Below are 72089 nucleotides of genomic sequence, written 5' to 3'. Positions count from 1 at the left end.
CGGCAGCCCACAACCTCTTATATTCTAGTTCTCCCTCTTGGAGAATCCAGTAAACTACTGAGAGTATTCTGCCTGCACAACAGATTCTGGCAAGCTCCCTGTAGCTTATCCAATATGCCAAAAACAGTAACAATAATGGGTCTCATTCCTCTGACCCTGAATGAACCTCCAGTGTGGCACCTTTGGGAAGGTAAAGAGTAAAGAGAGGCTACTAAAATCCTAGGGCTAAAAAAAAAAATCTCTGGCTAGGATGAATGAAGTTGTTACTGGCACCTGCTCGAGCAAATAAATGAACAACAGGATGACAGTGATACTGAATCCTTTATTTGTGACACTTCTGTTTGTAGCTTTGTTATTTCTGCTCTCATTTCTTTCTGTATTTTGTTGGCTGTCCATTTTCCACTGTTTCTTTCAAGTCCTCCTTTAATTTACTGGATGTCTGTTCCATTATTTCTTTGAGTTTGTTGTACATTCTCAACATTTCAACTCTGAATTCTTTGTCTGAGACATTATGTTTGTGGGAATTTCCTGACAAGGCTTTAGGGCTCTTTTCTTCATCCACTCCTTATGGGGGGAATCTGTGCTGTTTCTTCATGTTGCTGTGGTAGTATGGAGGTGGATCCCTTCAGTTCATTGTCAGTAACAATTCTTACTTCAACGGAGGATTCTAGATGGGCATTGTTGATGATGGTTCTTTTTTTTTTTAAAACTCTAAGAATATTCTTTGGTGCTCTTTTGCGCCTTATGTGGGGTTACCAGTGTGGCTTCAGGAGATGTGTTCTTTTTCTTTGGGATTGTTAAATTCTTTGTGTTCACTTTTATTTTGATGTTTTCGGGGAGTATTTTGATTGGAATATGCTAGTGGACTATTGCCATAATGTGATTGGGATTGTCAGTATGCCCTCTTCAGAATTAGCTGAGCTGTGAGTCCAAATGCTGGAAGAGAGAGTAATAACTGTGGCTGCGTGAGTGGCAGCCCCCGGTGGCCACACCCACTGGCCACTTTACCTGTGCAGAAAGCAGTAGGTCACCTCAGTGCCAGCGTGGGGGTTGGCACTCCCTTCCCTTCTGATGTTCTTGGGGATAGCGGGGTTTCTCCTACTCTCTCAGGCACGGGTAGGATAAAAGTTTTGCAATCAATTTTATAATTCTAGGAACTCATGTTTTAAGCTACCTTATTACTCTTTGAGCCTACTTTCATGTACCTGTTTTAATGACTTGTTTTTCAATTCACAAGATCCTCAAGGTCGGATATTCTAATAATCCAATGAAGAAACAAAGCAAATGTACTTTTAGACATACCAGCATAAGAAAACCTTTGCAGCATCAAGTTTTATGAAATATGAGAAAACCTTCTTTGGCTAAATTTCAATAGTTTCTGTACCTTAGTTAATTCAAATCATGAGCATTCTACACCAGATACCAGATATGGGACAAGAGTAATTATTAGCTGGCAGGCAATCTTTCCCTGCCATCCTGGGCAGAACCTGGGGATTAGGAGCTGAGAGAGAGGGTCAAGATATTCAGGGAAGAAGAATACAGGATGCATAGAATATTAGAACATATAACATACAGAATGAATTCTGCAAATCATTGACATGTGGTCAATCTCCCAATGTTGGCCATCTGCCAGGAGTTTATATACTGGTGAACGGGATGGGAAGTAGCTTCTGGATCTTTATTAGAGTGTTTCAGTTCCTATTGGAATCCAAATTGCTCCCTCAGGAATATTTCAAACAGCCCCCAGCATTATTGAGCCTGAAGAGTGCCACATATCCAGGCAGAACTCTCTACCATCAAACTTGAACTTCCAAGACCCGTATCACTGGGAAAGCCTGCTAAGCTCTCTAGAACAGATTGCGAGGCCCAAGTTTAAAAGCAAAAAAAAAAAAAAAAAGTAAAGGTTTATGAGGAAGTTCCCATTTCGTGAGGTTGACAATCAAAGTGTCAAACATGTTATGGTAATAAAGTTTTCAATGTTTTTCTGAACTTAACTAGGCCACACATTCCAAGAAATTGTTATAGATAAATACCACCCCTGTGTAAAGTTGAAAATCCCATGGCTGTGACACAGCAAAAAGTTTAAAATGCAGAGGAAAGGCAGTACAAGGAGCTTGAAGGTCCTGCACTTCTACATACTCAATATCTCCTAAGAACTTCTACAAGTCAATATCTCCTAAGAACAAGGCACTTCCTGTGTGAATGCATGGCACAGACTTATGGTCTCACCTTGTCCCCACCCATTACTTACCTGTCACTCTATGAGGTTGAGACTTGAGTCACTTTCAGCCTAAGCTGCTGGTCTATACCTGACTCTGGAATCTGCTGTTTTCACCACATCTTTGCAAAGTCATCGAATGGTGTGGGCCTGCCCATGGGTAAGTCTTGGGTCTTTCCCAACCTTGAAGAGAATTCAGCTGTCCTTTCTCTCTCTCCAGTTGCAACCCTCCCTCTGGAAGTCCACTGTATATGACTTCAGACTCAGTCGAACTAAACTCTTGTGTCCGTCTATTGTGAGTACATGTCCTACTTGAATGCTGGGGAAAATGGTCTGGGTCTGAGAAGGGGTATTCACCTCCCTCTGGAAGCACAGATACTTCCCCCAGATAAACCATAACCACAACCCCAGGAGACTTTATTTCCTTTCAATTATCCCTTTCAATCTCCCCACCTCCTTATTTCCCTGAAACTTTTCAGCTCCTCAGGATTGGGGAACCAGGTGAAGGATGGTGAAAATAACAGTCTACAGGGAGGGAGGGGAAACTTTCAGGGAGGAAGTGTGCTAACACTGGCCAGGACCAGGCATCAGCATGCTGAGGGGTTTCAGACATCCTCTACCCTGCACCCATGTGGAGGAGCTGTCATGGAGCAAGCAGCTAGAAGAGCAAATTCAAGCAAATCCAAGATACAAGTTCTATTTAGTGATCTGGTGCCTCTTTTATCTTTCCACCACCACCACCTGTTTCAGGCCCTACCTGCTATTACTTGGTTCATGTACAAAGTCATTAACTAGTGTCTCCACCTCTCTGTCCCTCCATCCATCCCAGAGTTCCTGCCAGAACACAGGGTTGATTTGGTCATTCCTCAAGTTCTGCTAGTGATGCTGGACCCGTCCCCTGCCCTGCCCCAGTCTCTGGTCCCGACTGCCTGTTGGATAGTCCTGAGGAAAGCCCACATTCTTCTGTCATGAGCATAGACCCTGTGGTCCTATAACTGAATCTGCTCCCCATGTGACCCCATGATGGCCAATGTTATGCTATTTTTCTTCCCTCTTAATCCTCTGTCTCTGGCCTCAGCAGGCTCACAGTCTGCCAAACCCAGTGTGACCATCTCTAAGTAGCCATTCCCATCCTAGACAGAGCCTCCTTGGACTCCCTTCCTCAGTGCTGTCTCAGTTCCCTCCTTTGTGAAGTAATTATTTCTGAGCATGGCTTCTCTCACAATGAAAGTAGAGTCAGACTATTTCAGTCTCTACTTTTGGGCTCCACCCAGCAGGACAACCTACTGTTTCCAGATAAAGGAAAGCAGGGAGGTAGGTTTAAGGGAAGAAGAAATTCAGGTATACAGATCCATGTGTCTTTCTCCAGTTTTTTTCTTTTGGCTTTGTACTATAATCTATATCCCAATCTCTGTTCCCTGGGAATCCTTGTGATAGTTAGGAAGAGAATAGGAGTGTGTGAACTGGATAAGAGCTACTGGTGTGTAGAAGAATGTACTATTTTGATTTGAGAACTGAAAAAGTCATTGGTGGGCACATGGATGTTTTCTGGTGTCCTTAACAACTGATCCTTCCACCTATACAGGATCGACCCTACTTCTACACTGAAAAGAATAGTGGTGGAGAATTTTTATTCTGGATCCTTGTTGCACTTCTCTTATTACTGTTACTTTTCCTGATTATCATCTCTATGGTACTTTTGCTTAAAAAGAATCTTGGAGGGACTGGAGACCAGCAGGGGGGATTACAGAAGAAGCCTGCAGAAGTGAAGACAAATCCTTAAGGTGATGCATAAGGTGCAGCCAGGGGCCTAATTTTAATGAGCTGAGAACAGTGACTTCTAGGCCTGTGTGAAGGGACTTCTCTTCACTCTCGGCTTCATTCTTCACTGTTGTCTACTTCAGTCACCCCTGACTAACAAGCAGAATGTTTATTTCCATAACCAGTGACAATAGAAACTCAAGGGACAGTGACAGTGTCTCAGGTTCTGGGGTCTATATGCATAACTGCTTGGCAAATTTAATTAAATTCATATGTTTATCTTCTGTGGTCCTTTTTGTGGCTTTCATCCTCTGTTTACTGTGTTGCCCTGTTTGTGACGTAAAAAAACTTCGCTGTTCTATCTCAACCACAGCTGCCTGAGAATCAGCAGGCCAAGTTCAGACTTTCTGCAGAATGTACCAGTCCAGCACTGAATATCGTCACCTTGTCTTTTGAATTAATGGCCAACCAGAAACCTTTGATTTATTCTCGAGCAATAGACCATGGTCCTCACTCAGAGTCAGGACATGGAAGAGTTCAATGTGTTTACCCAAGGCTGAGTGAGTCAATGGGTGATGACTAAAAGCAAACTAATTTGAAACATGAGAAAATCTATAACTGTATGGGACTTATTTCTGGGCACTGGAAGGCAGTCTCCCATTACAGCAGGAATCCAAGTCTTTCCTTGGAAGAAGTTTTATTGCAAGAGAGAAATATTAACATATCCTTCTTGAAAGGGGAATGGGGTTCAAGAAGCTCATGAACCTCTATATGCCCTCAACATGATTTTCTCAAGGTGCTGTATTTGGGTAAGAAGCATTTTCTCTATACTCAGGTTTCTGAGAAAATTTTTTAGAGCAATCCTGACAGGTTAGGTCAAAAAGACAAGACCTGAGATGGATTTCTTCCAGTTGTTTTCCTTTGGCATGAAAAGCCAGGTAAGTGATGAGGCAAACTCTGGGATGTGTCTCATGCCTGAACGTGTGAATCCATGAATTTGTTCCTCATACCACATGGTCCCTAAATTTCAGCTTATATGGCCATATATTACTAAATTAAATCTTAATAAATATATCAAGAAATTATGTAATTTAAAATAATTAAAATTACTTAATAAAATTATAAAAATTAAGTAGGTGGCTGCATAGCCTTAAGCTTTCCCTATATGAAACAGAACTCTTTCCATTAAAATGGGCATGTAGCCGAGCCTCATGCATGAGTGAAGTCCTACGGAACTCAGGTAAAGTGGAACTTTGTAACCTTAGACTCTGGGCCCAACAGGAGCCTGAAGTGGAGATCCTCTGCCCAATTCCCCCAGTCTCTGGTAACCAAAGGTCATGACCATAAACCACCTCCTGCTGGCAACAGATAATGTCGTCATCAGCCACCATCCAGATCACATGGCTACTACTCACAGAAGGGAGCATAATATTAGGCCCCCATAGCCATGCCACCGGACTCCACGCCAGGCTGTTTCATTCGGAGCACCCCAGGGGCGGGGAGCGGGTGAGAGTTTTCCCAGCCCCAAGGTACCCAGCTCTGGCAGCCGAAAACCTCCACAACCCAACTGCTGCCACGCTCAAGGCCCCTTCCCAAACACTCAGGCTGAGCCTCAGGCATGAGTGAACTTATTCCTGGACTGCCTCGTTGCTTTCATGGCCGAGCGACACATCATAAGAAACTCCCTACCCATTCTCCATTATTACCACACTATATTTGATGGGGTTCAAATAAATCATAGAAGGAAATATATATAATACATATTTTCACATACATACCAAAGCTCACATCATCCAACATGTTAGTGATATCCTATAGATATCTATTTTGACTCCTGCCAAAATAGAACGATTTTCACACTGTTTCCTTTATGAACACTTTTTCATTAGCAGTTCTTCATAACACGCAATACGAAATTTATTATTTCGGTTGTGTTTTGAGACAAGGCTTGGGGATTGGGATAGAAACAATCGGAATGTGGTGCTGATATTGATGTTTGAATATTAAAGGTAATCAAATATTGTGAACTAACTTAAAAATAAAAAAATTTTAAACGTATGCAATAGGAATATACTTATATGTTCACAGGAACATTCTCTAGTCCAACCTTTCAAAAAGAAAATATAGTTTAAAAAACTACATGCAAAATTTTAAGGCTGTGTTATAAAGAAATTTGACTTATACAAACAGATCTCAAAGTGATAACCATGCTTTTAATGACATTTATTACAGCACTGCAAATAACTGGAAACAACCTGAATGACTGAGTATAAAGCTTTGGTTTAATAAATATGGCACAGACATATCATGAAATACTATCCACTCATAAAAATATTGTTTCAAAGAACTTATAATTATATATTATTACTAATATGTTAAATTTTAAAAGACTTTTTAAATATTGTTCACAGAACAACATACACACATATACACCACAGTACAATATATACTCATAAGGTCCTAGTTTTGATATTTGTGTTATGTTTTTATTATTTTATTTATTATTGGAAGTCATTTTAAGAAAATGAATTTCAGTAGAGAATAAACTTGAATTGTCACTGTCACTGTCCTCCCGTTGTTCATCGATTTTCTCGAGCGGGCCCAGTAACATCTCCATCATGAGACTTTGTTGTTACTGTGTTTGGCATATCGAATACGTCATGGGTAGCTTGCCAGGCTTTGCCATGCAGCGAGATACTCTCGTAGCTTGCCAAGCTCTCCGAGAGGGGTGGAGGAATTGAACTCGGGTCAGACATGTTGGCTGCATGCAAGGGAAATGCCCTATCCGCTGTGCTATTGCTCCAGCCCAAACTTGAATAGAAAAATGAAATAAAGCAAAAGATTTTAAGAGTGTGATAGTAAACATCAGAAGCAATATGACTGAACACACTAAGAGATACCATATCCAACTCCAGCAAGGAAAAATAGAATGAAAACCTAAAAAGAATGAAAGCAATGTTAATAACAATGTCAATGGGCAATACTTCAGAATCATAAGAATTCTAGAAGCGGAAGCAAGAGGTAGAGGAAAAACTAGTTGAATAAATAATTGATCAGAATTTTCCCAACATGAAGAGTAAGATTCGAGCAGGGGAAGGGCAGGGAAGGGGGTAGTATACCGGGGAGATTGGTGGTGGAAAATGTGCACGGAGGAGGAATGGGTGATTGATCATTGTGTGATTGTAACCCAAACATGAAAGCTTGTAAATATCTCAGGGTGATTCAATAAATTTTTTTTATAAAAGCAATGATCCAAGAGACCCAAAGTGTGCCAACCAGAATATATTCAAACAAGAAAACACCAAAACATTTTGTAACCAAAATGACAAGAACCAGAAGCAGAGTTTTACAACCACCAAAGAGAAGTGGTGAGAAATGAATAGTGGTGAAGGGATGGAGGTTAGAACATTATATGACTGAAATCTAATTATGAACATCTTTGTAACTGCATATCATGGTAATTGAATAAAAAAATCTTTTTCTAAAAAGTTTGTAGCTATTCATACAGCAGTAATGAAATCCACAGAGCCACCCAAACAACGGTAATTAATCTTAAAAAAATTCTGTTAAATAGTGGGATGCTGGGGACATTGGAGAGAAGAATACATTTATGTTGGGATTGATGATGGAACATTTTATTCCTGAAAACATAGTGTATATGTCATTGTAAATGGCAACTTCTAAATAAAAGTACTTAAGGTAAAGAAAATGCTTAAATCAACAACCTATATTCACAGCTAAAAATAATAGAAAAAGAACAATACAATAACACAGAGGGAAAAAAATAGAGCAGAAATCAATGACAGAAAAACAAAGTCATTTGAAGGGTCAATAAAATCATGAGATAGAACTACTTTGAAAGAATTCACAAGACTTTAAAAATCTTAGAAATATTCAGGATACATACAAAAAAATAAGAATCAAAGATAAGAATAAGATAAGAATAAGAATAAGAAAAAATAAGAATAAATAAGAATCACAGATTCACGATCACAATCACGATTATCCTGTTGTTTGTCAATTGCCTCGAGCAGGCCCCAGTAACGTCTCCTTCATCCTGGCCCTGAGATTTTTAAAAGTGGCATATGCAAGACTCTTTCAGGGATAGGAGAATGAGACCCATCATTGTTACTGGTATTTGGCATAATGGGAATGCCCCGGGGAGTTTGCCAGACTCTGCCATGAGGGCAGGTTACATTCGGTAGCCTGCCAGTTTGTCCAAAGTAAAAAAGAGATAGTAAGATGTTGCGTGGCCGCAAATGTGGCCGCAAATGTGGCCGCGTGCTTCCAGGAGCTGGGTTTTATAGTCTCTGGGTCTTGGCCTTTGATGGAATTACATGGCGCAGGAGGCCAGTTGGTGGGTGTGACCCCTGCTTACTGAATGAGGATCTGGGTCGAGGATGCTCAGCCCCGATCCGAGCAGGCTTGGAGATCTCAGCCATGGGACCTGCATGCCTTTGTTCCTCTGCCAGTGCCTTCATGCGTGTGAAGAGTGGTCTCAGCATGGTTGTGGCTGGTTCTGGAGGTCTTCAGCTGCCGGAGCTCTGGTTGGAATGGGGAGGAAAACTCAACCCGTCCCCCTCCAAGGGGCCCCAGCGAGGACAACCAAGAGCGGGGGCAGGAAACTCTGCACTGTTCTTTTCCAGGAGCTGGGTTTTATAAAACAACAGATTCCCCAGAAATTAAATAAACATAAGAGGCTACTATGAACAACTTTATGTCACTAAGCATAAAAGGATAAATTATTATAATCAAGCATGAACTAAGTAATAATTACAAAATTATTACAAAAGTAATACTACCAAACATGAACTAAGAGGTTTAGAAAACCCAAACCCAAACAGAAAAATTACAAATGAAGAAATTGAAACAGTAAGTGAAACTTTTCCTAAGGAAAAAGTCATAATCCAGATGTGTTCTGTAACAACTTCTGCTAAAACTTCAAATATGATACAGTGTCTATTCTTCTCAAATTCTTCCCAGTTCCAAAGAAAGTGAATTCTCTATAATATTTTTATGAATCCATATTACCTTAATGCCAAAAGCAGAAAGACACATTTTTAAAAAGATTTTTATGATCTACTCATCTTTTGTTAGGCATTTAGGTCGATCAGACAAATTGCTGCAACATGAATGGCACTCAAACACATCATGTTGATGAAATAAGCCTAAGAAGGATAAACACAGGATGATATCACTCCTATGTGGGATTTAGAGTCACTAGATGAGAAAATGCTATGTCTTAAAATAGGGCTTCCTAGATCACCCTTGGTCCCAAAGTTCATCGATTTGTTTGTCGATTTGCTTGAGCGGGCCCAGTAACATCTCCTTCATGAGACTTCTTGTTACTGTGTTTGACATGTTGAATACATCACTGGTAGCTTGCCAAGCTTTGCCATGCATGCAAGATACTCTCGGTAGCTTGCCGGGCTCTCCAAGAGGGTTGGAGGAATCGAACCCCGCTCGGCCAGCCGGCTGCACACAAGGCAAACACCCTACTGCTGTGCTATCACTCCAGCACAAAGTTTAAGAAGGAATAGGAAAGACAAGTGAAGTGGGGAGAGATGAAACAGATGAGAACAGGGTATAAGGGTCAAGATACACGGGTGAGGTTAAATGTTTGGAATAAACATACAATTCAGGGAGTCAACAACATTGTAATTATTAGCATCTGTCAGGATGTCTGTCAGGATGTCAGGCTTGGTCTGGGAGTACAGGGATGGTAGAGTGAACCTGGAAAGGCTGGTGGAGGGAAGTTGGTGCTGATGGCAAGACTGGTGTTGGAACATTGTGTGTCTAAAACCCAACTATGAGTAACGCTTTAAATCATGGTGGTTTAATAAAATTATTTTAGAAAAAGAAGAAAATAACTTTAGAAACTAAGATATAAAATCCTGAATGCGTAAAGAGAAATTCAAGGCTCACATGTATAGACTCCTCCCCCACGCCCCATTAGAGTCACAGCAGATTCATCAAATGAATCTCTCTAGTTCAGGTGGGAATAGTATGATAGAACCAATGTATTGAAAGGAAAAGCCTTCAGCTAATATTTTAGCAACATATGTCTGTCACAAGTGTGATTCAAAGTAGTAATCCAAAGCTTTTCAGATAAACAACAGGAGAAGAAATTCTTGGTGACAAAACCAGAATTATAAAAGGCACAATCCACTGCAGATGCAATCCCTATAAGGATACCCATGACATTCTTCAAAGAAATGGAGCAAACACTCATGAAATTCATATAGAACAATAAGCCCCCACGAATAGCTAAAGCAATTCTTGGGAAAAAGAAAATGGGAGGAATCACCTTCCCCAACCTCACCGTCTACTACAAAGCAGTAATGATTAAAGCAGCATGGTACTGGAACAAAGGCAGAGCTGCAGACCAATGGAACAGGGTTGAATATCCTGATACACACCCCAAAATATGATCATCTAATCTTTGATAAGGGAGCAAGAAATGTGAATGGAGCAAGGCAAACCTCTTTAACAAATTGTGCTGGCAAAATTGGACAACTACTTGCAAGAAAAGGGGGGGGGGGGCTCAGATCTTACCTAATATCATGTACAAAAATCAGATCAAAATGGATTAAAGACCTCAACATCAGACCAGAATCCATCAGGTACATTGAAGACAAGTTTGGCAAAACCTTCCAAGACAATTGAAGCTAAAGGTATCTTCAAAGATGACATGCTACTGACCAAGCAAGTGGAAACAGAGATAAATGAATGGGACTATTTTAAACTAAGAAGCTTCTGCACCTGAAAAGAAACAGTGACCAAACTACAAAGACAGTCTACAAAATGGGAAAGGATATTCACCAAATACCCACCCAATAAGGGGTTGATATCAAGGATATACAAGGCACTGTTTGAATTCCACAAGAAGAAAACATCCAACCCCATCAGAAAATGGGGCAATGAAATGAACAGAAACTTTCTCAAAGAAGAAATCCAAATGTCTAGAAGGAACATGAGAAAATTCTTTACATCACTAATCATCAGGGAGATGCAGGTCAAAACAACAATGAAATGTCATATCAAACCACAGAGACTGGCCCACATTCAAAAGAACATAAGCAACTGGTGTTGGTGCAGATGTGGGGAAAAAAGGACTCTCCTTTACTTCTGGTGGGAATGCTGAATGGTTCAGCCCTTTTGAGAATTTTTTTATGCCACAAAGCATTAAAAAAATTCTCAAAAATTAGATTCTCAAAAAATTAGAAATTGAGCTCCCATTTGATCCACCAATACGACTCCTGGGAATATATTCCCAAGAGTCAAAAACGTATAGTAGAAATGATACCTACACTTCTATGTTCATTGCTGCACTGTTTACAATAACCAAAACCTGGAGAAAACCCTAGTGCCCAAGAACAGATGACTGGTTAAAGAAACTTGGTACATCTACACAATGGAATACTATGCAGCTGTTAGAAATGATGAGTAAGTAAGTAAGTAAGTAAATGCCCTCCCGTTGATCGTCGATTTGCTCGAGTGGGCCCAGTAACGTCTCCATTGGAGACTTTGTTGTTACTGTGTCTGGCATATCGAATACTCTCGGTAGCTTGCCGGGCTCTCCGAGAGGGGCGGAGGAATCGAACTCGGGTCGGCCATGTTGGCCGCTTGTTAGGTGAATGCCCTACTGCTGTGCTATCGCTCCAGCCCCCAGAAATGATGAAGTCATGAAATTTCCATATAAGTGGATCAACATGGAAAGTATCATGTTAAGTGAACTTAGAAAGAGAGGGACAGACATAGAAAGATTGCACTCATCTGTGGAATATAAAGTAACAGAATGTGAGACTAACACTCAAGAGTAGTAGAGATAAGGACCAGGAGGTCTGCTCTATGGCTTGGAAACCAGCCTCACATGCTGGGGGAGAAGGAAGCTCAGATAGAGAAGATAACACCAAGGAAAGGATGTTAGGAGGACCCATTCGGGTTAAAAATAGCATGCCAAAAGTAGACTATAGACCTAGCATGATGGATACTCAATACCTCTATTGCAAACCACAACACCCAAAAGGAGAGAGAATAAAAGGGAATGCCCTGCCACTGAGGTGGGGTGGGGTGGGGTGGTGGGGTGGTGTGGGGGTGATGGGAGGGATGCTGGGAATATTGGTGGGGGAGAATGGGCGTGGGTGGAAGGATGGGTAAATGAGCATTGTATGATTTTAATGCAAACATGAAAGTTTGTGAGTTTGTAACTGTAGCCCATGGTGATTTACTAATTAAAAAATAATAAAATAAAACAAAATAATCAGAAAAAAAGAGAAGCAAGAAAAATTAGAAAAATATAAAATAGAATATGGGAATGGGGGAGTGTGATAATGTGTCTTATGCATTTTATTATTGAAAGAACTTAAAGGCCCCTGTCAGGCATCGCCCCAATATGCCAATCTAACTTCTCAAACCCAGGTGTGTGGACTGCAGTGGTAAGCTTGTTCCTATCCCCCAGTCTGAAATCTGGCTCCCCACACAAAGCGAAGCCTAGAACCCCAGTGTCCTGCCCCCAGAAACACCCTTTATGGCATCTCTTTACAATCTCTAACCCCCAAACCACTCAGATGCTAGTGAATCTGTAAGAAGAAATGACTTCCTCCATATTAGAAGTACAAGTTAACCCAGGTCTCGCATTTCTTAACCTGCCCATATAACTCATGGTAACACTCAAAGACAATCCAACTACAGGGGACAAAATATACAAAAAGTCACAGGGAAAAAAATCTACAGAACACAAAGGTCAAAATGGTAAAACAACGCCAAATTGCATCAGACTTAGCGAGTGAAGTCACTAGCCCAGAGCAATCAAACAGTAATAATGAACTATATAACCTCTTAGATAAAGTATTTATAATGGAGTTGTTAAGGATGCATAGGAGTTCAAAAAAAACAATGGAACACACCACTAATAAAACACAAGAGGATATGAGAGCAGAAATGAAGAAAATGCAAATGAAAATACAAGCAGAAATGACATCTAAAAAACTTGGTAGGTGAAATTGAAAACTCAGTGGAAGGCCTCTGCAGCAGAGTAACAGCTGCTGATGACAGAATCAGTGAGCTCCAAGATGTCATGCAGAGAATCTTCAGACAACAGCAGAAAAATTGAACGTTCTGCTGCCTTCAAGAAACACATCTGAACAGTAAGAGCAAACACAGACTCAAACTGAAAGAAGAGAAAACAATTCTACAAGCAAACAATCCCCTCAGAAAAACTGGAGCGACCATACTAATATCAGACTTCATAGGCTTCAGACTAAAGAAGGTTACAAGAGACAGTGAAGGTCATTTCTTAATGATCAAAGGATCTGTACATCATGAAGAAAAATTCACTCCTAAAAGTGTATGTACCTAATGAGGGACAAGCAAAATAAAACAACTGCTCATAGACCCGGAAAAAGACATTGATAGCAGCACTATAATAGTTGGAGATTCACTACTTCATCCTCTCTCAATAGATCAACTAGACTCAAGCCCAGCAAGGGCATATTTTATCTGATAAAAGAAATGGAACTAAGGGGTTTAGTATATGAAATTTATGATATTTCACCCCCTGAAAACTGAATACACATTCTTCTCAATTGTGCAATGGACATTCTCCAAGATAGATGACAAACATGCTGGGCCACAAAACATAACTCTGTAAAATTAAGAGCATAGAAATTGTATCAACAATCTTTTCAGACCATGTTACACTGAAAATAGAAGTGAATCACACACAGAGACAGAAATTCAAATCAAACAAATTAAACAGGTAATTACTGAACTATATACTTAGAGAGGAAAGCAAAAGATCCTGGAAACAAATGAGAATGAAAACTTGTGTTATCAGAAATTATGGGATATGGCAAAATCAGTGTTAATGGTGAAAGATAACTCTAAAAGTATTCCTCTGGAAGAAAGAGCAAGCCCACATAAGTAAGAACCTCGCAGCTTAAGATTCTGGAAAATAACCAACAAATAGACCCCAAACTAGGCAGGAGGAAGGTCAAACAGGAGGGCCTCTCAGCATCTGTATTGCAAACCATAATGCCCCAAAGTTGAGAGCGTGTAAGAAGGACAGTGACTGCCAAAGAGGCATGGGGTGAGATGGTGTGGGGGTATTGGGAGAGATACTGGGGACATTGGTGGTGGGAAATGTACACTGGTGGAGGGATGGGTATTTGATCATTGTATGACTGAAATTCAATCATGAAAACTTTGTAACTGTATCTCACAGCGACTTAATTAAAAAATGAAAGAACTTAAGACATACTTTAATGTGATTTAATAGTGGAAAATATCTTAGAAATCTGAATGTAAAACTCATGGTAATATCAAGACAAAAATATCTTAGACAAAACATAAAAGCAAGCAATGTCACTTTATCTTTACAAAACAAAATGATATCAGAGTGTTTGGGAAGAAAACAAAGGCTGGAGACACAAAGTATAAGTTCCAAGATACCTGGGTCCATTTACAAATGGCAACATGTTCATTTGTTCTAATAATTTCTCTAAATGTCAATGGCCTCATCTTACAAATCAAATTACATAGAGGAGGCAGAGGGTTTAGAAACACTACATGCTGCTTATAAGTGACACAACTTAACATTAATGATAAACACAGACTCAAAGTATAAGTTGGAAAAGCAATCATACAGGTAAATGGTCACCTTAAAAATGCAGGACCAACTACTTTAGACCAATCAAAACAGATTTCAAGTGAATGATAGTAGGTAACAGAGGACAAGAATGAACATTATAGAATGTTTAAGAGATGAATACAATCACGACCACCACCATCCTGTTGTTCGTCGATTGCCTCGAGCGGGCCCCAGTAACATCTCCTTCGTCCTAGCCCTGAGATTTTTTTTTTAAAGTGCCATATTCAAGGCTCTTTCAGGGTTAGGAGAATGAGACCCATCATTGTTACTGGTATTTGGCATATTGAGTACAACACAGGACGTTTGACAGACTCTGCCGTGTGGGCAGGTTACATTCAGTAACCTGGGTATTTGATCATTGTATGACTGAAATTCAATCATGAAAACTTTGTTTGTCCAAAGTAGCTGCGCGCTTCCGGGAGCTGAGTGTGATAATCTCTGGATCCTGGCCATTGTTGGGGTTACACGGCAGTTGGTGAGTGTAACTGTCTAGCTACTGGCAGGTCCAGTCCCAAACTGTGCAGGCTTGTATTCATCTCAGAGATGAATACATAAACACTTAATTCTCAGTAATATTTCTGCACCAAATGGAACATCACATTATATAAAGCAACTAAAAATCAGCGCTGACAAGATATATTAACATCAAAACTATACAGAGAGACAGATAGATACACATAGATAGGTATTAACAGTAAGTGTTTTAGGTTTCATTAGTGGATTTCCCCATTTTCTTCTCTCAGAGAAGCTTACAGTGCTCTTTCAAGCACCCCTAATTCTCAAGTTTATCTTTAACCTTTCCTTCATACTTTGCCTCCCCTGTTAGCTACCAATTCCCTAAGTCAGGCTTGATTACTTTTAAAGTCAAACCTTCTGTGACTGGACTTTTTTTTATTTGTAGCGAATTATTTTCTCTTCTTTTCCCCCCTATAACCTTTCTTTATTTTTACTATAGAGCAATGTTCTTTTCTTAAACACAGAAAGACTATTAATGCTATTCTCCTAATATTTGAAAATTAATTGAATCTGAAATATATCTACTTCTGTGCTTGTCATAATTACTTTCCTCAGGCTTCAATTGCTGTAGATCCTAACACCCCAAAAAGCTGGATCACACTGAGGAATCTCTGGATGGACCAGGGCAAGCAATGAAGCTACCCCAGTTTTGAAATGAGACACACTAGAAATAATAAAGCACAATCTTGCTACAAGTGGTGATTACCTAAAAGACAGGACCCCCTGGGGTAGGGAATGCTAAACCTGCCTGAGGATTTAGTTTGGGATTTATGGTAAAAGTCCAGCTGGTTTTGCCCTGAGCCCAGATATATAAGTTTTTGAATCTATATGTCTTACTGTCTTTATTCAAATAACTGCGAACAGTAATAAGAAGTAAACCTAATTTTCTAATGTGTATTAGCAGCAAGGGAAAGAGAAAAGCAATATAAATGCTTGTTGCTCCTGAGTGAACTTCTCAGTATAGCCCCCAAGAGACAGAGTGTCTCATTGAATTCGTCTCCACAAAAGATTAGTCTCTGTTGTGTGAATATTCTTTCCGTTGGGGGCACTGAGATAAGAGATGCAAGAGAAATTGATGTTGGTGGGCACCATGGGTGACTTATGTGAAGCATGGAGGAGAAAGAAGGTCATTTTCTTCTCAACCGCCTCAGCCACCAGGGACCCAGGGTTACTGGGTTCTTGTCTAGTTCACAGAAAGGAATTTCAGGAGTAGACAAGCAGTGAAATAGAACAGATTTTATTCGGACGATTTTTAAGGTGTGAAGGAGGAGAGAGTGAGAAAGAGTAACGTACTCAAGAGAGAACACGGGCTTCTCCAAGGGCGGAGAGCCCCTACACACATCCTAGCAATAGACAGAAAAGCATGAAAGTACACATCTGAAGAGGGGAGATGCGGGTGACACATGTGCTCAGCCCACACGTGCTCAGCCACATGGGCACAAGCAGCACATGAGCTCAGGCAGCATATGCCCGCCCTTCCTTTGTCCAAGGTGGCCTTTATAGGGTTTCTCCAACCTCCCCCCATGTGGTGCTTCTTCCCAGGTAAAAGTCCTCCAGGATGGAAGATGCTTGATGAGAGTAGACTATAGACCGAACATGCTTGCCACTCAATGTCTCTTTTGCAAACCACAGCACTCAAAAGGAGATAGATAACAAAAAGGAATGCCCTGCCACAGAGGTAGGGTGGATGGGGGGATGGAGGTTAGGAGGGATACTGGGATCAGTGGTGGTGAAGAATGGGCACTGGTGGAGGGATAGGTATTCAAGCACAGAAATTTGTAAGTCTACAACTATACCTCATGGTGTTTCACTAATAACATTTTTTTTTTTAAAAAAAAGTCCAGTTACTAAAGAGGTTACCAGGGAGGATGGGAGTGGTGATGGTCTTCTTTGGGTTGGATCACTTTAGTGAAAGTTAATCAGATTAAGGGAGAGGTCCTAGGGTTTGAGGAAATTCATGGGAGGGAGCCTATATCCTCAGGGTCTGCTGATGTTCTTCTCAAGGTCTTTGTTTTCTTATCCACAAGGGGGGTCAGTCCTAGAATTCTTCTTCCCTGAAACTTCGTTAATCCAACTTTCATTGCCAAGGGCCTTTCCCTATCTACCTGCCTACATCAAAATGAGATTTGCTGGAGAGGCTCCTTGCTCACTCTGGCAGAGAAGCGGCTAAGAAGCGGTGAAGAAGCCAGGGCCTCTTTGCTCACTATCCTACTACATACACACATCTAATGCACTCGGTACATACACACATGAATGCACTCAGTACAAAGAAAGCAGTGCTCCTGCCACCCAGGGCCATGTGGTGGCCGCCAGGAGGGACTCCCCAGGACTAAGTGAGCTGTGGGCCTGGCCTGGATGAGCTGCGTTGAGCCAGAGGGTGGGCTGCAGGTGTGGCTGTGGGAAACAGTGGACACAGCCCCAGCCTTTGAACTTGGTTCAGATCTTGTCATTGGCCTGGGCTGCCCAGGCAGGTTTTTCAAGCTCCAGCAGGTAGCCAGAGGCAAGGCCTGGCAGTGCACTTAGCTGGTGGCAAGTCCCTCCCCATGTTCATCCTTACTCACCCGAGGCTCTGGACTTTGTTTAGTGCTCTCATGCCCCTTCCTCTCGCCAAAGCTGGCAGTGCTGGACCTCTGTCTCTGGGACATGTTTCCAAACACTTCTTTGGGATGTGGGATTTGGGGATACACGGTGGTGCTCAGAGCTCACTCCTGTCTCTGCACTCAAGGTCACTCCTGGGGATTGAACCCAGTAGGCCACGTGCGAGGCAATACCCGCCCCTCTGTAGTAGGGCTACCACGACCCTAATTTATTTCTTATTTAATACACTGTACTAAGGGCTGGAGTGATAGCACAGTGGGTAGGGCATTTGCCTTGCACACAGTTGACCTGGGTTTGATTCCTCTGCCCCTCTCGGAGAGCCCAGCAAGCTACTGAAAGTATCCCGCCCTCATAGCAGAGCCTGGCAAGATCCCCCTGGCATATTCGATATGCCAAAAACAGTAACTGATGTAGGCAGGTAAGGCCCTTGGCAATGAAACTTGGATTAACAAAGTTTCAAGGAAGAAGAATTCTAGGACAGACCCACCTTGTGGATACAGAAAACAAAGACCTGATAAGACCATCAGAAGACCCTGAGGATATAGGCCTCCTCCCATGAAATTCCTCAAACCCTAGGACCTCTCCCTTAATCTGATGAAAATGTGATCCAGCCCGAAGAAGACCATCACCACTCCCATCCTCCCTGGTGTCCTCCTTAGCAACGGACTTTTACCTGAGAAGAAGCCTCACCTGGGGGGAGGTTGGAAAAACCCTATAAAGGTCACCTTGAACAAAGGAAGAGTGGGCATATGCTGCCTGAGATCATGTGCTGCTTGGGCCCATGTGGCCGAGCACATGTGGGCTGAGCACGTGTGTCGCCCACATCTCCCCTTTTGAGATGTGTACTTTCATGCTTTTGTGTCTAATGCTAGACCTCCAGAACCAGCCACCACCATGCTGAGACCACTCTCCACACGCATGAAGGTACCGGCAGAGGAACAAAGGCATGCGGGTCCCAGGGCTGAGATGTCCAAGCCTGCTTTGATCGGGGCTGAGCATCCTCCACCCAGATCCTCCAAATTCCAGAAGGCAGGGGTCACACCCACCAACTGGCCCCCTGGAGCCGTGTAATCCCATCAACGGCCAAGACTCAGAGACTATAAAACCCAGCTGCCAGAAGCGGACATCTTATTATCTCATTCCTACATTGGACAAACTGGCAGGCTACTGAATGTAACCTGCCCACACAGCAGAGTCTGGCAAACTCCCCGTGGCATACCCCATATGCCAAATACCAGTAATAATGATGGGTCTCATTCTCCTAACCCTGAAAGAGCCTTGAATATGGCACCTTTTAAAAAATCTCAGGACTAGGATGAAGGAGACGTTACTGGGGCCTGCTCAAGGCAATCGACAAATAACAGGATGGTCGTGATTGATTGATTGCTAGGATGTGCTTAGGGGCTCTCTCTGCCTTTGGAGAAGCCCGTGCTCTCTTTCATTCTCTCCACTCACTCCCACTACCTCGCTCTTCTCCCCTTCAATACCTCCAAATAAAATCTGTTACTTCACTGTTTGTCGACTCCTGAACTTCCTTTCTGCGAGGCGAGAAAAGAACCCAGTAACCGGGTGGCAAAGGTGGTTGGAGAGAAAGTGACCGTCTTTCTCCTCCCCGCTTCACATAAGTCACCTGTGGGGTCTGCCCATGGACATCACAAGACTCACAATGGAGACTTTACTGGTGCCTGCTCCAGCAAATCAATGAACAACTGGACAGTGCTACAGTGCTACTACAAAGAAAGCATTAAAGGGGAAAGAGGCCTACAAGATTTACCAGACAATATCAAGACAGTAAATCTACATTGTTCCTGGCACATTTGCAAGTCCAAAGGTCCAGCCTTCAGAGAGGAATCTAAGGCCAAGCAGTCTGGTAACATGAGCTAAAGCTCCTTGCCCTTAGAGTGATGAGAAGATGAGGAAGAATATCTGCATTCCAAAACTGAGCTGGGTTAGGGATCTGTAAGAAAGGGAAGATTGCTCTATGTAACACAAAAAGCTAAAAGGCAGCCAAGGGAGATGTTCACCCTTTCCAAACCAGTCCAGACACATGAGTCATGGCTTGCCAATTCTCATGGGGCTTGTGCTCCTGCCTGTTTGTGGGTCAGTCTCCATGTGCTTATCTTAACAGTCTGGTTGGGCACCAACATCTCCCCGTTTTTGCTTTAAGGAACATTTCATCTTTTTTTCTTTTTTAATTTTTTTTTTTAGACTTACAAATTTTTGGCATATCTAATACACCACGGGGAGCTTGCCAGGCCCTGCCATGTGAGTAGGATACTCTCGGTAGCTTGCCCGACACTCTGAGAGGGACAAAGAAATCAAACCTGGATTGGCCGCATGCAAGGCAAACACCCTACCAGTTGTGGCATTGCTCCAGCCCAACTGGTTTTCACCAACAGGTCTAGCACAAACATGACTTCAGGAAAGTCTTATATAACGTTTGTTCTGTGACTCAGATATTCAAAGGACAGATTTATACCTAGTTGGTTCTAAAGTGTTTGAAAATTTGCTGAAGCAGTTTATGATCACAGATTTATGATCACAGATAACTTTATGTTTGAGATAAAGTCATGATGTTAGAGGTGAGAGCAAAATACATTTTCTATTTTGCAGATGGGCATTACATGAGGATAAGTAAGCCAGAATTTGCAATGACAATAAACAGCTACTTATCGCAGCATCCCTGATTCTTGACCGTCCACAGAGGTTGGAACTCCAAATTCTTTCTCTCATTTGAGTGAAGCATGATACTCCAAGCATAGCTCTTTCGATTCCTCTTTGGGAGACCCGAATAGCGTTCTCATCCTGTTTCTGTAGGGCCCAGGTATCTGAGGCATATGTTAATGCAGGAAGAACAGTGGAATCGAGGAGATGTGCCCGGAACTGGACGTTACTCATCCTCTTAGCTATTTCTCTGATGCTCTTGAAAGCAATCCAAGCCGCTCTCCTCCTCCTGCACAACTCAGGTGCCAGGCCATTTGTCATGTTGACTTCTCCACTTAGGTTGACATAACTGTTGCATTTGGAGATGGTCGTTCTGTTGAGAGTGAACGAACGTCAGGAACAAGACTGATTCTCATAAACATTGTCTTTGTGAGATTCAGCTGTAATCTGACCTTTCCACACTCACGGTCGAAGTCGACCAGCATTTGTGCTGTTTTGCTAATGTATGGTGTTATTAGAATGATGTCATCAGAAAAGCAGAGGTGGTGTAGTTGCCAACTGTCTATCTTCACTCACATTCCTTCCCATTCCAGTTGTCACATGATGTTCTCGAGGGTGGCACTGAAGAGTTTGGGTGAAATGGTATCACCCTGCTGAACCCCTCTCTTGACATGGATGATCATTTCCTTGTAGAATGATGAGATCCTCATAGTGAATTCGTAATACAGCTCACGGAGAATCCTGATGCATTGAGTTTGAATGCCCTATTTAGCTGGGTCTTCCATGGTTGCTCCTGTCTCAATAGAATCAAAGGCCTTCTTTAAAACAATGAACATTAGACACAGCGGGTCTTGAACTCTCAAGAAACCTCAATAAGCTTGGTTATCCTGTAGATGTGGTCAATCATGCTGAATCCTTTGCAGAACTTAGGTTGCTCGCATGATTGTCCCTTCATCTAGTCATTCAAGATGACTCGAGTGAACAGCTTGTAGACGGCAGACAACAGGCAGATAAGCTGATAGTTGCCAATGTTGTGAATGTCTCCCTTCTTGTACAGTAGTGCAGTCCTGCTCTATTTTTCTGGAATAAAATATTCAAAGGTGGAATTGCTAGATCATATGGAAGCTCAATGATAAATTCTTAGTGTACTGAGAAATCTCCATACTATTTTTTATAAATATTGAACCAAACTATATTCCAAAAAGCAGTGGAAGAGTTCCTTTTTCACCACGATCCGCCAAACACAGATTGTTCCCATTTTTAATATGTGTCATTGTCAGTGGTATGAGAATGTATCTCATGTTGTGTGGATTTGAATTTCCCTAATAATAAATGTTGATTACAATTTTTTTATGTTTCTATTAGTCCTCTTTTGGTCTTCCAAAGAGAAGTCCCTATTCATTTTTATCTCATACTTTGAACAGTATTTTTGGATTTTTGTTGTTGTTGTTGATCTTTGTGAATATTTTATATATCTTAGTTATCAACCCTTTGTCTAATTTATTGAATGCAAATATTTTCGTTCACCCAGTTAGCTTCCTTTTAGTTTTAGCCTTTTTTTCTCTATGCAGGAACTCTTTAATTTGATGTGGTCCCATTTGTTTATTTTTTATTTTGCTGCCCTTGATAATGGCATTACATAATTAAAGACATTGAATTCCAAATCTTGCAACATTCTTCCTACTTTTTTTCAATATACTTTACATAGTTTGGTCTAATCTGAAGCACAGCCATCTCACAAAAAAAAAAATCATTTATGTTTCTATATGCAAACAGTGAACTAAAAGAGAAAAAAAGTAAAGAGAAAAACACCTTTTAAAATAGAGTCCAGAAAGCTAGATTTCTTTGCCCACTTGGCCGATTATGACACTTGGTTGGAAATTTATGTCTAAAATTGATTTCAAAATGTAAAATAGACTTAGAACCAGTACAGATTTTCCAGGATGGACATTCATAAAAGTTCTTCCCAGAAATGTCCCACCTAGGTCTAGATTTGTCCTGGATTATTATCTTACAGGCCCAGTGCAAATGTAATTATAAAGTGTCTTACTGAAAATGTGACAGCAGGAAATGAATCCAAGTTGGGGTCCTTTTGAACAAGAAGGTGAATGGGATTCACAGCACACCTGCTCCCAAAGCTGGTTCTTCCTAGCTCATTGACTGCTCTTCCCTTTCCAATGCTGGAGTGACATGGTGCCACTGCACCCTGTGTGTGGTGAGAGGAGACGGTGTAATGAGGAGTTTCAAACCTTCCTATAGGCAGGCATCTGTAAGATTCTCAGTATCTGGACAGATCATAGGATTTGCTTCTTCAAAGAGAACCACAGAGAAGTTTGTTGTTCTCTCCCTGTTGAAAAATAGCTCATTGTTTGTCTTTGTGAACCATCAGACTGATGATCGCATTATCATCATTGGAGGCCTCACTCCAAACTTTATTTTCCAGTCTATTTTTAGAGTAACTTTTACATATGGGGATACATCATAGGGCTATGTTGGTGTCAGAAATACCTGGGGAGAGGGAATATAATCACAGGTCCTGATTGTTCCCAGGAAAATTTCTCCTAAAAGATCACCCAGGTGTCACAAGCAATATAGAGTCTCTCATATTGAAATGAAATGAGATGAAAGAGACTCTATAATAGAGATGAAAGCAAAGCATCTCTATTAAAATACCCATATTAAAATTGTTGCAATTTATGGACTTTTAAAATTTTGTCTTTGGCAGATAGTATACTTATAAATAATATAAGCTTATAATAAATAATAACTTAAATGCACACAGATAAATTATAATTGTTATTATTTATAATATAATTAATTTTCTCAAATGACATTCACATTTGATTTTGAATATACCTGACTCAAGGAAAAAACACTATAATAGAGCATATGCTTTGCATAGATGAAGAAGCCCTCAGTTTGATATCTGACATAAGAAAAGAAAAAGTAAAAAAGAAAAGAATAAAAATAATTAGTGTTGGAACACATTTGAAAAGTTTCAATCCATACATTGAAATAAACTGATCATAGATTATATGAAAGCCTCTAGTAAAGACATGGCATTTTGCTAAAAATGTATACAGTAAAATATAGAGAAATATTTATGAGATATGATTCATGCGAACTGTCACTAACATGCATAATTATGCAATAGTTAATTACATCCATCTTTGGCATTTCACTATTTTTATTACATAAATGTAGTATTTTTATAAATGCTTTTGAACACTGTTATTGAGTAGTCAAGAGGATAAAAATGTAGGGACACACAAAAAAATGAGAGAACACATCTTATTGAACATATATTGAACATATCTACATTCTTTCATAATGCTGAATTGTATGTCCAAATTGTATGTCAATGCTGTAAATCCTTCTGTTCTCTGGCCATGTTGTTTCCTGGGAGATTTAATTAATTAAATCAATTAATTAAAATCAAGTTTTTAATTTGATAACAAATAATAGAAATCACAAATTTGGAGACACCTTTATATCAGGACTTTATCTCCCTCACAAAATTGTAAAATTATGTTTGATCTTTGTTTATTGCCTTAAACTAATGAGAGTCTGGGTTGAAGGGAGGGAAGATCAGTTGGGGGGTTTCAGTAACATCAAAGGCACATTTGAGCATAGGCAGTCCTGGTGAAAATAAAGAACAGAAGCTACTGTTTGGGATTTGGGTCCTTCCAGCATGTAAAAACGTGTGTATGGAATGACTGAGCTAGCAGAGAGGAAAAGGGACATAAGGAGCGCAAAGAGGCATCTATCTAGTGGCATGTACAGTCTGACCACCTTTGATGATGTGTAGGTATATACACCAAACTCCAAGACTACAAAGGGAGAGAGCATGAACCTAAGGAGGACTAACAATGCCCTGAATTTGGTCCTTCTGGGCACCCAACTCTTCTAAGCAGGGATGATTACTGACAGGAAGATCCACAGAGCATAGGCAAACTCTCTGGGGTATGGCTTGTCAGTAAAAGAGCTGAGGAGTAAATCCCAGTTCTGTATGGATCTTTTCCTCCACCTCCCCATAGGGTTCCAAGGGACAGTTAAACAACTCCCAGTGGCAGTTGCTTGGGATGGTTGGAGCGCATCTCAGAGAGTTGCCTGAGATACTGATTCAGATCTTGTTCAACCTGCTGGCTCTCTGAGGCAGGTGAGTCAATGTGATCATGACCTATGAGGCTCAGTGTCTGTGATCCACCCCTCATTTTCAGGTTTTCTGTTGATTTTGCATGACCTTGTGGAAACAAATCTGTCTTTACCATCTTTTTGTTAAAAAATATATATTATCATTTTGCCTTTGCTCGGTTGAACTGATATTTAGTAGCAATATTTCCCTTTTCCTTTTCATTCTGACTCCATTTATTCAAGTACTGCTTGACAAGTGCTTTCTGTGAAGAGAGCTAGCAGAAATCGCTGTCATGGAGTAGACAAATCAGATCTCAGTGAGTGCACAGTTTCCTGGGACTCAATCAGTATGACTTTCACATTTTCATGATACAGAAAAGTGTTATTTTTTTTCTAAATTCACATCACTGGTCCCTTCTCTGTTTTATATGTGTGTACATGAATTCTTAAACTAGTCTTTTGAGCTTCGATTTTAACAAAGCTTATGCCCAAATGAAATGAACTACTCAAGTTACTTGTGTTAGAGAATGTTTGCTCATGAGCATTGTGTGTACATAAGATCACAGGCACCTGGATATGGTAGGAGTTTAGACAGTCCTAACACAGCCTTGCTTTCACTTCTGTCATTAGAAAGTATCTTGCAGAAAAGAGACTTTAATATTACCATTTATCTTTGGAGAACTCAGTGAATAGAAGACTTCTGGGGAGGCTGATTTGTTCAGAACACTAAACTAGGTCCCAGGAGAGATGTTCTGTGGATGTTAAGATGGGAGCAAGAGAAAAGCCCATCTTCTTCCTTAGAATACCCAGGAGGAATTGGGATAATTTCCAAGTGGCAGAAGGGAGCAATTCAAGACCTCTGTGAGGGGATGAGGAATGGTAATACTCTACAGAGCGAGGGGCAGAAAACTCCTGGCCCTTCCTGACAGCAGTGTAGATTATGGTGCAGTCCACACTGATTCAGGAGTTGTCTGACATGTCTCTGTTCCCTCATGATTCCCAGTTTTTAGGATATTTTTTGAATGAAAAAAATGATTAAAAATGATGCTAGACACAGAGTTGGAAAGTAGAAAAGTTTATTGTAAAGTAGAAGAGAAAGGAAAAAACAAGTTCCCAAGTGGGGAGAACTTAGTGTAGGATTAAGTGAAAGGTAAGGGGATTTTTGATGAATTGACAACTGTTTCAGAGGATGCAAGGGAGTTACAGGTAAGAGTCTTCCTCTAGGCCCTTTTAAATGTAAACTTGGATCTTTACATTACTTGTCAATAGGCTCGTGTATGACAAAGAGTGTAGGGAAGTTATAAAGGGTCTAGCTGGTCTCTGTTTGTGGCCTCAAGTTTTGTGGGCTTCCCATGAGTCTAAACTCCAGGGCAGAATTTTATGATGCTGGAGAATTCCTGGATTGTTAACACAGGGCCCTGGGGATGAAGCGTGTCCATAGGGGAGAGATGGAACACGTTGGCATGAGCAAATTTTGGGTTGTTCTTTCACTAGGAAACAGTGGTTTCCTCTTCAATATCCATCCATTGTACCAGTCCCAGTGTTTTCTGTGGACACTTTCTCTTCCACCTTGGAGACTGTAGAAATGGACAGGTCATAGTCAGAGTACAAATTTCTGGGCTATTGGTGGAATCTTCAGAAGTAAGAAAATTTGTTACTTGTTTTTAAAATAATCAATTTACTATTACCAATGTAAAGGGGAGACTACAAGGGAGCAACAAATCCAGTTTTTCAGAAGCTTATTTTTTTTAGTTGATTTAACTATTTCATTTCATAGGTACACTGAACTTCCTCCAAGGGCCCAAAATTTTGTCATGAATTACAAAAATGATCAAGGGCTAGGGTTCTAAAGGGATATATCTAAAGATGACTGATGCTTTCTTTCATGTACTCCTGCTGTAACTGCTTCTTCTGGCTTCTGTAATAATTCTTGCTTTACTGAGCTTGAGTGAACCTACAGAGCAAAAGGATGTGAGTTTGGGGGCTCAAACAAAATATGAAAATGCTTACGAAAGTGCTCAGATAGCAGGATGTGTTTTTTCCTAATAAAAGACCAGTACTTCCACTACGGAGTTGCTGCTCTTGCTAAGGCAGAGAGTCTGCCAACTGCCAGCTGGTATAAATAAAGATTCAGCCCAATTTTTCATTTGGCTCTAGTGGTCTATCCATTGTGAACCCACAACACCAGCATTAAGAACTTGCTACTTGTACTAACAGTGGCTTGTATTGATACTGACTTGTACCTGACTTGCATTTTTGCCTCTAGCTCTTAGCAGCAGGGAGTTTGTCCTACCTTTAATCAGAGGGCAAAACTAGTCTCTCTCCTTCTTATCTGAGTTTCGGAATTTGGTTATGCATTATTATCTAATGTCCTTTGAAGGAAAAATATTTTTATATTGTATTACATATTCTTTATGTAATTGTATATTATTTACTTTTAATTGAAACTAGTTTCTCCATTTGTTATTCAATGTTACTATATGCAATGTCTAAGATGCCTTATAGTGTATTTTAACAAAGGAAACAGTCATCTATCTATCTACCTATCTATCTATCTATTTAAATGCATAGGATATAGTAGATCATAGCCAAATCAGGCCATGGCTCTTTTAATCTCACTGGCTCTGGGACTATGAATTATAGAAGTCAAAGACTTTTTCGTCACCAAAATGACTTCTGAACAAGGCATAGACTGACCCTCTGAAATATTTGACTTCATCATCCTCTCATTTCCCAAAAGAATCATTGGCCAAATGCTGCAAAAATATAAATTAGCATGCCTCCCTGCTCTAGGGCATGTTTAGGGGTCCTGTTTTGCTTTTAGACTACACTCAGCGGACCCCTAGCTCTGCACTGCTGGAGAAGCTCTTGAGGACCATCTGGGGTGATGGGGATGAAACCCAGGTCATCCACTGCAATACAATCATCCCTCCCAACATAATATCTCTCTAACTCCTGTGCATGCTTTCTTAAGTTAGAAGGAAATTTTAAAGAACAAAATCTTAAGAAATTATTGAGCTATTGCTGCCTCACAAATGGTGAAGAAGGGTCTCTGTTCAAGAATGAAAATATTGAAGAATAAAGATGCTCAGATTCAGAGTTGAAAATTAGAAAAGTTTACTGGAAAGTAGCAGAGAAAGGAAATAAAACTTCCCAATTGGGGAGAAACTTAGTAAAAGACTAATTTAACTATTGCCCTTTTTTATAGCGTTTTTATAAGAAAACTGGGTCTTTGTGTTATAGAGAATACAAGGAAGTTAAAGATTAACTTAAATTAAGTTAATGGTTTCTATTTAAACCCCTTTTTTATTAAAACATTTTTTAATAGTGAGACATCATAAGGTACAGTTGCAGACTTACACATTTTTGTGCTTGGGTTTCAATAACACAATGATCAAATACCCATCCCTCCACCAGTGCCCATTTCCCACCACCACGGATCCCAGTATCCCTCCCACACCCCATCCCCCCCATCCCACCCTGCCTCTGTGGCAGGGCATTCCCTTTTCTTCTCTCTCTCTCTTATTGGGTGTTGTGGTTTGCAAAAGAGGCAATGGGTGACAAGCATGTTTAGTCTATAGTCTACTTTCCGCATGCTTCTCCCATCCTGGGAGGATCCTCACAACACATTTATTTGGTGTTCCCTTCTTTATCTGAGCTCCCTTTCCCCCTAGTATGTGTGGTTGGACTCCAAGCCATGGAGTAAAATTCCTGGTATTAATCTCAGCCACTCTTGGGTGTTAGTCTCCTATTTTGTTACTTTATATTCCCCAGATGAATGCAATCTTTCTATGTCTATCCCTTTCTTTCTGAGTCATTTTGCTTAACATGATACTTTCCATGTATTACCACTTGTATGTAAATTTCGTGACTTCATCTTTTCTAACAGCTACATAGTACTCCATTGTGCAAATGTGCCAAAGTTTCTTTAACCAGTCATCTGTTCTCGGGCACTCAGGTTTTTTCCAGATTCTGGCTATTGTAAAGAGTGCTGCAATGAACAAACAAGTGCAGATGTCACTTCGACTATACATTTTTGCCTCTCTGGGATATATTTCCAGTAGTGGTATTGCTGGGTCAAATGGGAGCTCAATTTCTAATTTTTTGAGAATCATCCATATTGTTTTCCAAAAGGGCTGAACCAGTCGGCATTCCCCCCAACAGTGAAGGAGTGTCCCTTTCTCACCACATCCGCGCCAGCACCGGTTTCTTTTGTTCTTGTGGATATAGGTCAATCTCTATGGTGTGAAATGATATCTCATTGTGGTTTTGATCTGCATCTTCCTGATAATTAATGATGTAGAGCATTTTCTCATGTGCCTTTTAGCCATTAGGATTTCTGCTTTGTGAAAGTTTCTGTTCACTTAATCTCCCCATTTTTTGATGGGGTTGAATGTTTTCTTTTTGTGGAGTTCAACCAGTATTTTGTATATCCTTTATATCAACCCCTTGTCAGATGTGCATTTGGCGAATATCCTTTCCCATTCTGTAGATTGTCTTTGTATTTTGGTCACTGTTTCTTTTGAGGTGCAGAAGCTTCTTAGTTTAAGATAGTCCCATTTGTCTATCTCTGTTTTCACTTGCTTGGCCTGTGGTGTGAGATCATTGAAGACACCATTAGCTTCTATGTCATGGAGGGTTTTGCCAAATTTTTCCTCAATGTACCTTATAGATTCTGGTCTGATGTTGAGGTCTTTAATCCACTTAGATTTACTTTTGTACACGGAGTTAGGCAGAGATCTGAACCCATTTTTTTTGCATGTAGCCATCCATTTTTGCCAGCACAATTTGTTAAAGAGGATTCCCCTGCTCCACTTCACTTTTCTTGCCCCCTTATGGAAGATTAGATGCTCGTATGCTTGGGGGGAGATGTCAGTATATTCAACCCTGTTCCATTGGTCTACAGTGCTGCCTTTGTTCCAGTACCATGCTGTTTTAATTATTACTGCCTTGTAGTAGAGCTTGAAGTTAGGGAGGTTGATTCCTCCCGTTTTCTTTTTCCCAAGAATTGCTTTAGCTATTCGTGGGGGCTTATTGTTCCATATAAATTTCAGGAGTGTTTGCTCCACTTCTTTGAAGAATGTCATGGGTATACTAATAGGGATCACATTGAATTTATACAGTGCTTTGGTAAGTATTGCCATTTTGACAATGTTAATTCTCCCGATCCATGAACAGGGCATAATTTTCCATTTCCTCGTATCCTCATTTATTTCCTGAAGTAGCGTTTTGTAGTTTTCTTTGTACAGGTCCTTTGCTTTCTTAGTTAAGATGATTCCTAGGTATTTGATTTTCTGGGGCACAATTGTAAACTGGATTGTTTTCTTCATGTCACTTTCTTCTCTTTCACTGTTTGCATATAGGAAAGCCATGGACTTTTGTGTATTGATTTTATAGCCTGCAACTTTACTATACAAGCATATTGTTTCTAGGAGTTTCTTGGTAGGGGTTTTATGGTTCTCTAAGTATAGTATCTTATCATCTGTGAATAGTGAGAGCTTGATTTCTTCCTTTCCTCCCTGGATGCCCCTAATATATTTTTCTTGCCTAATTGCTATTGCAAGTACTTCCAGTACTATAGTGAACAGCATTGGAGAGAGTGGACATCCTTGTCTCGTCCCTGATCTTAGAGGGAAGGCTCTCAGTTTTTCGCCATTGAGGACGATGCTTACTGTAGACTTGTGGCAGATGGCTTTAACTATATTGAGGAAATTCCCCTCTATCCCCATTTTGGCTAGGGTTTTCATCATAAATGGGTGCTGGATCTTGTCAAATGCTTTCTGTGCATCTATTGATACGATCATATGATTTTTTTTTCTTTTCTTTTGTTGATATGGTGGATTATGTTGATTGATTTCCAAGTGTCAAACCAGCCTTGCATCCCCAGGATGAATCCTACTTGGTCATGGTGTATGAGCTTTTTGATGAGTAGTTGAATTCTATTTGCTAGTATTTTGTTTCATGCAAGATCACAGTAATGCCAAAATCACTGAGAAAGAAAATACTTGTGAACTTGTGACAGCATTAAAAATTTCAGGTCTCCTTTAGTCATTGTTTCAAGTTGTTCCTAGAAAGGTCTTAATGCTTTAGAATTCCTACCCCCCAGCACCCCCTACACACTTTATTTTAGCACTATGGTTTACAAAGTTATTTTAATGATGATTTGTTATAGACATTCAATATTCCATCACCAATCCTGCCAGCACTAATATCACCATTGTCTCCAATTTTCAAACCTGCCTTCATAGCAAGCCCAAAATAAGTTATTTTATATTTGCTTGTTACCAGTAAATTGCCAATGGAATGATCCAAACTATTTCCTTAGAAGAAACTTAGTAAAAATTATTGTATGACACCATAGAGACATTAAGTTTTTGTCTGAGATGTTGGTACAAGCTAAGTCGTTTATGTTAACGTTTTCGTTAGTTGAGATTGGTTGACTCTACATTGCAGCCCATTCAATATGGTGTGCAGCTACTGAGTTGTCAGTGTTGGAGAGTTTAGAGCATGGCCGCACATTCCAGGAAATCCAGATATTAACTGAGTGGTCTTGTTGGAATTAAATTTTTAACAGGGTGGTGGATGGGGCTGTGGGCATGACCACTGGGACTTCCTGAAGTAAAGGGAGATGCGACAAGGTAGCTCTTTCTGACTCTGAGAAAGCCTGGCGTTTTCAGTCACAGAGCCCCATGTACCTGAGTTTTCAGCAGATAAATTTCTCTGTAGAATTCAGTCCTGAGGTGATTAAATCCAGCCAGCGGCACAGTTGGTGACTAGAGTGGGTGGCTATAAGGGCTTTCTATGGGTCGGCACTTAATTTCTCTGAGAGTATCCCAGATATCTCAGCAAGCAGCAGATATCAAAAATGTTTTTCAGTCTTAGGGTCTTCTCAAGCCTCAGATCCTGTGCTCACAAGATGAGCATTTTGCATCCATGGGGCTGCTGGTATCATTATTTCCCCAAAATTTCATTGCCATGGGGGAACTTCTGTACCTACCTGCCTGTGTGAACTCTATGTTATTATTTCCTTAGTTTACAGTTGAGGATACAATGCCAGGTTGTGTGTAAACTCAAAAAAGGACACAGTGGTGGTGGCTCTATCTCTCCCGCCACCCACTTTCGGTAGACTCACGACACTTCCCCCACCCTGGGGAGGTCTCTGGCGATGGAAGGAAGGAAGGCCAGGCTGGTTGGTCTTAGTTGCAGTTTATTCCAATCCTCTCTCCATCCACTTCTCTCTCTGTCCTCTGCCTCCTCCTCTGCTTTTTCCTTCCCCATGCTACTTCATCCTCCTCTGTAGTCTTGATTCTGATTCTGATTCCCCAGCCCACTCTTACAGTCTAGTTAGATCCCAAAGCATGAAGGGTTGGGGTAACAATTGCACATAGGTGTGGTCATAATCAATAGTGGTAGAATTCTTTGCCTCGGGGACATCCGGTCCTAGAATAGAGCCTCATTATCAGATCAATCTACCCTAGAGAGGATTCCCCTGGGTGTGTTTCTCCTCTTCTTGTCCAACAAACATATAAGCATACATAATATATATCATTTTGTATGGATACAGTAAGAAATACCTTAAAGTTATAGAATTGCTCTCCTAGGGACATCTCGATCTCAGACTACAGTGGTCAGGCCAGATAGTCTTTCCTACCCCTAGCAGGATCCTAGTCTCGTCGTTACTTTTGGATCATGACAGCATTTGTCTATGATCAAACTCTTGCCTTATAGTTAAGATAAGGCACTTCGGCCTGACCCATTTCGATGCCAGGGTAGCTCACCGCTTGCCCTGGGTATATTCAGTCCCTCTTCGGGACCCTGCTTTTGGGGTGTTAGGAACTAAGGGCAACTGAAGCCTAAGTGGAGAAAGCAGATGCCTGGGAGTGAATAATATTCAAAGCCAATTAAATTCTAAGTTACAAAGCATAATATTAATGGTCTTTCTGTATCTATACAAAAAGGACATTACATTAAACTATTCAAAAGACATAAAGAGAGGAGAAAGACAATATTTCACTCATACATATAAAATCATAGATTTCTGAGGAATCTAACCTTACAAGTTAACAGAGTCTGATTAGGGAAAAGCTGATTAACTGGTTGGGGAGGAGAGCATAGAGAAGTGGTTACAGATAAACGAAGGAATGGGAGTGATTCAGGAGCACTGTGATGGGTGTAACCAGATAAACCTAAGCTCCTTGAGGAGAAAGGGAGAAAGGACAAAGCAATGTCATCCTACAAGGTTGAGAACCCTTCATCTCTGTTGTAGTTAACCTAGAATTCCTGCTCAGTCTCTAGTGTACTCAGTACTGAGTTGCTTCCAGTTACTCAATCTTCTACTAGCAATCTCTGGTCATTCATAATTTTGGAAGGTCATATGAGGGGACCTTAGGTGCTGAGTTTTTTATTGTATTTTGGGGGAAGGAAACAGCTGGCACTAATCAATGTATCCTCCTCGTGGTGTTCACAGGACCATATTTTGTGCCACAGACTGAACGCAGGTTGAATTGTCAACACAGGTTAGCAACTTGCAAGAGGATTCTTTTTTAAAGATATTTTTATTAGTGAAACACCATGAGGTACAGTTGTAGACTTACAAATTTTTGTGCTTGGGTTTCAGTTATACAATGATCAAATACCCATCCCTCCACCAGTGACCATTTTCCACCACCACTGATCCCAGTATTCTTCCCACACCCTATCCCCCGTCCAACACTGTCTCTGTGGCAGGACATTCCCTTATGTTCTCTCTCTCCTTTGGGGCACTGTGGTTTGCAAAAGAGGCATTGAGTGGCAATCATGTTTGGTCTATAGTCTACTTTCAGCATGCATCTCCCATCCTGGGAGGATCCTTCAACACCCTTTATTTGGTGCTCCCTTCTCTATCTGAGCTGCTGTTTCCCCTAGCATGTGTGGCTGGCCTCCAAGCCGTGGAGTAAACCTCCTGGTACTTATCTCAGCTATTCTTGGGTGTTAGTCTCCTATTTTGTTACTTTATGATCCCTAGACGATTGCAATCTTTCTTTCTTTTTTTAAATTATTTTTTAATGAAACACTGTGTGCTAGAATTACAGACTTAGATTCTTTAGTGATTACATTTCCGTACAATGGTCAAGAATCCATCCCTCCACCAGTGCCCATTCTCCACCACCAATGTTCCCTCCCATCACCCCCATCCCACCCTCACCCCGCCTCTGTGGCAGGAACATTCCCTTTTACTCTCTCTCTATCCTTTTGGGTGTTTTGGTTTGCAATTCAGGTAATACATGAATTGGTCTTGTTTGGTCTATAGTTTACTTTCAGCACACATATCCTATTCCAAGTGAGGCCTCCAAGCATCCTTTGCTTGGTGGTCCCTTCTCTGTCTCAGCTGCCTTTTCCTGCAGCATGTGAGGCCAGCTTCCAAACGTGGATGAATCCTGCAAGGAGGATTCATTAATTAATAATAAATTTAATTTTTATTTATATAATTTATTTATATATTATATAATTATATTATTATTTTTATATATTTTTATTTTATTATATTATTATATAATTATATAATTTATTTATATAATATAAATAAATTATATAATTATATAATAATATAAATAAAAATAATAAAATTAATTAATAAAAAAAATAAAAGATTAATCCCTCTACTAACTCTCTGGCCCTGGTGCTCATCTTATTGTGTAGAAAGTGCTACTCATCATTTCTCCGGCTAAATCAAATTTCTGCCTAAATGACCTATTTGTCTTTCACAGTTGGTCTTTCACTGCTGCTTTTCAAAGGTGAAAACAGTAAGACTTGTGACAAGTGCACTGTGGGAAAACTGGAAGCTAGAAGAGGAGGGAAGAGTGTCACACACAGACTGCTCCCGGCTCAAAGAGGCCCATGGAGCTGCGGCTGTACCTGGGGTGGATGATGCTGCTGGGCTTGGGTAAGTGTCCTTCAGGGGCCAAGAAAGACATCTCTGCTGGTGGCCACTCTGTTTAGGGCTTCTTTCTCTTCTAATACATTGCTTACATGTAGAAGTGAAACAAAATTTTATTTATTGATTTTGTACTCGGGCTGGAGCAATAGCCCAGTGGTAGGGCGTTTGCCTTGCACGCAGCCAACATGGCCGACCCCAGTTCGATTCCTCTACCCCTCTCAGAGAGCCCGGCAAGCTACCGAGAGTATCTCGCCCGCACGGCAGAGCCTGGCAAGCTACCCGTGATGTATTCGATATGCCAAACACTGTAACAACAAAGTCTCCAATGGAGACGTTACTGAGCCTGCAAGAGCAAATCGATGAACAATGGAAGGACAGTGACAGTGACAGATTTTGTACTCAATACTCAATAATTTGCTATATTGTTTTATTTATTTATAGTTTATTTATTTATAATTTTCAGAAGAATAATACAGATGTTTTGTGCACTGAATATCTACATGCACATTGATATGTTAGATATGTTACTATCTGCAGCTAATGGTAATCAGACATTTTCACAATTTGTGTTTGAAATTTTTTTTATGTAATAACTGCTAATTTTGAGGATTCCAAAACTATCTTGAATAACAATAGAGAAAGCCAACGTCCTTTCTTTGTGCATTGAATGTATTAACGACTAACGGTATAATTTATTTGTCTATTACTATGCCCTGGTAGGTTTTTACTATCATAACTTATTCTGAATTTTTTTTATGAATGCGCCTAAAGTCAGTGTAATTAGCCCCTTGGACCATCATCCAGTAGGGGTAAGTTCCAAAGAGTGAGACTAACAGGAGATGATCAAACATACAGGAACTGTTCAAGCTTTAGAGCTGTCTGGGCAGCCTTCAGTGGTCTCACAGGCAGGACTTTTATTCAATACCACAGTGCTCCTGCATTCCATCCCCACCCCACTCCCAGGGTCCCAAAAATATGAGCCATTGTTTAAGTTGACAGAGACATTAAGGAAAGTTAGTAAGTACATCAACATTCAATAGGTACATGAATTGCAATTGCTACAGGCATCTGACTGGCTTTGTGAAATATCCTAAACTGTTTTCATTTATGTATGTATTTATTTATTTAATTGCTTTTGGGGTCACACCTAGTTACTCCTGGCTCATAGACTCAGGAATTACTCCTGATGGTGCTCTGGGGACCATAAGGGATGCTGGGAATGGAGCCCGGGTTGACAGTGTGTAAGGCAAATGCCCGACCCACTGTGCTATTGCTCCAGCCCCTCTTCCCCTTTTTTCTTGACATATTTTTGGTTGCTCTACTATCTATTCTGTTCTTTTCTGGGTGAAAGTTTGCAATCCCATTGTATTTTAAGATCTAAATTGTTTTATCCAGGGGAATATCGCAATCATGCTGTTTTTTATGTGGGTGATGGGAATGATTTTTCACGAAATGGATGTTGTATCTTGTAAAAAAGGTACTTGAGCAAAGTCTGTTCATTTGCTCTCCCAATTTTTACAGGGTTATTAGAATTTTTTGTTGTTGTTCTTGTTGTTGATCTTTGTGAGCAGTTCATAGATTCTGGGTATCAACCCTTTATCTGATATGTTGATGTAAATATTTTCTCCACTCAGCCATCATTTAGTTTTAGCCTAAATTTCTTCTGCAATACAGTAATTTTTTAATTTGATGTAGTCCCATTTGTTCAAAAGTTTTGCTTTTTAACCTTTTCCAAAGGCATTGCACATTTCCAAAGGCACTGAAGTCTCCTTTGAGATCTAGCTCTTGAAGAATTCTGCCTGAATTTTTCTCACTGTACTTAATAGTTTAAAGGTCTGGTCTCAAGGTCTATGATCCACTTTAAATTGACTTTTAAGGTGTGAGATATGTACATAGCTTTAAATTCTTACATGTGGTTATCCAATTCTCCCAATACAATTTGATGAAAAGCTTGTCCCATTTTCTTCTTCATCTACTCAGCTACTATATATATATATATATATATATATATATATATATGGATTTACGCTTGGATATTATATTCTCACCCATTAGCTAGCGAACATTTCTTTATTCCAGTACAATACAGTTTTCCAGTACAAAACAACAAAGATTTTATTACTATGGTTTTATTATATAGATTCAAGTTAGGTAGTGAATGCCTCCCAGTTTCTTTTATTTCAGTATGGTTTTGGCTATGAGAGATCGTTTATGGTTCCACACAAACTTTATAATTAAGTATTTTAAGTCCCTTTAAAATGTTGTCTGAATTTGGATACGCATTGCATTAAATCTATTTGCAGATAACATGATCATCACATTGAAGACACTAAAGTGTCCACTCAAAAGTTCCTAGAAACAACAAATAAATACAACAAAATTGTCGGCTACAAAGTCAATACACACACGAAAAAATCAGTTGCATTCCTACACACCAATAATTAATTAATCAGAGCAGAAAGTGATTAAAGAAGCTATCTCAGTAAAATTGTTCGCCCAAACATGAAATACTTGGGAATCAACTTGACAAAAGAGGTGACATCTGTACATTGAAATCTTCAAAACATTTAAGAAATGAATTGAAGATCAGAGGAAATGGAAAAATATTCTATGCCCATGAATTGGAAGAATCAACACTGTCAAAATGACCATCTTACCTAAACTGTCTTTCCTACCTTTTTACTGAATCTCCAAACAATGGCAGGTATTTTACTGATGAGGAACAAATTGAATAAACTGATATAAAGTGTCTATATATAACAGTGGGTTCCTGTTCCATTGTCTCTAGATAAAATTTTTGCATTTCAACCTGGATATTCTGCATTAATAGGAGACACTAACAGAAGTCATTTCACCAAGAATAAAGATGAATATTTGAGGAAGGTGATGTGAAGTTTCCTGAACAAGGGGTAGTAATGGAACCTAGGAAGAGTTGGAAAGCAGGGAAAGAAGGCTGAAAACATGGATTGGCCCAAATGAATAATCATAACTGTTTTTCTTTCTTATAGGGAATACCCAGGACCCAACTTTTTCTGAGAACTCAACAGAAAAGGAACTGTGGCCAAAGGTAAGGCATGGGTCTAAAGGGACAGCTGGGAGAATCCTTCAGAGTTAGGAAAAGTTAAGACTTCTGAAAGTAAAGCAGGTTCCTCCCTGAAGCCACCTAGGAAGGAAGTGGAGAAGCTGCTTATCTCCAGGACAGACCTGCATCTTGGTAGACAGAGGCAGCATAACCTCTTATCCTAAACTCTATTATTACTCTTTCTGTAGTGGGTGGACCAGGAATTTCAAGGGAAGAGTTATCACTGGGCTTGTTATCTCAGTAGATCTTGAAAAAGGTTTCTGTGAATTTTCTGCATGCTTCTGGGTAAAGTTTTCCTAGAATATGGACAAAATAAAAGTTGACTGGACAGAAGGACAGGGGCAGACAGAGAACAAATGCACTGACTTCTGGGTCATAAAAAAATTCATAGCATGAGACAAATACCCAAGGATAGTAGAAACACAGGTCAGGAGGATTGGTCCACATTTGGAAGCCCGTCTCAGGTGTTGGGGGTGAAGGCAATTGGGATATTGAAGAAATCAACATGAAGAGAAGAGGGGAGGGGAGGCATGGGAAGGTGAGAGGATAAAAGAGCAGAGGAGAGGAGGAAAGAGGAGAGAAGAGAGGGGAGAGGAAAGTAGAGGAGAGGATGAAGAGGAGGGAAGGGGATGGGAGGGAAATAAAGAGGGAGAGGTGTGGTTGGGAGGGGAGGCGAGGGGAAGGAAGGGAGAAGGAAAGGAAAGAGAAGATATGAGAGGAGAGCAGAGGAGAGAAGAGAAAAGAGAAAATATTGTGAAGAAAATATCAGAACTCCCTTCCAAGTCCTTCACAGGGAGTCAGAGAAACAAAGGAATCTAAGCATTGCAGAGGCCCTAATTTGGTCGTCCTCTGCTTTCAAGTTCGTCCGCTGCTCTCAAATTCCTCTTGCTTTTGGACACACTGACCTGAAGAGATCAATTTTTCCTATTTTTCAGTTTAATATTTCCAGCAACAGATATACTAAATGAATTATATGCTTTATTTTATATAAACATAGAATGAACAATAGAAGTAAATGTGAAAAAATTAATATTTTATTTAAATATGATATATTAGGTCTCCTTAACAACTTATTTTTCAATTGTCATAGTATATGCATAACTTTATATTGACGATGTTAGCCACCACTGAATGTTCAGGAGCCTCAATTACAATACCATTGTGTGAAGTTCTCTCATGTAACCAGAACCCTGGTTCTATGCCAGAACCTAGTATTTATTTTTCTTTTTTATGCTCCCTTGTTCTTAACTGAAAAATCAGGTAAGTTTCCTAACTTACCTACCACACACTGAGATTATAGTGAATAGGCAAATATTCACTTAAAAAAAACTGGGTAAGTATAAGAAGATCATGACCAACAGCAAGTACTTATTCTTAATCTTGAGTCCAGTGAGAACCTCCAAAAGGGTTCTATCCACGCTTGTTTTTTCTGTTTCCATGCACTGTAGAAGCACTGTCCTCCCATTGCTCATTGATTTGCTCAAGCGGGCACCAGTAACATCTCTATTGTGAGACTTGTTACTGTTTTTGGCATATCAAATACATCATTGGGAACTTGCTAGGCTTTGCCGTTCGGGCACGAGACTCTCGTAGCTTGCCAGACTCTCCAAGAGGGATGGAGGAATGAAACTGGGTCGGCCCAAGTCGGCCAGGTGCAAGGCAGAGCAGGTAGGGCATTTACCTTGCACGCAGCCAACATAGCTGACCCGAGTTCCATTCCTCCTCCCCTATTGGAGAGCCCAGAAAGCTACTGAGAGTATCTCGCCCACACGGCAAAGCCCGGCATGCTACCCGTGACATATTCGGTATGTCAAACACAGTAACAATTGTCACAGTGGAGACGTTACTGGGCCCACTCAAGCAAATCAATGAACAAACAGAGAACAGTGACAGTGAGTATATAGTCATAGATAGATAGATAGATAGATAGACTCATCAAAAAGATCATACACCATGACCAAGTAGGATTCATCCCAGGGATGCAAGGATGGTTCAACATTCGGAAATCAATCAACATAATCCATCATATAAACAAAAGAAAAGATAAAAAGCATATGATTGTATCAATAGATGCAGAGAAAGCATTTGACAAGATCCAGCACCCCTTTATGATGAAAACCCTAGCCAAAATGGGTATAGAGGAGACCTTCCTCAACATAATTAAAGCCATCTACCACAACCTACAGCAAGCATCATCCTCAATGGGGAAAAACTGAGAGCCTTCCCTCTAAGATCAGGGCCGAGACAGGGATGCCCACACTCTCCACTGCTGTTCAATATAGTACTGGAAGTACTTGCAATAGCGATTAGGCAAGAAAAAGATATTAAGGGCATTCGGGTAGGAAAGGAAGAAATCAAGCTCTCACTATTCGCAGATGATATGATACTATACTTAGAGAACCCAATAAGCTCCACCAAAAAACTCCTAGAAACAATAGAATCATATAGTAAAGTTGCAGGCTATAAAATCAATACCCAAAAGTCCATGGCTTTCCTATATGCAAACAGTGAGAGAGAAGAAAGCAACATGAAAAAAAACAATCCCGTTCACAATTGTGCCCCAGAAAATCAAGTACTTAGGAATCAGCTTAACTAAGAAAGTAAAGGACCTGTACAAAGAAAACTACAAAACGCTACTTCAGGAAATAAAAGAGGACATGAGGAAATGGAAAGATATCCCCTGCTCATGGGTCGGGAGACTTAACATTGTCAAAATGGCAATACTACCAAAAGCATTGTATAAATTCAATGCAATCCCTATAAGGATACCCACGACATTCTTAAAAGAAATGGAGCAAACACTCCTGAAATTTATATGGAACAATAAGCCCCCACGAATAGCTAAAGCAATTCTTGGGAAAAAGAAAATGGGAGGAATCAACCTCCCGAACTTCAAACTGTACTACAAAGCAGTAATAATTAAAACAGCATGGTACTGGAACAAAGGCAGAACTGCAGACCAATGGAACAGGGTTGAATACACTGACATCTCCCCTCAATCATATGATCATCTAATGTTTGATAAAGGTGCAAGTAATGTGAAGTGGAGTAAGGAAAGCCTCTTTAACAAATTGTGCTGGCATCACTGGATGGCTACATGCAAAAAAATGGGCTCAGAACTCTGCCTAACACCGTGTACAAAAGTAAGATCAAAACGGATTAAAGACCTCAACATCAGACCAGAAACCATAAGGTACATTGAAGGCAAAGTTGGCAAAACCCTCCATGACATTGAAGCTAATGGTATCTTCAAAGATGCCACGCCACTGGCCGAGCAAGTGAAAACAGAGATAGATAAATGGGACTATCTTAAACTAAGAAGCTTCTGCACCTCCAAAGAAAGAGTGACCAAAATACAAAGACAGTCTACAGAATGGGAAAGGATATTCGCCGAATACACATCTGACAAGGGGTTGATATCCAGGATATACAAAATACTGGTTAAACTCCACAAGAAGAAAACATCCAACCCCATCCAAAAATGGGGCAATGAAATGAACAGAAACTTTCTCAAAGAAGAAATCCGAATGGCAAAAAAGCACATGAGAAAATGCTCTACATCATTAATCATCAGGGAGATGCAGATCAAAACCACAATGAGATACCATCTCACACCTCAGAGACTGGCCCACATTCAAAAGAACAAAAGCAACCGATGCTGGCGCAGATGTGGCGAGAAAGGGACACTCCTTCACTGTTGGTGGGAATGTCGACTGGTTCAGCCCTTCTGGAAAACAGTATGGACAATTCTCAAAAAATGAGAAATTGAGCTCCCATTTGACCCAGCAATACCACTCCTGGGAATATATCCCAGAGAGGCAAAAAGGTATAGTCGAAGTGACATCTGCACTTGTTTGTTCATTGCAGCACTCTTTACAATAGCCAGAAACTGGAAGAAACCTGAATGCCCAAGAACAGATGACTGGTTAAAGAAACTTTGGTACATCTACACAATGGAGTACTATGTAGCTCTTAGAAAAGATGAAGTCATGAAATTTACATACAAGTGGTACAACATGGAAAGTATCATGCTAAGCGAAATGAGTCAGAAAGAGAGGGATAGACATAGAAAGATTGCATCCATCTGGGGGATATAAAGCAACAAAATATGAGATTAATACCCAAGAATAGCTGAGATCAGCACCAGGAGGATTACTCCATAGCTTAGTGGCCAGTCTGGCATTCTAGAGGAAAGGGCAGCTCAGATAGAGAAGGGAACACCAAATAGAGGGTGTTTGGAGGATCCTCCCAGGAGGGGAGATGCATGTCGAAAGTGGACTATGGACTGAACATGTTTGCCACTCAATGCCTCTTTTGCAGACCACAACACCCAAAAGGAGAGAGAGAACACAGGGGATTGCCCTGCCACAGAGACAGGGGGGATGGGGGGATGGGGGTGGGGGGATATTATCCATGGTGGTGGAAAATGGGCACTGGTGGAGGGATGGGTATCTGATCATTGTATAATCGGAACCCAAGCACAAAAAATTGTAAATCTACAACTGTACCTCATGGTGTTTCACTAATAAAAACATTTTAAAAAATAGATAGATAGATAGATAGATAGATAATAGATAGATAGATAGATAGATAGATAGATAGATAGATAGATAGATCCCCAATGACCCTCATGGTAGCCAAAGCACCAATAGGAGTTATCCCTGAGCTCATAGCCAGGAGTAAGTCCTGAGCATGGCCAGGTGTTTCTTCTGTTTCCATAAAAACCAATAATGTTTGCTGTGATATTTTGTTTTAGCTGCAGATATTGAACTCTTTGCCATTCTCTTGCAAGCCAGAAATGCTAAGGTCAAACATATCCTCTGTATCAGGTACGTGTCACTGAGTCATGATCTGAGGCTTGTCATCACTCCAGTGTGGTCAGTGGAGGTTCTCATCCTCTCTCTCTTGTACCCTTTTAGGTTTTCAAACCCCTTTCTTTTCTTAGTCTCTCCCACTTCCTCTGTTTTTTTTCTCCTCCCTCAGCTATTTATGTTGAAAGACACACACCATCACAACCTTTAGAGATAAAACCAAAATGCCCCTTAAGTGGCTTTCCTGTCTGAGGGTCACTTCTCATGCTCACTTATTGTGGGTAACAAGTGTCATGGAAGCTGTAGTTTGTGGCGTGTATGCTCATGTGCCTTCCCTCTCCTTGTAGCATAACCCTAGTGAATTCCCTCTATATTGGTTGCCATGTGGATGATACACATAGGCTCTCAAACTTGTCAACTTCTATGGTTTTATCCTTGGAAGGGGCTTGCACGTAAATGATGCTTAATCACTTCTTTTTCATGTTGCTGTGATATCCCAGGTTTCTTGTGAAGCACACTATCCTTCCTGGTCTGTTATTTAAACTATGTAGGTGAAAAATCAAGGAGTAATTTTGCTGAGAAATTATGGGAGGGACTAGGATGGGAAGGACAGTATGACAATGATAGTAGGCAAGTGGTAGAGGAGGCAGTGCTAGAATGTGTTATGCATGAAACTCTACCATTAACAGCACAGCAACCACAATGTCTTAAATTTTAAACAAATAAAAATATTCTGTAGAAAATCTACCTTCAGTTCCTCATCACACCAAGGGGGAAATCAGTAGTTTCTAGGAAAACTGAATCACATATAATTCTGGTTGTCTAGGAGAGTCTCTATGATTCCTGATGTCCCAGTTGCATGTGCATTGCTTCTGGTGTCTCTGTGCTCACAGAATTTGATATTTTCTGGTCATGTACAAGGCTGCCATAGTCTTTTTGTTTCCTGATACTTTAAGTTTGTTATTCTCACTGATCTATAGTGCCTTGAAATATAAATCCAGGAAAGGAGAAATGCAAGAGGTAAAAGAGGGCCAGAGAAGAGGAATGATGGGGTATTTGGTGGCCTGCCATAGGCAGCTATTTGGCTACCCTAGCTCAGTTAAAGGTGTGGCCTCCAAAAGGAGACTTGACCAATTTGAAGCATGGTTTTCAAGACTTTCAGAGACTGCGTATTTTGCTACTTTCCCATCCCACATCCTTAAGATTTATCCTTAGCAGTTTCTCCAAGATTGTGGAGGTGGAGTTACATTGTGGAGAATTAATGACCGAGAGTTCTTTACATGATTCCTGTTTTCACAGTCAATATGCTGAGACCTTCAGATATTAAATTTGTGGCTTCCATTGGAATTAAGGGAACCGTGAGTATTTCTGGGAGATGGAGATGGAGGACGGTTTTGGGTTGGTAAGACTTTGAATGGAGTTTTCTTGGAACTAGGCAGAATACTTCTTTGGGGAAAGAACACTTGAGTTGTAGAATTCCCAAATTCAAAGTTTTGTGATTTCTGTATTTTCCAATGAAATATTTCCCTTCACTTATATAAGAACAATGAAAAAGTTAAGTTTCCTATAAATAAGTTCAACCCTTTAAAATGTCAAAGATCACACAGAACTTTTAAACTTAATTTTAATTGAGGTGTCATGATATAAAGATATAAGGGATTTTAAAGGAAATCAGCTAGTGCTATGGTAGGGACTGCCCAATTCACAATCGGACATTGCATGTTCTAGGAATTTTGAGAGAGATCATTTCTGTCAGAAAGAGTGAAAATAGTGGAACTCAAATCAGTTACTATTTTTTGTAACACTTTGTCTATACAGATTATGATTAAAAACATACCTAGAATTTCATGACTTCATCTTTTCTAACATGCTCTGTAGAATATCTACCTTCAGTTCATTTCATGGGGGGGACGGGCGGTGGGAGGGATGCTGGGACCCGTGGTGGTGGAGGATTGGCACTGGTGGAGGGATGGGTACTTGGTCATTGTATAACTGAAACCCAAGCACAAAAATTTGTAAGTCTATAACTGTACCTCATGGTGTTTCACCAATAAAAAAATTAAAAATAAATAAATAAATAAATAAAAACATACCTAGAAAATTTTGTACTTCAATGTACAGTGAACTTCTGTATCCTGAGTGTGAAAAGCTAAGAGTAACTCCTAACCATCTCCAGGTGTGCCTCCTCAATAATAAAAAAAAAAAAGCAGATATACAAACCCCTTCAACTTCCTGCATACATTCTACTAGTTATAGACAATTAGAAACAGTAAGCAGATTTAGTTTCAGACCATGGAGTTTCAGATCAGGTGCACCGTGTGTGTGTGTGTGTGTGTGTGTGTGTGTGTGTGTGTGTGTGTGTTCCTCTGTAGAATCGTCACCAGTCTTAAATGATACATTTGAATGTCAGCCTTCTATCTCTGGGGCTCAATGCTAAGGGAAATATTCATACCCTCGATGACTCTGATGGCATTAACAGCCGATCTTAGGGAAAGCAGTCGTCCTTCCATGCAAAGCAAAATGGAGGCCCAACACTTCTCTGAATCATGGTTCCCTGTCAGTGGAAGCTTTGGACTCTGGAATCTGAGCTTACAGTCTTCCCCGCAAGGGTGATTCAAGTGGTTTTTTTTCCCCTTCAGTCTCCATTTCCAGGTATGGTTGGTGTGATGGAGAAACTGAATAGGTGAGTTACCTGGATCCAGGATGATGGTATGAGGTATCCATTATGCAATATTCTCTTGATTGGTTCCCTCATGAGGAAAACCTAAGACCAGAAAGTTTGTTTGCTTCACACACTCTAGAAAGTAGTGACAGAGCAGGAAACAGTCTCCTACATTCCTGGCCAACACTTGGGGTATCCTGTAAGCTCCCTGATTCTTCTAGGTAAAGAATGGAGGAAGGATAAGGGAAGCATATGAGGGCTTTGTGCCTGCAGAGTCCCTATTCTCTCTGGGGCTAATGGAGGGTGAGAAAAATGTGATTTTTATGTCACACCCATAAGAGCATATTTTTCAAGTGGATCAAACTGCAGACATTTGGGGACACAGTCAAAGGGAAACTATTCAACATATCATTTTATCTTGGCATTTATGTTATCATCTGACGTGTATATGGCTCTAGAAAGGATGAACTCAGCACAAAGCCAGGCGGAGTCAATGCTACCTAGGGTACAGATCATAGGGGAGGAACCATTGGCAGAGGGACATGCACTGTCTGATGCTCTTGTTTTTGCCTCACTTGCAGGACTGAAGGATCTCAGGAGCTATGCTTGGGAGTGGGGAAAGGTGAGCTTTATATTTTCTTAGTTGGAAAACCTATTGCATTTGTCGCATTAGACACAATAGCTTTTTGATTATTGAAAAGAATGGACAGTCTTTTTTAATTTATTTTTTTTAATAGTGATACATCATGAAGTAAAGTTGCAGACTTACACATTTTTGTGCTTGGGTTTCAGTTATACAATGATCAAACACCCATCCCTCCACCAGTGCGCATTTTCCACCACCACGGATCCCAGTATGCCTCCCACCCCCCAGCCCCCATCCCACCCTGCCTCTGTGGCAGGGCATTTCCCTCTCTCTCCTTTTGAGTACTGTGGTTTGCAAAAGAGGCATTGACTGGCAATCATGTTTGGTCGATAGTCTACTTTCAGCATGCTTCTCCCACCTTGGGCAGATCCTCCCAACACCCTTTATTTGGTGTTCCCTTCTCTTTCTGAGCTCCCTTTTCCCCTAACATGTGTGGTTGTCCTCCGGGTCATTGAGTAAAATTCTTGGTACTAATCTCTGCCATTCTTGGGTGTTAGTTTCCTATTTTGTTACTTTATGTTCCCCAGATGAATGCAATCTTTCTATGTCTATCCCTTTCTTTCTGAGTCATTCATTTCGCTTAACATGATACTTTCCAGGTAGTATGTAAATTTCATGACTTCCTCTTTTCTAACAGCTACATAGTACTCGAAGTCATGAAATTTACATACAAGTGGTACTACATGGAAAGAATGGACACTCTTGAATGATTGGTCACATGTCTTAAGAGAATAGGGTATGCTGAGACAACTTACATAAACAGGATATAAACACCCACTTTGAATTGGGTGTGAGGATGTGTCCAAGTCTCTGAGCACAGAGACATCGACAGGTATTGGGTGAATGGTGGGGAGGATGAAGAGTTTTTTGGAGTGGCCAGAGACCCAAGATCTCTTTCTTTCAGAAAACTTAAGAGCTCAATTGGAAATTTTCTCTGAAAAATTTGACCAGAGTTTCCTAACCCCCAAATTTCCAAAGAAGACCCAGGTCTACATTTCAGTTCTTATCATTTTGGTAGAACTCCCTCCCTTCTAAAATCAGTTTGTTTTAGGAACATGAAATGAAGCAATTAGAAAGAAGTTGTGATCTCACTGCCAGAAATCTTCATGAGAGTATTTCAAACTTGGTGTCTCAAACTGTACTGATGAATATGGTCTCTGAAAATCATCCTGAGTTTTTTCATTTTACTTCATAGTTCTCTTTATCCTGAAATCCCCTGGATCCCTGATGTTAGATGGAATAACCTGGTGGAATGGCAAATCACCTGTGCTCAGTTTAATGTGGTGTAGAAGGAATTAGGTAGCCTCTTTCCAATCATAATTTAGCTAGAAGGACCAGATGTACAGCAGAAAATACTCTGTTTCTGCCCAGTGAACATAAGTGAACATAAAGACATAAAGACAGTGAACATAAAGACCAGGGAGTTGGTCAGTGGTCTGTCCAATAAACTAGACATTTTTTGAAGTGAGGATAGGAATATCATACACCATGCCTGCTTCAGCACTCACCACTCAGCATGGGAAGGGGAGACCTGGCATCCAACTATCCAGGTTTAGATGGAAAGATTAGCAGTTATTGGTAGTCATGTTGATAGAAACTGGTATCCATTGGAAACCCTCTGCTTTGGGGGTGCTAGGAAGGAAGAGAAACTGAGGCTTAAGTCCAAAGAACAGAAGCCCAGGAGTGAATATCCTTCAGAGTAAATTAACTCCCAAGTTACAAAAGCATAGCATTAACTGTCTTCTTGTGTCTATACAAAAAGTACATTGTTCTGAATTAACTATACAAAGGACTTAAGGAGAGAAAAAAAACAATATTTATAAGTTAACAGAGTCTGATTAGGAGATAAAGGTAATTGACCAGTTTAAATAAACACAGAGGAATAGGAATAGGAATAGGAGCACTGTGATGAGAGTAACCCAATAAACCTAAGCTCCCTGTGGCAAGGCAGAAAGGTTAACTAATGTTATCCTACAGACTTGGATTGGACTATTTCTCTTCAGGACTTTCCAGGATCTTCACTCTCTGCTCATGACCAAAAATATTGATACACTGCTATTGGCATTGCTATTTCTTATTTCCTCTCTTTTTGTTAGCACAGGAAGTTCTTTTCCTGTATTCTCAAGAACTTACTACTCTGTTATCACTAAGAGCCAATGGAGATAATGGCTGACTCCTGACTCAGCTATTTTTTCCTTCCCAAGGCAAAATAGATGACAGTGAATAGTTTAGACATTCAAGAGCTCAGGTCTAAACCCTACTAGTTGGAAGGGCTAATAATTAACTAGGTTCTCATAGCCTCAATTTTACGTTTACACAAGAGAGACATGTAATACACAGGTCTTGGCTTCATATTTAGAAAGATTATATTGCCTTGCCTCTTTCACTGTAGAAGGCTTCTGGGTGAGATGGTAATACTTCCAAGAGTAATTAATTAACCAATTAGGGGGTTAATCTCTCCAGGAAAGCTTCACTGTCAAGCCATGTTCTCAACATACCTCTCTGTAGTTCTTTCAGATATCATCAGATTCTTCAATCCCAATGCTCTGGGACCATTGTGCATCCCTATGAAGAAAATGACACCTAGGACAGATGCTGAGTAAGTCACTTTTCTGGCTGTGAGCTCCTTATGGTGGACACCATGTATATGTAAAGATTTAGGGTGCTGGGAGACAAAGTCAAATAGGGCTAAAATTAGGATTAATGAAACATGTCATTCAAGAGTCAAGATACATATACTCGCATGAACTGTCCTTTGTTTGATCTCTGGCACTGTATATGGTCAACGGAAAATTCCAAGTTGTAACAGATGAACAGACATTCATAAATTAAGCCCCTAGCATGACCAGGTATTGCCCAAAGTCTATTGACAAAAATACATGAGAATTACAATCTTACATGACAGCCAGCACTCCAGAAAACAGAGTGATGTAATACTGCCTTAATCTCAGAGATGATTGTAGACTCGGGTGGTTTGACAGACTTCCAGTGCTCAGTAAACACACCTAAATTTATTGTTGCCCCTTCTACCATCTCTCTGCACAGATACTTTTGGACGCAGGCTGTAGAACTAGTGAGAAGCATGAAAGAAAATGTGGTAAGACACCCTTGGTTCCCAGGTTCAGGCCGCCTGAGTTCGCTGTAACCAAAGGACATCACACACCAGGCTTCAAAGCCTTAAAGCCAAGAGTTAAGCAGTCAGTGTAGCCTGTCTCCCCCAAAACCTCCCTCATTGTTCTCTGGGTGCCATAGAAAACAGGGTTCCTTACTACATTCAAAGAAGCAAACACACTCAGTGTCTTGGTGATGGTATAGGAAACTTGTCCTCAAATTATATACCATTGGGTCAAGATCCAGAATTCTCTCCCCAGTAGCAGTGTAATGTGGAATTAAGGCACTTGGCCTCTTGAATTCTGTTTTCCTAGTCATGAAATGGGGTTAAAACAGGTCCACAGCTCAGAGCTTATGGAGGATTAAGTGAGAAGGAGGATGAGCCTGGTAGAGAGGTTAATGCCTAATGCAGTGGGGATTGATGTCATTACTAATTCCTGCTTTCATTTTAGTTCTGAAGCAGAGGGCACTGTAAGCTTGCACTCCGGGACTCCTCAGTTCTGGCTCTGCTCAATAAATCCTATCAGATAACAATTATCTGCCTCCTCTCTCATGCTACTCTTGGCCAATTATCAATTCAAGTTCTCTTTTGCTACTAAGCTGATTTTAACCTGATCCCGAGAGAGGATCGCTGAACCCAAAGGAAGTAGCGAGAAGAGTTCTGGCATCAGACCAGGTGATTTCACATTAAACATGGACAGTGGAAATTTCAGGAACTATGCCCAAAATAATTGTTTGCTCATGAACAAGATAATTTCAACTTTTTATTTTTATTTATTGCTGGAGCGATAGCACAGGGGCAGGGCGTTTGCCTTGCACGCAACCAACATGGCCAACCCGAGTTCAATTCCTCTACCCCTCTCGGAGAGCCTGGCAAGCTACCGAGAGTATCTCGCCCACACGGCAGAGCCTGGCAAGCTCCCCGTGACATATTCGATATGCCAAACACAGTAAAAAGTCTCAAGATGGAGACATTACTGGGCCCGCTTGATATGCCAAACACAGTAACAAGTCTCAAGATGGAGACATTACTGGGCCCGCTTGAGAAAATCGATGAACAACGGGAAGACCGTGGTTCCATGTCCTGATATTTTATAATTAATTAATTAATTAATTTTGAATACCCATCCCTCCACCAGTGACCATTTCCCACCACCAATGATCCCAGTATCTCTCCCACCCACCACCCAGCCACAAAACCACCCTGTCTCTGTGGCAGGGCATTCCCTTTTGTTCTCTCTCTCCTATTGGTTGTTGTGGTTTGTATAAGAGTTAAGCCTCATTTTCAGGGAGAAACGTTGGATGATTTAATTTCCATTGATTACTATGTATGTAGGGAGATGTCACGCGGCCGCTTATGGAGCCGCGCACTTTGGAGTACAGGTCCTGGTTCACACATACTGGAGTTATGTTTGTAGAGGCTCATGGTCACCTGGGTCCCATCTGGAGGAGGGGGGATGCGGCACCTAGCCCATCTGGGACTTCCCGGTGATCTCGGCTCTTTCTGGACCTGGCGCATACTCCAGAAGCTGTGGAACCACCCAGTGGCCTTTTGTCTCTGCGGCTGTGTGCTTTAAAGATGGTGCTGGGGGGCGGATTGTGGGCATGACTTCTGGAGTCAGAAGTTACCTGGGAGCTGGGAAAGTCCCGGCAGTTTGGAGTCAATGTCCAAGTCCTGGTTCCCGCACACTCGGCCTATACTTGTAGAGGCTCCTGGTCAGCAGGGTTCCATCTGGAGGAGGCGGGATGCGGTACCTACCCCATCTGGGAATCCCCTGTGATCTTGGCTCTTTAGGGGACCTGGTGCATTCTCCGGGAGCTATGGAGACACTCAGTGGTCTTTCTTCTCTGCAGCTGTGTGCTGTAAAGATGGCACTTGGGGGCGGGTTGTGGGCATGACTTCCGGGGTCAGAAGTCACCTAGAAGCCGAGAACATCCCGGCAGTTTGGAGTCAACATCCAAGTTCTGGTTCCTGCATACTCGGCCTATGCTTCTAAAGACTCATGGTCACCAGGGTTCAATCTGGATGAGGAGGGATGTGGCACCTACCCCATCTGGTGATCTCGGCTCTTTTTGGGACCTGTTGCATTCTCCAGCTGTGTCAATAATTTCAGAATTTTTAAATTAATCATAATATTCTGGAAAATAAGTTTGAAATCTAGAGTCCAGAGTGATAGTTTCACAAGTGGTGAAACTAAAGCTCCAAGTTGGTCTGTGACCTAACAAATTCACACAGCTCCTTACAGTTGGAATGGAACTATCTGGAATTATATCCCCATGAATCTCCAGGGAACCAGGTGCCTCTTAAATAAAATGAAAATCTCCTTTGCCCATAAATTTGCCAGGTTCATTATAAAAAAATTAGAAAACATATAAAGGAAAATTATATTAAAACCATTTTACATAGAGATTATTGTGTTCAACAACTTGCTATATATTTCATAACTTTAAATCACACAGATATACATTTATTTTCTATAAAGAAAAATTTAGGACATAAGGATACTTTTTACAATGTGAATTTTCTCATTGCCACATTTTTACAATTTCTCTATCTTCCTGCATGATCATAGTAATTTTACATGTGCACCCTAGTTGTCCAGAGTTTAATTAGAAATTCCTCATTTCAGACATTACTTCTCCTTGCAGATTTTTCACACTTATGAACATGTTTTTGAAGATTGCCTTTCTTTTCATGGTCTCCCTTCCTCACTCCCTCCCTTTCAATCTCCCTCTTTCCTTCCTTCCTTCCTTCCTTTCTTCCTTTCTTTCTTTCTTTCTTTCTTTCTTTCTTTTTTTCTCATATTTGGCCAGACCTGGGGATTCTCAGGGCATATTTTTGGTTCCCTGTCCAGAGATGACTCCTTGTAGTGTTCAAGGGATGATATGTGGTGCAAGGGATTTAATCAACATTAGTTTCTTGCAAAGCAATCACCTTAGCACTGTTTTATCTGTCTGGTCCCACGATATTGCTATTGTTAATGAACATTGTTCTCAAAATTTTCATGTACCTGTTTTCTTAAAAATGTTTGGGGGGTGTTCTGATGAGATACTACAGTGGGCAGATTACTTTATTTGCATTGGCCAAGTTGGATCTGGGTCATGCTATGGGGTCCTCCCAAGCTATGTCAGGAGTGAGCCTTGACCATAGAGTCAGGAATAATCCCCCTGAACACTGCAAAATTTTCCTCCCAAAAGAGCAAATAAATTCTTTTGAGAAGATAGATTGTTGCATCATAGGAGTTTTTAATAAGATTTTTTTATGTTTTGCTGAATTTTAAGTTAGAATCAATTGAGTACACTGTCATCTATATGTAATTTTATGTTTTCATTGCATACTTCTTTCTTTGCATAAAAGTCATTCACATTATTTTATGAAAGTGGGTTCTAAAACTGATAAAAAGAATGAAATCTGGCCCAAGGTTCCTCCACTACAAATTTTTATATCATTTCCTTGTCTCACTTTTATTTCAGCAACTCGACTTTCACAATGACTGGAAGTTAATCAATGTGTTCATCAGCAATGCAAATGAGTGTTACTTGTGTCCAGTTCATGGCCAGGTAAGCTTTAGGTTCAGAGGAGTAGGAATGCAAGTGTGAAATAGGGAGCAGAGTGAATGCATGACTCTTGTTGACTTCCAACATCATGGTGGTGGCATTTTCCAGAATGAAGCAAATAGAAAATATAATTTTTCTTAGGATTAAGAACCTATACACATAAATTAGTGTCTTCCTTCCTCCCTCCCTCCCTCCTTCTCTTCCCTCCCCTCCCTCCCTCTCTCCCTCCCTCCCTCCCTTCCTCCCTCCCTCTCTTCCTCCCTCCCTCCCTCCCTCCCTCTCTCCCTTCCTTCCTTCCTTAGGATTAAGAACCTATACACATAAATTAGTGTCTCCCATCTGTCCTCCCTCCCTCTCTTCCTTCCTTCCTTCCTTCCTTCCTTCCTTCCTTCCTTCCTTCCTTCCTTCCAGAATCCTGGTCCTCACACATGCAACCTAAATGTTCTAACTGTGAACCACATCTATGGCATTAAGAGACAAGTATTTTTACTTACAATTATTTTTTTGTATCCTGAACAGAAAATTGAGGTGGTGGTATGCTAAATTGAACATATTCTGTCACTGAGGAAAGTCCATACTACTTAAATACTATTTTCTTCTTGTAACTATGTTATAATAATTGCAATTTATAGACTGTCCTATGATATTTTCAGAGAAATACTTCCTTTATATTTAATGAATTGTAGAAATCATTGGAAGAGGTAGTATAAGCTGCTGAATGGTTGATGAATAGCATGGACAAGCTCCTCGTGGCAGATGGGGTACCATATTAAACTTGTGTTTGTAACCATATTTGTGGTTGAAATAAATGAGTGTCACAGACTTGATATTTCACATGAGTGCACCTGATCACTGATCTAGCAAGATGGAATTTGGAGCTATACCACTGCCTCTGACAAGTCAACAAACACAATGAAAGAAAAAAAAAATGAAATAACAGTTTTGAAAACAAATCATTAACACTTGAACTCTACTTTGGTAGACTTCTTTATTCATTGGCTTTACTGGGAACAGACATGAAAGCTGTGGGCATATATATTATGAATGTAGGTAATTTATTTATAACTGAATGTGGAAAGGGCATGCTGACTGAAACAAAAAAAGGGACAAGCCAGTCAGAATTGAACTGAAATGCCAACCAAGGTGGGAAGATCCTAGGCCCGAAGATTTGACAATTGCTGTGTCTTGTACTTGCACTCTCTGAGCTGATAGAGACTTGGGTTATTTTGTGTTCAGAAATGTGTGATGTTATATGGAATAACATGGGAACTGCCTCTCCAGAGGTGAGCCCCAAACAACAGAGTTGCAGCTTTGACCCTACTCAGACAGGGTAACAGCAGAGAGGTTTGTGCCAGGATGCTGAGCTTACAGATTTAATAACATGATTTCCGCAGGCTATTGCTGGGAACACCTGTCCCATGGCCTTTAGAAGCAGACAACACAGAGGCAAGTTTCACTAATCAGAAGATCATTAAGAGCAGCCATCATTGAACTAGTACTGCCAAATAGAAAAATGCCCAGGTATCTAGCATCAGCAGCTTGTTGAACATCTGTTTCTGGGTACAAGTGACCACGAACTCCAGTCTATATCACCCGTCACTTGGACTTTGATACCACAACAGCTTCCAGGTTCCAGTAACTTTAAATCCAGGCCTTATACCCCAGACCACAATACCTTGGCCCTGTATCATCTGCAGAGTACTAGTGACCACAGATCCCATTCTGTGATATTCTTGTTCACAACACAGAATTAGAGGCACTAGTTTGCAGGAGGGGTGGGGTGGCTGCGGGCGCGAGCTCTGTGTGCAGGACCTCTATTGTTTCCCCAGCGTTGTAAATTTTTAGGCAAGGATTTAGCAACTTCATGGTGAGATACAACAACAATTTTTTACATAAAAATACATTTTTACATTACTAATTTTTTATATTGTAGCTTTGTTATCTAATCAATTTCAACTCTAGAACTGCATCAACATTGCATACTGAAAGTAGACTATAGACATAACATGATTGCCACTCAATTCCTCTTTTGCAAACCACAGCACCCAAAAGGAGAGGGAGAACAAACGGAAATGCCCTGCCACAGAGGCAGGGGTGGATGGGGGGTGGGAGGTGGGAGGGATACTGGGATCCGGGGTGGTGGAAAATGAGCACTGGTGAAGGGATGGGCATTTGATCATTATATACTTGAAACCCACGCACAAAAACTTGTAAGTCTACAACTGTACCTCATGATGTTTCACTAATACAAATTAAAAGAATAATAATAAAATTTAAGTTAGCACTTCACTGTAGCACTGTCCTCCCATTGTTCATCGATTTGCTCGAGTGGGTACCAGTAACATCTCACAACAAATTGTGAGACTTGTTGTTACTGTGTTTGGCATATTGAATATAGCTGTGTGGGCGAGATACTCTCGGCAGCTTGCCAGGATCTCCGAGAGGGGTGGAGGAATCAAACCCGCCAGCCATGTCAGCCACAGCGGTAGGGTGTTTGCCTTGCACACAGCTGGCCCGGAGAGCCTGGCAAGCTACCAAGAATATTTCATCCACACTGCAAAACCTGTCAAGCTACTCATGAGGCCGTGACATATTCAATATGCCAAACAGTAACAAGTCTCACGATGGAGACATTACTGGGCCCACTGGAGCAAATTGATGAACAAGAGGAGGACCGTGACCATGACCATGATATTCTGTCATGTTGATCTGTGTTATAGTGAAGATGGTAAGTGAAGTCTCCAACTATTACTGTGTTTCTGTTCGATGTGTTTCTTCTTTAGGTCTGCACGTGAAAGTTTTATAAACTTTGCTGACCTTTCACTTAGTGCTTATATGATGATATGAATTACTTCTGTATATTGTTTCCTTAATCAATAAGTAGTGTCCTTTCTTATCTCTACTTTGTGTTGAATGCATTTGGACTGATAAAAGTGTGGGTGTTTGTTGGAATATAACTAAACGTTTTATGTTTAACATTGGTATGCCCATTCTCCTCTGCCACAAAGTTTATATCTATCGGGTAATACCCATCACAATGCTCCTGAAATACCTCTATTTCTCTGTGTTTATTGGAATGTAGCTCTAGACATTTTAGGATAACATTGGTATGTCCTGTTTCCCTTTCCACAGGGAGCTTAGGTTTATCACAGTGCTCCTGAGGCACTTCCTTTCCTCTGTGTTTATCTGTAAACTCTTCTCTGTGTTCTCTTTCCCAACCGGTCTAACACCTTTTCCCCCTAATCAGATTCTGCTAATTTGTAAGGTCAGATCTTTCAGACATCAATGATTTTTATGTTTGTGAAAGAAATGTTGATTTTCTCCTTCTCTTATGTCCTTTTGCATAGTTTACTTTAAATAAATGTCCTTTTTTTATATTTTTATTTTATTGAATCAGTGCAGACTGATTTTTTTAAAAAATTTAATCTAAGTAGCACAGCGGGTAGGGCATTTGCCTTGCTTGCAGCTGACCCGTGTTCGATTCTTCCATCCCTCTTGGAGAGCCCGGCAAGCTACTGAGAGTATCCCACCCGCAGGGCAGAGCCTGGCAAGCTCCCCATGGTGTATTCGATATGCCAAAAATAGTAACAACAAGTCTCACAATGGAGTTGTTACTGGTGCCCACTCGAGCAAATCGATGAACAATAGGAGGACAGTGCTACAGTGCTATTTTATTGAATCACCATGGGATATAGTTACAAGCTTTCATGTTTGAATTACAATCACTCAATTATCAAACACCCATCCCTCCACCAGTGCACATTCCCCACTACCAATATCCCCAGTGCAATGTCCTTTTTGTATAGACACAGGAAGACAGTTAATATTATGCTTTTATAACTTGGGAGTTAATTGACTTCGAATAATAATCACTCCAGGGTATCTGCTTCCTCGACTTAAGCCTCAGTTCCTAACACCCCAAAAGCAGGGTTCCTATGGGGGACTGAATGAACCCAGGGCAAACTCTGAGATACCCTGGCATCAAAATGTGCCAGGCCACAGAACCACAATACTTAACTATAAGTTAAGAGCATGGTGATGGAAAAATTCTGTCGTGATCCAAAAAGTAACAATGAGATTAGGACCCTGCTAGGGTTAGGAAAGATTAATCTGGACTGAGCACTGTAGCCTGAGACCTATAGCGAGATGGCCCCAGAAGAGCAATCCTATAAGCTTAATGTATCTCTTACTGTGTCCACACAAAATGACTAATATTTTGAATGTATGTTTCTTGGACTAAGGAGAGGAAAAACACACCTATTCTTTGCCCTTTGACCAGTCGTCTTGTCGGATGAGAATCTGTCCTAGAAGAAGCTTCCCCTGAGGGAAGGACCTTACATTTGCTGATTGTGTGATGGACACCTATGTGTAATTGTTATCCCAACCCCTCATGGTTGGGATTTAACTAAGGCGGTAAGAAGCATAAGTTGGGGGCGGGGGGGGGGGGGGGAGAAGCAGAAGGAGAATCAGAGGAGAAGGGAGATGTGATTGGAATACAACCAGCTGGCCCTCCTTCCTTCCTTCCTTCATCCACCTGTCACCATCGGCCACCCGAGAGTAGGGGAAGTAGCCCGAGACCAATTTTGCTACTCAGTGAGAGATTGAGAGCCACCACCTGGACTTTTGTAATTTATTTTTTGAATACACAGGTGTTCCATTTTTTTGTCGACTAATTTTAGCTCCTATAATTATTTTATATCCTTTCAAATAGTTTGTTTATCCTGTGAATTTAAATATGTTTCCCATAAGCAGAAAATAGATTTTGTTTTCTAATCTGTGATAGTTCAGTTCATTGCCATTAAGAGGCATTATTAACATCGTAGGCCATATTACCATTTTTCTATGTGCAGGACTCAGTTGATTTGTAACTGGCCATTTATGGGGGTCTTTTATTATTCTTTCAGGGATGGTTTGTTGTAGCAACTGTTGACAGCTCTTGTTTAGCTCTTGTTTATCTAAAAACGTTTATATCCCTCCACCAAATTTAAATGACAACTTTGCTGACTAGTGGACTCTGTTATTTTTTCTTAATTTTGAATTGACTATTTTGAATATGTCAATTCACTCTTGTCTTGCTTACACAGTTTCATGTAGGAGATCTGTTGTATTTGTTATGCTATTTTCCTTGTATTTGAGGTTTTATTCTATCTTGATACATTAAGTAGTTTGTCTCTCTCTTTAGTTTTTGCCATTTTGATTGCATATACCTTGGTGTTGTTCTATTTCCATTTACTATGTTTGGTAATCTTTGGGCTTCCTGAACCTGTACAGAAACCTTCCTCTAGAGAAAGGGAAATTTTGAGCTGTCATCTCTTCTCCTTTCTGCTTTTAATCTCTTCTGGTATTCTTGTGATTCAGATATTATTCCTCTAGCTATTGTGTATTTAAGTATCATATGTTCTCTTCAATTATTTTTACTTTTCTTTTTTGCTACGCCATTATTGTTAATAAGTTGCATTTTATCTTATAGGTCACGGATGCAATTCTTCACATTCAGAATTATGTTACTATAGCTTGCTTTTGTACTCTCCAGCTCCATTAATTCAATTTGTATGAATAATATAATAATTTGAATCGATTCTTCTTTGAGTTGCTATGATTTCTCTTCCAATAATTTGTTAGCTATCATTGCCAGTGATCGGGCTGGAGCTATAGCACAGCGGTAGGGCGTTCGCCTTACAAGCGGCCAACATGGCCGACCCGAGTTCGATTCCTCCGCCCCTCTCGGAGAGCCCGGCAAGCTACCGAGAGTATTCGATATGCCAGACACAGTAACAACAAAGTCTCCAATGGAGACGTTACTGGGCCTTCTCGAGCAAATCGACGATCAACGGGAGGGCCATTGCCAGTGATTACTTACTTTCCATCGCGAACACATGAAATGTTATTTGAGGTCCTTCTTACTCAGGTTGGAGAGTTTCAATACTGGGGAACCTATTTGGGCTTATGTCCTTGCCCTGCCAGTACCAAAGAATTACTCATTTTTCCTATTGTTCTTAGGATTTTCTGGATAATAATACTACAGCTTGAAATCTTAATTATCTGAGTGCCAGCCAACTCTTTTTTACACTAATAGGCCTCATACCTTTGTTAAACTATCCCTCTGTTATTCTGAGTATTTACATTTCCTTGTAATTATATTTCAGTCAGACTTGTAGGTGTAGGTTTAGTTCTTTGGTTTTCAATGCTAGCACTTTAAGGGGGTATAATGACACTGATAAGGCCCATTTATCTTTAGAATGTGTTAACAGGGTGAAGAACAATATTCTGTAATGGGTGTTCATGTGATCCTTGCATGCTGGGCTATGTTTCACTGGCATCCTGGAGTAGTGGGGCTTGGAGGCAGAATCTTGGTCCACTCAGCACACCTTGGTCAAAATGTTTTACATTATCAGTGGCTGGCAACCTGTCAGCCTGTCAGGATGTGTCCCACATTCCCTCTCCTCATCTGTGCTCAGCATGTTTCTCCTTCCACAGAATGGATTTGTGACAAGTGTCATGAATAAGCTGAGAAAAACCCTGCAGTACCTGTATCAGGAGGTGAGGCTGATGATCCTCTTCACCATCACTCTGGGGTCCCTTCTCTGATTGTCTTTGCCAGAATCTGACAGAGCCAAGAGGGTTGGTGGGTCAGAACTTCCAGTACGGGGGGGAAATATGGCTGCCAGGAAGGAAGTAGAGATTAAGGGTAAGAGACAGCTCTGGAGAAATTCCTTTTCTCTCCTTGAATAAGAACTTTGGTCATACACATTACTAGGATCTCATTTGGGTCCCAATGTTTGACCCCTATCCTAAGACCTAAGATCTCTCTCTCTCTCTCTCTCTCTCTCTCTCTCTCTCTCTCTCTCTCTCTCTCTCTCTCTCTCTCTCCCTCCCTCCCTCCCTCTTTTTCTCTCACAGGTGAGCTCTTAAATCCTTACTAACATATCTTTCAAGAATTACCATAAGAAGTGTGGCAGTTTCTCTTTTTTCTGGGATTCCCTATAACTCTCATGTCACCGGCACCCCTTTTTTCCTGCAAGGGGACACTGTTAGAGAGGACCTCCCACCCCACCTAACAGTGAAAGGGGAGGAAATCAACTGGGAGAAAGTTAAAACCAAGTTTTTGGAATATGGTCACCTAACTCAGCTGCAGTGTCAGTTCACTGTGACCTAACTTAATGTCCCCCAAGAGCATGCTATTTAAATAAAGCCCCATTAAGGCCAGTCATCCCCAAACCTGGCATCCAGCCAGAAATTTCTGAGCTACCCAATTAAAGCATGGTGGCTTCCAATGCCAAGCCTCTTCTTTGTCTAATTTTAGGTTCCTAGATCATTTGTAAACCTAGTGGATCTCACTGATACTCTGGAGTTCGCTGCCTTGCCTAATATGGGGACTCAGGACAGGTAAGAAGGGAAATCTAGTGGGGCCAGCCTTTTCTGATGTCTTTCATGCCACTTGCTAAACACATCCTTCACCATCTATAATTGTTCTGTAATATCCAAAGATGAGAGCATAGAGTATTGGTAGGCCAAATCTTTCATTGCTTGAAAATTCAACTCATGTATGTGATCAGTGGTAAACAGAAAAGATGTACCCCAAGTATATCTTAAGAGAACTCAGAGAACGAGTATTTGGAATATGGCTCTGTTTAACAGAACTTTTTTCAGACCTTGGGTTCTTTCTTGGCATCTAAGTTTTTAAAATCAAATTGCTAGTGGAGGAAGGAGAGACTATTTTGAGGGAAAAGTGATGGGAAAAAAACTGAGAAAGTGAAGCTGAGATGAAACTCAGATGCTGAGGTTAAAAAGGAAGAAAATGAAGTGTCTGCTCTGGCTGGTGTAATGCCAGAGCCAAACTCCCCCACCAGCCTTCTCCTGAATTATCTACAAGTTTGGTCAGGATGTAGCTCAGTAATAATTTACCTGCTTCACAAATATGCAGCTGTAGACTTTACCCCATCTGCACACTCACTCACTCAAAGATAATATGACTTGAAAATTTAAAAATAAATTTTTGTGACAATAACACCAAAGGAGAGACAGATTTAAGGAGATAGTCTAGCTTTAGCTTACAAGAAGCTTGAATGCAATCACTGGCCCCTAATAGTCCCCATACTCCAGTGGGTATTTGATTTCTGAGAAAAAGGTGTTGGAGAATCTGAGGAAAACCAGCTGTGCCTTTCACCCACAAGTAACAATCAGCTATGGCAAAATTTTATGATTTCAGAAATATTACTTCTAGGATCTGGGAATAAGTTTGAAAGATTTTATTCCCAGAATTCAAATTCCAAGTATTTCTGATTTTTAGAACTAGAATTTAAATATAATGAAATACTATGATTTCTGTCTTTATGGAGGGAAAGGAGCTTCTGTAAGAAATGTCACCTGTAGAGGCACCTGGGTTTGGGAGCTCCTTATGAGATGATCAAGCGGGGCTACAGAGGGGTTTTGAGGAGGAAGGAAATTGGTAGGAAATGGAAGGAGAAGAGAACTTCAGATTTATTCTGGTTTTGTAGGGGAGGGACACAAGTTTAGAAGACGCTGGATCAGGAGTATGAGAGGAACTTTTCACATGCATTGTCATCCACCACAAGGGACAGAATATGGAGAAATGTCCCCATGATATTCGATCCCACCATGCATATAGTCCTTCTCCTGGAACTTCATAGACTTCGACTTCACTACTACGGACACCAAACTCCGTGTCACCAGGATTTTATTGCCTGCTGACACTTAGGTCCTGGAAGCCTGAGTCCTTTTGTGAATTCTTTCTGCATGTTTTAGTTTGTTGATGTTGATATTGAGGGTATCGGTTGTCAGAAGACCCAGAGACCTTTAAATGGTTCTCTTTGGGTTCTGACTGCCTCATTCAAGACTATAGGGCTTTACATCTATATTCATACTCTCTGCTCTCTGCCCCTCATTATGCATGGTTTTATCTGCAGCAAAAACAGAGAGTCTTGCAGGTGTTCAGAAGAAACAGTTCAATATAAAGCTTTTGCACAGAGGTCCTACCAGGTGAGTTCTCTCTGGGAAACTGATGGCTGGCTCGCAGATCTTGGTGTCATGATGCAGATCAGGGAGGATGGGAACTGTTAGTGGGTAGTTACTCAGAATTGAACTTTCTCACCGGAATCCAGGACAAGAATCATGTACCAGTAAGAGATGCTCTTATTTCCCTTCCAGATAATGAATCATACCCTGTGGGTATGTGTGACTACCATTGGGTGTTGGAATATTGGGTTTAAGATGTGGATGAAATTTGATTTTTTTCTGAAACATATTTGCTTATCATCCACACTTGTATCACTGCATCTGCAGCTGGTGAGCAGGTTTCTAGGTTCACTTTGTACCTCTGATTGCAAATCAGAGTTCAGTCAGGACTCATGTAGGTGTATTTACTAGTTTAGAGAACAGAATCAAAGAGACTGAGTGGTCTGTTGACATCACTGTCCTAGTGAGCAAATTGCTCCAAGTGCACTTTCCGATAATGTATGTAAACATGATTCCTGCTTTAGGAAAAGTTAGTAAATGGAGACTTAGATTTCCTCCCCCCCCCCCCAAGATAAAAAAACTTATTTTGAGTGCTTAAGTAGCAAATTCCTGTATGGAATTCAGCCCTTGAAGAGACTCGGAGCCTAGTCCAGGGATGCGCTATTGCTTCCTTCTCGAACTTCCTTAGAAATATTCCATGTCTGTTTGGTACTAACTGAAGGTCATCCTTAGGTAGAAATGCAACCCAATTTAATGTCTGGAAGAATATGGGATGTCAGACATGAAGGGGTTACTGAATAACATAGAATTTGGGATATCAATTGTGATCAACTCTGGGTATGAGAATCAGTGTGTAGGGTCCCTTGAGGGATTCTGGATTCATGTCCTTTTGCTCTCAACTGCAGGAAACTTGGGAAAGGGTCTTGGCCTCCAGCAAGTACAATCAAGATGAGTCTTTTGCTCTGGTGTTTCAGCCTGTTTTCTACGAAACAGACCAGTCCCCTCTCTTGGTGAGAATCTGCCCCATGCCATGGTAAAACCTACCTTCTACAAAGCACAGAATGTAACCTTGTGGAGGGAAAAGTGGTGATGGTTTGTCTTCCTTTTTTGTATAAATCCTTAATGGGCTGGAGAGCCCCTGGAGACACTAATTAGCAGCACAACAATCTGCAGAACTTCCCTGATGTCTGCAGTCTGGATTCAAAGGAGAAGAAGAAATATTAGTTCCTTCCTTTTCTGTTAATCAACTATGTTCAGAGATGTCCCTGTCTCTGCTTGTTCTTTTTATTCCCCTTACAAGGAGCCCCATGATACCAAGGAGCAGAAACATGGTTGTCCCTGCATGTCCTAAAGTAATGTCTGCCTTGTGGAAGTGGTGGCTGGAGAAAAAGCATCAGGATGGATTAAAGCCACCCCAGTAGCCAGGGAGAACTTCAAAGTGTGGAGATGTCTGTCATCCTCGGGAAGGGTGTGTACAGGTTTCTTACTTGGCACTCTTTCAGATGGAGCAGTCACTGCAAGACCCCACTGCACTGGGCGTGCACCTCTGGAACAGCATGGTAAGAGTTTGGGTTCCTGGAAAATCATCAAGGTGGCAAGCAGAGTTGGCTGATCTTTAGAAACGGAAGCCACCAGTGCCCTCACCTCTTTGCCTACTGCTCTGTCTGATAAGCTACAGGATGCCCGCATGACCCAGTCATGATGCCTCTGGGCCAACAGGGATCACACACCCATTCCCCACACCAGCAATAGCCCAGTTCTGCTCACCTTTTTCCAGGGGTGGGGGTGGGGAATCAGGCATGTGCTTACTACATCTGAGCCATGTTTCTCATTCTTTGGGACCTATGTAAACCAGGAACAGGGAGTGGTTCTCCTAGTAAATTATGTCCAACTAGCTTTACTCACTAGCCCTAGTAAATTCTGTTCAACTAGCTTTACTCCCTACCTGCTTCAGAGGTCCAGCTGGCACCTAGGATTGGTTATGGGCTTTATCATAAAAGAAACCCAAGTTCCACTCCCATCCCGTCTATCACTAACTTGATAGCTTAAGATTTCATTCCCATTCTGCAAATAAAAGACCACAACCCTTTATATAACCCTTCAAATGTCAACTGTGTTGCCCCATCCTGGTCACAGGAAGAAATCCACACCTGCTTCCTGTCTATTCATACTATATCTATTCCTCCAACCCCAACACTCACAACCACTTGGCTGATTGGTAGTAATTCATGGATATGCCAAATGTGGAACCTCCCAGGATACTAAAGATCACATTTTCCATTTCTGGCCCCCTAGTACACAATCATCAAAACATCCCTATATTAGACTTTCTATGAAAAAAGCTTGATTTCTATTTCTCCTATTCTCTCTCTCCCTCTCACTGCCATATCTCTTTTAATCTATTTCCCTCGCTTTCTCTGTCTCCCCTCTGTCTCTATACCTACATCTCTGTGTCTATCCTCATTTGATATTCTCTGTCCTGCATTACAAACTGTTGTGTCTTAACATGGACTGACCAGTAGGATGGGAAGTGAGGAATCTATCCCAAAGAATACATATCAGCACAATTTCTTACTTTCAGAAGACATTTGACTCATACAAGGCTCTTACTAGGTTGCTGTCCTATAGGTATAATTCTATCTCTACCTCAAATCATACTTAATGCTAATCTGTGAAGGCCAGGGAATGACAATCTTATTGTTACTGCAAGGAACAGGTCCACCCACCCTCTCTCTGGAAACAATATGTCAAACGTGTAAAACATCTGTCTTCCAACCTGTCCTGCCCACTTTCTCCATGGCCTTTCAGCCTCGAACTTGCCAACATCATGCCCTTTGCTAGATCTGTGAATATTCAGAGATGCACCAAATAGCATTTCCCCCACTCTGCTGAAGGTCAGTTAATTCAGAGTGACAGTGCTGAAATTGAAATCAAGTGTAGCCATGAACACTTTCTTAAATCCAGAGATTTCTGAAGTCAGAGACCTCCACTGGGGTGAGGAGTGGGGTTCGAATTATCTTTTAGGGGACTGAGAGTCTGGAAATGCATGTTTGAAATACATCCCCAGGTGACGCTGATGCTGAGGCCCAGTGCCAGGCTCCGAGAAACCCAAGAGTGTATCTTTCCCAGTATCACGAGAAAATGATAATTGTAAGCCTTTTCTGGTCTAAACCTCAGCTTCTCTTCTAGGTGGAGCCAGTGGGACAGAAAGAAAGTCCATACAGTGAAACAGAGAGGAGGCTGGTGAAATGTCCCCCTAAGGTAGAGAAGGGCTGTGGGGAGAGGGAGGCATCATCTGCTAAATTCCAGAGAGATTTAGGTCATCTAAAGGAATTCTTGTGTCTGAGTCATAATCTCCTTAATAGTATAGGGTCTATACAAAATCTGGCAAATTCTTTGCACACAGAGGGTAACACCTGGGACTAGAGGGATATTTGGCCAATTAAAAGTCCCTTTTACTTTAACTGGAAACAATGTTACATCTTATCTGGCCCCAAATGCCCCAAATGTGAATATAGGTGTCTTAAGCATGTGCCTAACAAGTTATGGGAATAGATTTAGGGTTACTGATTCAGTCAATGTAAAAATGACTAAGCAGGAATGAGTGTACTTCCTTTGAATACTTTTTAAGAAGTACAAATAGAACATTTGCTTTTTGATGAATTGGTAAATTTCATTTACTGGATAATAAAGCCTGATAATGAACGGATTCCAAGACCATAACCCAACATATTCTTTTTTTCCAGGAAAATCCTTATCTGTTCACCTACAAGAACAGCAACTATCAGCCCAAATTGTCTTTAACCTACCCTGCATTAACGGTATGTCATTTTCTTTGATTGGCTAACATGTATATAATTCGTGGATCATGCTTCTTGCTGAGTGTTTCAAAGAGGCAGTCTGTTTCTGGACCCTTGCCCTTCTCATCTTTCCTCATGACTCTGATACTGGTGGCGTCCCCGAGTGACTTATTGTGAAGTGGGGAGGAGAGAGGTGGCAGCTTTGGGAAGGGAATCTCCTGTTTTCTTTCTATCCACCTCTGCTTCCAGGAACATCTAGGGAAACCTAGGATGGGTCGGCTATGAGCCTTTTTCCTTGCAGAAAAGGAACAAGTGAGTCCTAGACCTTCCCCAGGCCTGTCTGGTACTTATGCTTCTCTGAGAAAAGAATTTCAGAAGGAGCAGTGAAATGTAGAAAAATTTATTCATTCATTTACTTTTTTCCATACTTCATTTAAGCACCATAGTTGCACAAAGTTGTTTTTCTTTTATGATGATTTGTTACAGACATTCAATACAAGCATTCAGTATTCAGTATTCCAACGCCAATCCCTCCACTCCTGGCACCTTCCTTCCACCGTTGTCTTGATTTTCCCAGCCACCTCTCAGTTCTGCTCACATGACAGTCCCACAGTAATTTATTTTATATTGCTTGTTACCTATAACTGACTAACAGAATGATTAAAAATGCTGCCGTCAAAGAAAAATAGTGAAAATTATTGTATCTCATCATGTGGGTGTTAAGTCCATCTGAAGGATCAGTAGGATGTCACAAGTTAAGCTTCTGTGTTAATGTATTGATACTGGTTGACTGATGCATTCTATCTCATCAAATCTATTGTGCTACTCCCAGATTTTCAGAGTTGTAGAGTTTGGAGATGTCCAGAAAATCCAGAATATTTAACTGGGCAGTCTGGCTGGAGTTAAATATTTTATTGCTGAGTTTACCTGGTGACAGATGTGGTTCATTGGCATAATTCCAAAAGTACAAGGAACTGAGAGTAGGTATCACACCCCAATTCTGAAAAGGCATGGAGCTTTCAGCCACAGGGACCCATGTACTTAGGTTTCAGCAAGGTAAAGTTCACTCTGAGGCCCATTAGTCCTGAGGCAATGGATTTCAGCCAGGAACATTGTGGTGATTTTGGGGTGTGCAAGCAAGCTGCTGCTGGGGCTTTGTTCAGATGGTCACTGACTTGCCCTCTTCCAAAAGTGCCCCAGCGTGTGTCACCTATGTACAGTGTCCAAGGAGTTTTTTAATTTTATCTATTTTTTATTGAATCTCTATGAAATTATGATCACGACCAACCTGTTGTTCATCAATTGCCTCGAGCAGGCCTCAGTAATGTCTCCTTCATCCTAGCCCTGAGATTTTTTTTTTCCCCCTTTATTTTATTTTATTTTTTTTAAAGTTGTAGATTTACAATTTTTTGTGCTTTGGTTTCAATTATACAATGATCAGATCCCCATCCCTCCACCAGTGCCCATTTTCCACCACCATGGATAATATCCCTCCCACCCCCATCCCCCCATCCCCCCGTCTCTGTGGCAGGGCAATCCCCTGTGTTCTCTCTCTCCTTTTGGGTGTTGTGGTCTGCAAAAGAGGCATTGAGTGGCAAACATGTTCAGTCCATAGTCTACTTTCGACATGCATCTCCCCTCCTGGGAGGATCCTCCAAACATCCTTTATCTGGTGCTCCCTTCTCTATCTGAACTGCCCTTTCCTCTAGGATACCCGGCTGGCCTCTAAGTTATGGAGTAATCCTCCTGGTGCTGATCTCAGCTATTCTTGGGTATTAATCTCATACTTTGTTACTTTATATCCCCCAGATGAATGCAATCTTTCTATGTCTATCCCTCTCTTTCTGACTCATTTCGCTTAGCATGATACTTTCCATATTGTACCACTTGTATGTAAATTTCATGACTTCATCTTTTCTAAGAGCTACATAGTACTCCATTGTGTAGATGTACCAAAGTTTCTTTAACCAGTCATCTGTTCTTGGGCATTCAGGTTTCTTCCAGTTTCTGGCTATTGTAAAGAGGGCTGCAATGAACAAACAAGTGCAGATGTCACTTCGACTATACATTTTTGCCTCTCTGGGATATATTCCCAGGAGTGGTATTGCTGGGTCAAATGGGAGCTCAATTTCTAACTTTTTGAGAATCGTCCATACTGTTTTCCAGAAGGGCTGAACCAGTGGACATTCCCACCAACAGTGAAGGAGTGTCCCTTTCTCGCCACATCCACGCCAGCATCGGTTGCTTTTGTTCTTTTGAATGTGGGCCAGTCTCTGAGGTGTGAGATGGTATCTCATTGTGGTTTTGATCTGCATCTCCCTGATGATTAATGATGTAGAGCATTTTCTCATGTGCTTTTTTGCCATTCGGATTTCTTCTTTGAGAAAGTTTCTGTTCATTTCATTGCCCCATTTTTGGATGGGGTTGGATGTTTTCTTCTTGTGGAGTTTAACCAGTATTTTGTATATCCTGGATATCAACCCCTTGTCAGATGTGTATTCGGTGAATATCCTTTCCCATTCTGTAGACTGTCTTTGTATTTTGGTCACTGTTTCTTTGGAGGTGCAGAAGCTTCTTAGTTTAAGATAGTCCCATTTATCTATCTCTGTTTTCACTTGCTCGGCCAGTGGCGTGGCATCTTTGAAGATACCATTAGCTTCAATGTCATGGAGGGTTTTGCCAACTTTATCTTCAATGTACCTTATGGTTTCTGGTCTGATGTTGAGGTCTTTAATCCATTTTGATCTTACTTTTGTACATGGTGTTAGGCAGAGTTCTGAGCCTATTTTTTTGCATGTAGCCGTCCAGTGATGCCAAAACAATTTATTAAAGAGGCTTTCCTTACTCCACTTCACATTACTTGCACCTTTATCAAAGATTAGATGAGCATATGATTGAGGAGAGATGTCAGTGTATTCAACCCTGTTCCATTGGTCTGCAGTTCTGCCTTTGTTCCAGTACCATGCTGTTTTAATTATTACTGCTTTGTAGTACAGTTTGAAGTTCGGGAGGTTGATTCCTCCCATTTTCTTTTTCCCAAGAATTGCTTTAGCTATTCGTGGGGGCTTATTGTTCCATATAAATTTCAGGAGTGTTTGCTCCATTTCTTTGAAGAATGTCATGGGTATCCTTATAGGGATTGCATTGAATTTATACAATGCTTTCGGTAGTATTGCCATTTTGACAATGTTAAGTCTCCCGACCCATGAGCAGGGGATATCTTTCCATTTCCTCATGTCCTCTTTTATTTCCTGAAGTAGCGTTTTGTAGTTTTCTTTGTACAGGTCCTTTACTTCCTTAGTTAAGCTGATTCCTAGGTACTTGATTTTCTGGGGCACAATTGTGAATGGGATTGTTTTTTTTCATGTTGCTTTCTTCTCTCTCACTGTTTGCGTATAGGAAAGCCATGGACTTTTGGGTATTGATTTTATAACCTGCAACTTTACTATACGAGTCTATTGTTTCTAGGAGTTTTTTGGTGGAAGTTATTGGGTTCTCTAAGTAGAGTATCATATCATCTGCGAATAGTGAGAGCTTGATTTCTTCCTTTCCTACCTAAATGCCCTTAATATCTTTTTCCTGCCTAATCGCTATTGCAAGTACTTCCAGTACTATATTGAACAGCAGTGGAGAGAGTGGGCATCCCTGTCTCGTCCCTGATCTTAGAGGGAAGGCTCTCAGTTTTTCCCCATTGAGGATGATGCTTGCTGTAGGCTTGTGGTAGATGGCTTTAATTATGTTGAGGAAGGTCCCCTCTATACCCATTTTGGCTAGGGTTTTCATCATAAAGGGGTGCTGGATCTTATCAAATGCTTTCTCTGCATCTATTGATATGATCATATGCTTTTTATCTTTTCTTTTGTTGATATGGTGGATTATGTTGATTGATTTTCGAATGTTAAACCATCCTTGCATCCCTGGGATGAATCCTACTTGGTCATGGTGTATGATCTTTTTGATGAGTAGTTGGATTCTATTTGCTAGTAGTTTGTTGAGGATCTTTGCATCTGTGTTCATCAGGGATATCGGTGTGTAATTCTCTTTCTTTGTGGTATCTCTGTCTACTTTTGGTATCAGTGTGATATTTGCTTCCTAGAAACTGTTCGGAAGTGTTTTTGATATTTCAATTTCGTGGAAAAGCTTAAAGAGCATTGGGAGTAAGTCCTCTTTAAAGATTTGGAAGAATTCACTAGTGAATCCATCCGGGCCAGGACTTTTGTGCTTGGGGAGACTTTTTATTACCATTTCAATTTCCTTGATGGTGATAGGTCTGTTAAGGTATTCCAGGTCTTCTTGGTTCAGCCTTGGGAGTCTGTAGGAGTCTAGGAATTTTATCCATTTCCTCGAGGTTTTGATGTTCCGTGGCATAAAGCTTCTCAAAGTACTCCCTGAGGATCCTCTGAATTTCTGTGGTTTCTGTTGTAATGACCCCCTTTTCATTTCTGATTCGGTTTATTAGGGTTTTCTCTCTCCCTTTCTTTGTGAGTTTTGCTAGAGGCTTATCGATCTTGTTAATTTTCTCGAAGAACCAGCTTTTGGTTTCATTGATCTTTCGGATTGTTTTTTGGGTTTCCATCTCGTTAATCTCTGCTCTGAATTTTATTATTTCCTTTCTCCTGTTCGGGTTGTGCTCCTTTTTTTGGTCCTTCTCCAAGCTCTTAAGCTGTGAGGTTAGGTTACTTATGTGTGCTCGCTCCTCCTTCCTGAGGAATGCTTGTAGAGCTATAAACTTTCCTCTTAACACAGCCTTTGCTGTGTCCCATAAGTTTTGGTAACTCGTGTTCTCATTTTCATTCGTTTCTAGGAATCTTTTGATTTCCTCTTTGATTTCCTGTCTAATCCACTCGTTGTTCAATAGTGCACTGTTTAATTTCCATTTGTTTGATTTAGTTTTCTGTTTTTGTGTGTGATTTACTTCTAATTTCAGCGCATTATGGTCTGAGAAGATTGTTGATACAATTTCTACCTTCTTAATTTTATGGAGGCATGTTTTGTGGCTCAGCATGTGGTCTATCTTGGAGAATGTTCCATGTACGCTTGAGAAGAATGTGTATTCAGCTTTTTGTGGATGAAGTGTCCTGTATATATCTACTAAGTCCCTTTCTTCCATTGTTTCCCTCAAATGAAGTATGTCCTTGCTAAGCTTGAGTCTGGTTGATCTATCAAGAGGTGACAAAGCAGTGTTGAAGTCTCCCACTAGTATTGTGTTGCTATTGATGTCTTTTTCCAAATCTATGAGTAGTTGTTTTAAGTACTTTGCTGGTCTCTCTTTAGGTGCATATACATTTATTATTGTAAGTTCTTCCTGTTGTACAGATCCTCTGATCAATAAGAAATGGCCTTCACTGTCTCTTATGACCTTACTCACTCTGAAATCGATGTGGTCTGATATAAGGATGGCTATCCCAGCTTTTTTATGGGAGCTGTTTGCCTGTAGGATTGTTTTCCAGCCTGTGACTCTGAGTCTGTGTTTGCTTTGACTATTGAGATGCGTTTCTTGCAGGCAGCAGAATGTTGGGTTCAATTTTCTAATCCATCCTGCCACTCTATGTCTTTTAATTGGTGCGTTTAGCCCATTGACATTGAGAGAGATTATTGTTATGGGATTTTGTCCCATTGTTCTGTTAAAATTTGGTGTATTTGAGGGGCCTTTCTTGCCTTAAAGTAGCCCATTTAGTTGTTCTTGTAACCATGGTTTTGAGTCTATGAAGTTCCTGAACTGTTGTTTGTCTGTGAAACTGTGTGTTGTTCCTTCTATTATGAATGAGAGTCTTGCTGGGAAAAGTATTTTTGGGGAGGCATTTATTTCATTGAGTTTTTTTACTATGTCCCACCACTGTTTTCGGGCCATGAGGGTTTCATCAGAAAAATCAGCTGTGAATTTTAAGGATGCTCCTTTGTAAGAGATTTCTTTCTTCGATCTTGCTGCTTTCAGAATTTTGTCTCTGTCTAAGGTTTTGGTCATTTTGATCAGAATGTGTCTTGGGGTATTTTTATTCGGATTTCTTCTAGCTGGTACCCTTCGGGCCTCCTGAATGTGGTCACAAGTTTTCTTCAGCTCTGGAAATGTTGTAGCAATGATTTCTTTGACAGTTTCTTCTTCATCGAGGTTTTCTTCCTGTCCCTCTGGGACTCCAATAATTCTTATGTTACCCCTCTTGGCTTCATCACGATCTTCTCTTGCCATCTGTTCCCGAACTGTGAGTCTCTTTTCCATTTTCTGCTCTTTTCTGGAGAGTCTCTGAACTTCATCTTCGAGCTCACTGATTCTGTTCTCAGCCGCTCTTACTCTGCTGCTGAGGCCTTCCACTGAGCTTTTCAATTCGCCTACGAGATTTTTCAGGTCTGACATTTCTGATTGCATTTTCCTCATTTCTGCCTTCAGATCCTCTTGTCTTCTATTGGTATTGGTTTCCATTGTTTCTTTTAATTCCCTAAGCATCCTAAGTAGCTCCCTTCTGAATTCCTTGTCAGAGAGGTTGTCTAACACTACAGTACTGTTGGTGTCATCTGGGCTAGACTCTTCAATATGAAAGTTTGGTGGGCTTTTGCGTTGCTTTACCATTGTGAGAGGTGCGGTTTAGTCCTTCACGTTCACTGTTACTATTCTGCTTGATATGCAGTGTGAGTTAAGATAGGCTTATGAGTTATTGGCTACTGTGTTTCTAGTGGCTGAGCTAAAATAGAGAAGTTTCCATCTAAGAAGTTAGCGTATGGTTCCTATGGCATATGTAGTGGGAAAATATTTTGCGGCCGCGTCAGCGGCCGTGGCTCCGGAAAGAGTCCCTGGCACTGGGCGAGGAGTTGGGAACGTCTCCTGTTTGGAATTGGAGCCGTTCAGCTTTGTTGCCCAGAGCTGGGCCTCTGTGCCCGTCCCACGCAGATCAGGGGTTGAAAACCGGCTGTCTAGGGGCTGTTTCTAGCTGCGCGTGCCCAGAGAGGGACCCAGGCCCTTGGGGGCGAGCTGTACCTGTTGGAATTGGAG

This window comes from Sorex fumeus, unplaced genomic scaffold (assembly GCF_029834395.1).
Source record: "Sorex fumeus unplaced genomic scaffold, SorFum_2.1 ptg000006l, whole genome shotgun sequence".
NCBI lineage: Eukaryota > Metazoa > Chordata > Mammalia > Eulipotyphla > Soricidae > Sorex > Sorex fumeus.
This window is presented reverse-complemented; position numbering follows the sequence as displayed.